This window comes from Camellia sinensis, chromosome 4, assembly GCF_055761805.1.
Source record: "Camellia sinensis isolate YWXY chromosome 4, ASM5576180v1, whole genome shotgun sequence".
Taxonomy (NCBI): domain Eukaryota; kingdom Viridiplantae; phylum Streptophyta; class Magnoliopsida; order Ericales; family Theaceae; genus Camellia; species Camellia sinensis.
The window spans coordinates 113,082,968-113,155,056 of record NC_138964.1 but is presented as its reverse complement, the minus strand read 5'-3'; the positions used below and the strand labels follow the sequence as shown (position 1 = coordinate 113,155,056).

Genomic DNA, 72,089 nt, shown 5'->3' with positions numbered 1-72,089 from the left:
AGATTTATTTTAAATGTGAATTTTATTATATAAAAATTAAATATAAACTATATATTTTGAGAAATTTGGTCAAAATTTTTTCATTGGATCCTTTTTTTATGAAAAGGACAACCTATAATTTTTTTGCTTCAAAAACCCCCTTATTTTGAGAGGGATACTTGATGAAGAACGTACAATATATATATATATATATATATATATATATATATATATATATATATATATATATATATATATATTTTTTTTTTATTATTTTTTTTTTAATTTTTTTTTTTTTTTTTTTTTGTGTGGATAAACTTGCCTTTCCATATATTCGTGAAAAATTTCAATGAAAATTGTTTGAGGAATGCATTACATACATAGACGCATCTATTTAGCTCGACTTTTTGTGGCCCTTTTCGGAAGACGAATAAGCCCTACAGTATCGAACTCTCGCAGTTCTGAATCTCATCTCACAAGTGCAATGTGAAATAGATAAACACCAAGAAGTCCAAATCCGACAAATCTTTTGAAAAATCGATTTTGAATCAAATTATCAAAAATGAACTGCTTTGCCAAATACAGAGTCACCATCTAAATATTTTTTGAGAAATTTAGAAAACCCATGACTCGTGCCAAAGGCCACGCGTCCATTATCACCAAGATTGTGTCAACTTGAGAACTTAGGTACGAGAGGGGAGAGTCATGAATTGCGCACCATCACTCACCCGATCAAAGATCGGCCTCTACTAATCATGATATAAAGCTTATTTACATTATATACTCTTGTTCTGATTTATTAGGCTAACTTAATTACTATGTGATGCGCACACAAGTATAGACTAATTTGTAAAAATTAGAATATTTGATCTCATGTTTGTTTTGAAAATTGTTTTGCGAATGTGCCACTTGAAAAAGTGGGCTCAAATGTACATTAATCAAACTATCCGAATTTAAGTAACTAGCCTTCATCCACAGGCATTCAAAAATTTATCAGTGATGCAATTAGCCTCATAGAAAGCATGCTAGACATGACAATAACCACACTCATACAATATCCTAAAGCAAGTAAAAGCTCACCTAGTACTTCAAGCCAAAAAGATGAAAGAGTTAGAAAAATGCATGATCCTAATCAATGCAATATGACTAATATAACACATGCGATATGCACTAATAGGCTCGGCTACTTAACTTAACATGTGAATCAATTTTGATAGCATGTGATCTAAGCACGTATTAAAAAAAAATGTTAAACTAACAATGCAAGTTAGAATGATGGACCGAGCCGCGATGCATGCAATACAAGTGGATGCGAACATGGAATATGCTAAATAAAACATGGTGTTCTAAACTAACCATCATAAGCAAGTAAATAAAAGGGAGAATGACGTGGGGTTGGAAGACATATACGTTATTACAATTGCTTGCCCTCGCACAGGAAGGTCTGAATGAACTAACTAGCTAAGCTAATTACTATGAATTAATTAACTATCACAGAGCGAATAAATTAACTATTCTAGCTAATTAAATATTACAACACAAAATAACTAGCAACTTCTAACTAATTAATTACAACACAAATTAACTAGTTAGTTAACTATTACAAGTCCATAAGCGAACGAGCCTCGATAAGTAAGTGAAATGCTTATACATGCACGGATTTTCACCCGAAAAGCCCACTGTTCTACTGTCAGAATGCTTCTGTTACACAGTAAAACATCTTTTCACCTCAGACACTGCTCTGTTCTGCTCCAGAAAGTCACTGCTCAATTTGACAAAAGTGGCCGGCAACCAAAATTGGTGGTCTGCCAGCCACAAATAGTAGCCTGCCATCCACAATTAGTGACCTACCGGCCACAAAAGTTTGGTTTCTCCTACTGTAACAGAAAGCATACAGAGCAAGAACAAGGTTTTCTCAAGGTTTGTTTGTACAACTTACCCCCTCCTTATCATCAAACAGCTCAAAGGAGTAGTAAGTTTGATTCACAAACCATCAATCGATGTAATTTCATTGCATAATGGTCTATGAACCAAAGTGTACAAGTTCAATAAATGCAACAAATAAAGACTCTCAAACCCCCTCCTTATCATGGATTAATCAAGGGAAGTGATTGGCAATGACTCTTGAACCACTTACATCACTAACAAGTATGAAACAATTCAAGACTCAAGGGTTCAATTACCGTCCGATTGAACCCTAACCAAGTTATTATGTTGCATTATTTTTAGTTCTCATTTTATTACTTCATTTTAATTACCAACCATTCCTTAGTAAACTAAGTCTAAAAGTGAGCTTTAAGTCCTCTAATGGAAAGAAGCATTAAATCAAGAGTTGTTTTGGGTATGAGTGAAGTGTCATGCCGTTGGTAATGAACCCCCAAAGGGATTAAACCATTAAAGACAAGATCTTAATCTCAAGCTTAAACAAGCAAGTAACTTGAAACAACTTTCAAAGCAAAACAAAAGCCAAGAAAGGAGAGAGGTTACAGAGGCGATTAGGGGTGAAAACAAGTATGGAAATCCATAAACAAATGCTATCAATTCAAATAGGTTGGTGGCTAAGGCCTAAACTACTAAGCCTATGAGGACAATTACACTACAACCATGCAATACAAGGCTCAAATGCAATGAACAACCAAAAATAATGCTAAATCAGTCCTAAAACATGTTGGAATTAAAACAAAAATAACTAGAACAATAAGCTAAAACATGGAGCTATGTAAGCTAGTAAACAAAACATAAGGAAGGGAGGCTACCCCCTCCATTTTTGGACTTCAAATCAACATTTTAGCCACTGGAAAAGCTTTGAAAACCAGTGTTTAAAAGCTCAAAAAAAGATAGTGCAAAGGTGGGAAACAAGGTGGAAAGAAAGGTGAACCACCGCTCCACCCTTTAAGGCCTTAAACCACAAGTTTCAGCCCAAAATTAGAGAGATTATACAGTCCAAAAACAGTAGAAAAACATTAGGAAAAATAGCAAACAATGCAAGGAAACAAGCCAAGCCTTATACCTCTTGAAGAGGAGAACACTTCTAAGTAACAATTCAACACATACACACCCTCAAGAGCTCAAAGTAGTCTCAAATGTACCTCAGCTCAATGACCACAAGATTTGGTTTAGAGTATATAGGCAAAGGCTCAAGAAATTTGCAAGAGAGAAAGAGAATTATAGAGAGAGAGAGAGAGAAAAAATATCTTGCTCAAAAATTTTTCAACCTTTAAAACAAAATGGGAGGTTCTCTATATATAGACAAACATCAAACTCCCTCAGAAATATCAATGCATACATGTGTAAACATATGCATGCATCTGTGACAACAGCTAGTACAGTTGGTAAAAATATCTGCCAAAACACACTTGTGGCTGGCAGGCCACTAATTCTGGTCAGTAGGCCACACAAGTGGCCGACAGCCAACAATGGTGGCTAGCAAGTCCCAAGGTTTTTCAATTTGAAGAATTATGATTGTGGCAAGAGGTGTATAGGCTTTGAAGGCTCAAAATTGTGGCACTCTGGTGAGGACTTCAAGCACTTGATAAGCATACACACATTCATCATTTGGTGTGCAAGTGGTGACATCCAAGTCGTAAGGGTGGTCAAAAATAGGGTGTCTACAATCTATACATGCACACATGTATATATCTGTTCCAATTATTTGCCATTGCTATGAGAAGGATCTGAAGCAAATTCAAACTCCAATCTTCTGTGTAATTAGGGCTTGAATTTCATAGTTCGTCATCTCTTACTTCAAGATCTTATCAAATTCTTCAAAATTTGTATTCAACAGGTTTATTGTATATATATACATTATATGTTTATGTATATCTATATATATATATATATAGATATTAGGATGAGGTTATGAGAATGAATTAGAAATGTCAGGAGGAGGAGGAGGAGTTGAATACAGTGATCACGTTTTACTGGTGCGATCGAATTCGTTAATTTTAGAGGGCAAAGTGAAGGAACCTGTAGAGCTTTATCCAGTTCATACTCTGTTTTTTGTTATTGATGCCCTATTCAAGAAGACAATAAAGTGTTACTCTAGTAATTAATAATATGTTAAATCTCCAATGGTTTGCCATTAGAGATGCTAAAGCTCTAATATAGTATGTGTGGGGCAAAAGTGGTTCTCCAATGGTTTGGCAGTTGCGATATCTGTCAACTCACCAAAATCAACTGTTTCCTTCCTCCCTCTCTTCCTCCCTTTCTCATCCTTCCCAGCAAAAATTTCCAAAAATATATATATATATATATATATTTTCCCTCATTCTGAAATTTAGCTTCAAAATTTATTTTTTAGTGAAAATTGTTTTTGTTTTGGAAATTTCAGAATGAGGGAAAATATATATATATATATATTTATTTATTTCAAAGAATATCAAGCAAATTTCAAGAATTTCAATCAAAATATCTCAATGCCAAGCACAATTAGTATATCCAAATTTGAAGCAATCTCAATATATGTATATATATGAAACAAATATATACTTAAAAATACATGGAATTTGAAGATGCTTCGGTTTTAACTTCTTCATCTTCGTGTTTGGATCTTCTTCATTAGGGCTTTGGCTTCATCTTCTTTAAATTTGTGTTTGGATCGTTTTGGTTAGGGTTTCGGGTTTTATTATTTTCGTTAGGGTTTGAATCGTTGGCAAAGAGGGTTACAATGAAAGGAGGGAGAGATTGAAGAGAGAGAAAGAAAAACAGAGAGACCGAAGATAAAAGAAATAGAGAGAGATCGAAGAAATTTGGAACAGAAAGTAGGAGAAGAGGGTTGGAACAAAGGGTTATAGAAGGAAATTTGAGGTTTGATAGGTGGCGGTGGTTCTGGTGGTGGTTGTCGTAATAGTTGTGGTAGTGGTGGTTCTAGAAACGGGGGAGATAAGAGCTTGGTAGTGATGAAGATGGTGTAAAGAGAGTGATGAAGATGGTGTGAGTGAAAGAGTGATGAAGATGGTGAGAGATATGAGAGAGAGTAATTAAGGGAGAATGGAGACGATGTGTGTGTGTGTATGTGAGAGAAAGAAAGAGAAAGAGAGAGAGAGAGAGAGAGAGAGAGAGAGAGAGAGAGATGAAAAAGGTTTGAAGGTTCTGGAATGGAGAGGTATGTTTGAATTATAGGTGGGTGAATAATGGGTGGTTGTTGGTAGATGGTTGTTGGTGAATGAATGTTGGGTGATTGTTAGTGAATAAATGATGGATGAATAATCGATGGTTGTTGGTGAGTAGTTGTTTGTGAGTGAATAGTAGGTGAATAATAGATGGTTGTTGGTAAGTAAAGAATGGTGGTTGAGATTGGTGTGTATTAAAGAATGGTAGATATGTGGATGGTGGATCAGAATTATAGGTACCTCTTCAGGACTAGTAGGTAGGTGGTTAGTAGGGCTGTGCAAAATACCGCACAATCTGCTAAAACTGCACCAATCCGCATCAATTCGCACCGCTCTAAACGCTAACTGCGGTTTAAACTTTAAAATTTATAATCCGCCAACCGAACCGCTCCGCTCCACTATAGTTAATACATATATATTTTTTAACCTCTAATGAAATATCAATGTAAAAATGAGTGTGAGAGAAATTTAAGGTATGAAATTTATTACAAATTAGCAGTTATATATATGAAACATATTATGTAAAATTACTTTGTGTTATATATCTAAAAAATATTATACAAATTAGTGTTATATATTATGCAAATATATGATAATTAGTTAGATATTCTTCAATCCGCCAATCTGCCAAAAACCGTCCAAACCGCAATTTGTCAATACGCCATTCAGCTTGTAATTTTACTTTCAAACTGCCCGAACCACACTGCGTACACCCTCTAGTGGTTGGTGATTTTTTATTTTTTTATTTTTAATGTAGTTAATATATATATATATATATATATTTTTTTTTTTTAAAATTTTGTAGTGGTATGTTTTTTGGTGGAGTGAATTATATTTAAAAAAAATTCAATTTTTTCAAATTTTTTTATTTTTTATATTTGTCTTGTTAGGTAGAATGTAAATGTTTAATTATTTTTTATTTTATTTTATATTTTTTAAGAAAAAGTTTGAAAAAGGTCATAAAAGACCCCCCCTAAAAAAAACAATAAAAAACCTATCGCCAAACAACACCTACAAACTTAGAGGGAAACTTGGTTGAGATTAGCCAAAATAGTATGTGACCATGTGTCAGGATCCTTTGGAGTAGAAACCCTACAGTGATCTAGTGTGGAAGATCCAACGGTTGACAATAAAACTCACCAAAACGACGTCGTTTTGGTGAGTAAGTTCAAAAAAAAAAAAAAAAAACAAAACAAAAAACAAAGAGAGAGACAAGAAGAGAGAGAAGAAGAAGATCCCCAAATTCTGCCATGGCTAGGTTTTCAAATTTTTGAGTTTTTCTTCCCTCACCCCTTCATCTTCCCTCTCTTCTTCTTCATTCTCTCTTCGGTGATCGTCACCTATGTTCTTCACTGGCGAGCACTTGATGAGTGGTCATATAAGGATTTGAGAAAAGTATTTTTTTTTTTTTTATAATTTTTGCACTTGATGATGATTCAAATCCTCTCCTTCTTCTTCTCTAAAAACTACAAAGCAATCCTACAAAGCAATTCTTCTTCTCTGGTTACACCTGTACGGGGAGCAAATATTCCACCAAGCCCGCACTCCTTTCTTCCAAGCTTCGTTTCTATCCGATCACCTACGTACACAAAGGCGGTGAGCTACCCAGCGTGTGTGGCCGAAAAACCCCTCCAACGGTCAAGTTAGAACACACACCAGGAGATAGATAGAGAGAAGGGAGAGTGTTGAGTGTTTAGCGTGTGTCTCACCCAATTGTCGTCTGCCAAGCATGGGGGGCGCAGACTTATATACCTTCTCCGCGCCAAATCCACTCCCATTCGTCTCTCGACACGTGGTGCTACTATCCCAATTGTCAGCACAAATCTTGCTGAACATCACCTAACCCGCCTGCCAGCCCACTTTACTGGGAGCTTGGCAGCCAGTCAACATTATCTCGGCTACCAACGGCCATTCCACACTTAAGCCCAAGTGCTCCATAACCGAACTACTCCAAGCCATGTTCAATATGGACCGTGCTCGGCTACATTCCAGTAGAGTCGAGCTCGGCTCAGCTCATGCTAGTTGGACGTCGGCACTCCCACGAAGCTAACTCTCGAACCGTGGAGCCCAGTAAGGCAGCGAACAATTCGGCTTAGCCCTCACTTGACCGGTCCTTGTGCCGTGAAGCACAGCCTTGTCAGTGCCTAGCCTTGATCAAGCAACACTCTCTAGACAGGCCCAAAACTTCCACGGCCCAATGTGTTCAGCCCAAATCTGTCCGGTACAACTCTATCCGGCCCAAATCTGTCCGGCCGTTACCACGGTCCAATTTTAGATCATAAATCTCCCTCTCAATTGCCCCTTAATTCCGTCCGCAAAAGCATGACTGGAATTACATATTCAGACCGGAATAACACTTTCTCGGTCCTCAGAATGCAAATCAGCGACCGGGCTAATTGACTCCTGTCTGTGAAATTTGTCCGGTTCAACTCCTCGGTTGACGTTATTTTCTTCAAAAGTTGCCCGGCTGTCTCCTCAACTCTTCAACCTGTCCCTTCAGTTCTGACATCATCATAAATGGGGACACGTAGAAAGCTTCCATTGGACCTCGAGCAGCCAACCCAGCCGTCTGCCAGAATTTGAATTCTTGGCGGTTTCTCCATCTATACATACAAGCCCCTTCTCCCTCATTTCGCTCCTACTGCCTCTCTGTAATCCGACGCTTCAGAGCTCAAGCATCTTCTTTCAAACCTCGTCTGCCATTCTTTGCGTTTGTGCTCGAAGAAGCAGGCCTTCCATTGGTAAGTCCTTCAACCCATGTCATTTTCATTTGATATTTCTTCCTCTCTGGTACCAAATCCGTAGGTTTTAGGGCTTTCCCCACCCACAACCTTCAATGCCCCTGGGATTCTTCGTTTTTCTTCAAACTATTCTTCATTTTTCCTGAAGAACACTAAGGATCTGGGGCTGATCGGGCTCCAGATCTTCATTTGATCCAAGAAATCAGTTTAACCGAGCAAATAAACTGTTTGCTATAATCTTAGCAAAAATCAGAATGGCCATAGGACTTGGCAGTCGATCGGGCTAACAACTGGTCTGCTTGGGCGATCGAGCTCCTGGTTAGACTTTACGACCGTGGTGGTTTGGCACAATCCATGACCAAGCTAAAGTCAAGCTCACTTTGCGCAACCGCGCTTCCTCTTATACTTGTCATCCTTTTTCCTGCAGAGTCCAAGGGGACCAAAGACCAATTCTGAGACTCATAAGGACCGAACTGCCACCCATTCCTAGTCTGTGCCAAACCACCTCGGCCGAGATAGATTAGTCGGCCACATGGGGAAATTTCGCTTCCTGGTGGATACTCCGGCTGCGCTAACAGCGTTCAGGGAGAAGTACGGCATCCCGGCCGACGTCCACCTTGAGCTCGAAGAAGAAGAGACCACGCCTTAGGGCAGATCAGAACAATGCCCCTTCACCGTGCTATCCATCATCGAAGGAGGCCTCTGTTTCCCACTCAATCCACTAATCACTGAATTTCTGCGCCGCACCGGGCTAGCACCCACTCAAGTGTCCACCAACACCTACCGGATAGTAAAAGGTGTGCACGAATTAAACAACCGGTTAGGCATAAACCTAGGTTTAGCTGAGATACTGCGTCAGTACACCCTGGGGCACACCGACGATGGCCTCGCCTACTACCTTAAGATTAGGCTGGGAAAAGAAAAAATTGTGACCGGCACACCAGACAAGGACTTGCATGATGACGATTTCTTCTGGGTGTCTGGCAATTATGAAATAGTCGAGGTACCAGGCTGGTTCATAAGCAAGAACTTTGGTTCCACATGTGAGCTGTTCAAACTTGCTCGGTTAGCTTACTTTCTTCATAGTTCTGTACTTAACCATTTTCCTTGTTTCTTTTGCAGCAATCCAGGCCTTACAAGCCAACTACCAATACCCCAACGAAGCAGCCATCAGGACCGCGCTTCGCTACCGCGATCGAGATTACAACGATTTGCTCGGTTACACTCCAACCTACAGATACTCTGCTCCTCGCCGGAGTAAAGTTACAGACTTTCTCCGTGCTCTATCACCTCCTTTGGATCCAACTTTGCTAGACGTTCCACTAATCCGGTTGACAGAAGAACAAGAGATGGCCAAACGAAGCCGAATCAAAAACCTGCTCACCGCAACATCTGCTAAGATACCGAGCGTCGTCACCCGCTCGCCAGCCTCCGGTCAGTCAAGCGGCGCCGTGGTCGCCCTAGCTTCTCCGGCTGCCAGGCAGTCAAGCCAAGCAACACGCCGGGCTGGAAAAAGAGCTCGCGTGGACCCGTCTGCTGAGTTGATTACCGAACTAACCACCGAGCAACCTACCGTCACAGCTGACCCAACACCAATCTGGCGTCCGCTGCTCAAGCACCGGGGTAAAGACATCCCGGCGACAGCTTCAATCAAGGGCGACAAAGAGCACCTGCTCGCCTACGATCTTTCCAAGGCCCTTCTCCTACCGAGCGATGTGGTCGGCAGCGACCACGTCCCTAACACCCGGTTGGTGAAGTCGTCTGTCAAGTCCATGGCCAGGGTAAGCTTCAATCTGCCTCTGAAATTTTCACAAGTGTTTGCACGGTTTCTTCTCTGATCAAGTTTCCTTTTTGCAGGCCATCCAAAAACAACACTTAGTCATGAAGCGCATCCACTGACTTCGGCAAAAGGCAGCTGACACTGCCAGCCAAGTCCAAAGCCTCCAAACCGAGCCTGGCCGAGCAAAGTCCTCGCTTGAAATCGTTAACACCGACAATAACTGGTTGCTCGGCCAACTCGACGAAGCCGAGAAAAAGAGGGACGAGCTCCAAGCCGAGTTGGACGTGCTCAAGAAGTCTGGGGAGAAGGACTGTGAAGACGCCAATAATGCCAGCTTCAAAGAGGCGGAAGACAACTATAAAAAACAAGTCTTCGCCACCCAGGACATACATTTCAAAGCTGGATGGAAGGCTGCCTGTCAACAGCTCGGTCAAGGGCCTGATACTGACATGTTTACCTCTCCACCAGCTGTCTTCCTACTGACCTACCTCATTCCATACGCCAATGACGTCTTCAGCGCGCTGTAGGTTGAGGCCGAGGAAGGACTCGCAGAAGCCGAGGCAGACGCTGAGGGAGATGACCAAATCGAGCAGGGACAGCCCGGCCAGACTGGAACCGGTGTCCAGGACGAGACGGCAACGGTCAACCTGGAAGCTAATGAGGAATTCCCTGACCTCTCCCCCTTGGCTTAGTTTTTTTCTTTTTTCTCTGTCTGCAAATGTAACCGGGCTAAGTTCCCCACCTTTTGTATTAACTTTTTATCAATGAAAAGCTTTAATTTCATCAAGTGTTTGCACAGTTTTCTCCAACTCTATCTTTAGCAAAACATCTCGGTTTGAACCACCTGGCCTGACCGAGATTCACATCACAGTATAAGTAGCAGAATTGAACTTCTTCAACCGGAATAACCATCTCGGTTAGATCAACAAAGTTGAACAAATCACCAACTCTCTCAACCGGAATAAACCATCTCGGTTGAGAATACCTAAGCTGAACAAAACATCAACTTCTTCAACCGGAATAACCATCTCGGTTGGAACAAAAAAGTTGAACAAATCACCAACTCTTTCAACCGGAGTGAACCATCTCAGTTGAGAATACCTATGTTGAATAAAACAACAACTTCTTCAACCGGAATAACCATCTCGGTTGGGAATCCTAAGTTGAGCAAGTTATCAACTCTTCCAACCGGAGTAAATCATCTCGGTTGGGAATCCAAAGTTAAACAAGTCATCAACTCTTCCAACCAGAGTAAATCATCTCAGTTGGGAATCCTAAGTTGAACAAGTCATCAACTCTTCCAACCGCTAGTAAATCATCTCGGTTGGGAATCCTAAGTTGAACAGGCCATCAACTCTTCCAGCCGGAGTAAATCATCTTGATTGGGAATCCTAAGTTGAACAAGTCGTCAACTCTTCCAGCCGGAGTGAATCATCTCGGTTGGGAAACTCAAAACAGAGCAATAATCAAAATGCCAAAGCAAAGAGGACACTTCTATATATTGACAAAAAGAATTACATTCTGAAGTGTAAGCCAAAAAATTCCTTTGCACAAAAAGAAAGCTAAAGCTAGAAATAATACAATTTGAGGTTGGCCGCATTCCATGGCCGAGGTATTTCTCTACCATCCAGATCCTCTAAGTGGTATGCCCCCTTGCCCGCCAAACCGGTTATCTTGTAGGGTCCTTCCCAATTTGCCCCTAGTTTGCCTTCACCTGGCACCAGGGTGTTGCCCATAACTTTCCTCAAAACCCAATCATCTACTTTGAACGATCTAGGGTGCACCGTCTTGTTGTATTTCCTTGAAAGTTCCTGTTGATAGGCCACCACGTGGATGAGAGCCTTTTTCCGTCGCTCCTCCGCTAGATCCAGTTCCAGGGCAATGGCTTCGGCGTTCAGCTCGGGCTCAAAACTTTCGTTTCTGAGTGTGGGCATGCCAACTTCCAAAGGTATGACCGCCTCCATGCCATAAGCCAAAGCGAATGGAGTTTCCCCGGTAGATCGCCGCGGAGTTGTTCGGTATGCCCAAAGGATGCTGGGGAGTTCCTCAGCCCACTTTTCCTTGGCTTTTTTCAGCCGTTTCTTCAACCCATCAAGTATGATTTTGTTCGACGCCTCGGCTTGGCCATTGGACTGTGGGTAAGCCGGAGTAGAGTTATAGAATTGGATCTTTAGATCTTCACAGAACCCCCAAAACAGGCGGCCGTCAAATTGAGTGCCGTTATCAGAGATTAGAATTTTGGGGACGCCAAATCGCGTGACCACATTCTGCCAGACAAACCGCTTCACGTCTTTCTCCTTGATTGTTGCCAAGGGCCCCGCTTCAACCCATTTGGTGAAGTAGTCCGTGGCCGCGATAAAGAACTTCCGGTTGCCTGGTGTGGTTAGTAGCAGCCCCACTATATCTAGCCCCTACATCGCGACGGGCCAAGGGCTGATGAGGGGAAGAAGTTTCCTGGCCGGCTGGTGTATCTGGTGAGCAAACTTCTGGCACTTTTCATACTTGCGAACATATTTCTGTGCATCAGCTTGCATGCACGGCCACCAGTAGCCTTGTGAAATAGCTCGGTAGGCCAAGGACCTGTCCCCTATGTGACTACCATAAATGCCTTCGTGAATTTCGTACAAGAAGGCCTCCACGTTACTCGGGTGTACGCACTTCAGATAAGGACCGGTGAAGGACTTTTTATACAGCGCTCCAGATGGAGAGAGCCAAAACCGCTCTGACTTCACCCGGACTTTGTGCGCTTCTTTCTTGTCGGCTGGCAGAGTCCGATCTCTGAGAAACAGGATTATAGGGTCCATCCAAGAAGGACCTAGCGCGGTGCAGAGTACATCCGTCTGCCCGGCTTCCTCTATGCTTGGCCATGAAAGGAATTCAATTAACAAGGGTTTGGAGATGTACAATCAACCATTGAAGCAAGGCCGGCCAGCTCATCAGCTCAGCTGTTTTCTTCTCGGCCAATCTGTTGAACTCTAATTGCCTGAAATTGCTTGATCTGTTTCCTGACCAGAGCTTGGTACTTTGCCATTCTGTCATCCTTTGCTTCATAAATCCCAGCGACTTGGTTAACCACAAGCTGGGAGTCACTGTACACCATTAGCTCGGAAGCCTTCATCTGAAGGGCACTCTTAAGTCCGGCCAAAAGTGCATCGTACTCAACCTCATTGTTGGATGCTGGGAAGCCAAGGGTGATAGAATGTTCAATAGTTAGGCCATCTGGCGAGATAAGAACGATACCTAGCCCGGCACCGTGACAGTTCGACGCTCCATCAACGAAAAGTTTCCACATCTCCCCCACAAAGAGCTTCCAACATTCTGAAGGGTCCTGAGAGTTTCGAAGGTCGATGAGATCACGGTTGTTCGGCTGTTCGGATGCACGTTCTGTGCCAACTGGTTCCACTTCAGCCCCCCTTGGTGATTCGGCACCGGACTTGGCAAGCTGATCTTCAATGCCCAAGTCCGTAGGCGAATCTCCAAGTTACAGTATTATGCCGGCCGCAGGCTCTGTGCTGAGTGCTTCCATTTCTTCCCCCCTTTGTGATGCGACACCGAACAGAGCAGGTTGGTCGGTGATACCCAATTTCGTCATCGCATCACCAGGCGGTGGATTTATACAAACTGTGGGTGTTCCGGAGGGGCGTGCAAACTCCGCATCGCCAACTCCAAGTTGTTGTGTCTCGGTTATGCTTGCGTTCACCTCATCATCTGCCGCGGCGATGTCGACCGGGCACACCGGATGAGTGCCAGGTAAGAATTCCGCAACGAAATCGGCCAAGGTCTAGGCCTTTATAGCAGTGCGCGGCTGAAACTTAACATCGAATTGCCCCAATTCGACCGCCCACTTGAGTGTTCGGCCAGAGAAGTCTGCCTGTTCAAACAAGGCCTTAAGGGGGAATTCGGTCAGAACGATAATGGTATAGGCATGAAAATAGTGCGCTAACTTCCTTGAAGCCATCATCGATGCTAACGCAAGCTTTTCCAACGGCAAGTACCTCGACTCTGCCGGTAGCAAGGTCTTACTGACATAGAAGATTGGGAGGTACTTAATTCCTTCAGCTCGGACAAGCACCGCACTGACTGCATGCTGTGAGACGGCAAGGTAAAGATAGAGTTCCTCGCCTAGCTTTGGTGTAACCAACAGTGGCGGAGAAGATAGATACTCCTTGAGCTCGGCCAAAGCCCGGTCACAATCTTCGTCCCAAGGGAACTTTGATTTCAATGCCTGAAAGAAAGGGCGGCAGCGATCTGATGACCGACTTATAAATCGATTAAGCGCGACGGCCATCCCGACCAGATGTTGCACGTCCTTAGTCGAGCTGGGCTGCTTCAAATCTTGCACGGCACTGATCTGAGTGGGGTCTGCTTCGATGCCTCGGTTCGTGACTAGGAATCCCAAAAATTTTCTGGATCCCACGCCAAAGGCACACTTAGACGCATTCAGGCGCAGCTTGTGTTTTTTGAGAATGGCGAACATTTCGGCCAAATCGGATAAGTGGTCCCCTGCATGCCGGGTTTTAACCACCATATCATCAATGTAGGCCTCCATTGTCCGCCCAAGCAAAGGAGCAAACATCTTGGTCACCATCCTCTGAAAAGTTGCCCTGGCGTTTTTCAAACCAAAAGGCATGACTCGGTAGCAAAAGAGTCCCCTTGGAGTCGTGAGGGAAGTAATCTCTCGGTCGGGCCCATGCATGGCAATCTGGTGGTAGCCGCAATAGGCATCCAAGAAGCTGAGCCGATTATGTCCAACCGTCAAGTCCACAAGCTGGTCAATACGGGGCAAAGGGAAGCTATCCTTCGGACAAGCTCGGTTGACTGCCTTGTAATCGATACAAACTCGCCACTTCTCATTCTTCTTGGGCACCACTACTGTGTTGGAAATCCACCGAGGGTAGTGCACTTCCTGAATTGTTTGTGCCTCGAGCAAGTTTTTCACTTCTTCTGCAACTACCTCGGCGTGGTGCTGCGCCGCTCTCCTTGTTCGCTGAATGACTGGCTTTGCTCTGGGGAAGACGTTGAGGTGATGGCAGATAAAACTTGGATCGAGGCTGGGCATATCGTAAGGCGACCATGCGAAGACTTCGATGTTGGTCATCAGAAACTCAACCATCTCGGTCTTTTCTTGGGCTGTGAGGTCAGAACCGAGCAGGAAGAACTTATCCGGCCTCTCCATATCAATTCGCACCTCCACCAATTCCTCAACAGCTTTGTCCTCTGCCTTGGTGCCGACATCGTCAAGAACTCCCCGGTCTTCCGGTCCTTCTATTATTTAAACGAAGCCTTTGGCTGCCCGACTCCCGTTCACTGCCACGAAGCATTGTTTGGACATGACTTGATCTCCCCAAATCTCCTCGATTGCCCCCATAGCCGAGGGGAATCTCATCACCTGATGGTAGGTCGACGCTACGGCTTGCATGGCGTGAAGCCATCCCCTTCCAAGGATTAGATTGTAAGTAGAGGAACTTGTAACACCCAGAACTCCACTTGCTTGACCACGGATCCTGCTTTGACCAGCAGGATAATCTTTTCCAAAGGCCACTCTGGTTGGGAGTTGAAACCAACTAGTGGCGAAGTTGCCGGAGCCAAGTCGGTCTCCCGAAGCTTGAGCTGCTTGAACGCGTCGTAATACATGATCTCGACCGAGCTTCCCTGATCGATCAAGATCCGTTTGACATCGAATTCCTTGTCGCAGAGTGTTACTACTAAGGCATCGTTGTGTGGCGTCTGAATACGCTCTAGATCCCTTGAGGTGAAACTAATCACATCTTTCTCCACGATCTTCCCCCTCTTGATGGCAGGCTGTACCGACAAAACCTCCCTCATATGTTCTGCCTTTTTTATCATACCACGGAGTTCGCAAACACGCTCCGGTTCCACGATGCCGTGGATGACATTAATAACTCCTTGTGGTGGCGCATCTCGGTCATCCTGCTCTCTGGGCTCAACCGGAGCCTGGTTCGCCCTTATGCCCCCATCAATGTAAAGGTCTAGGTGTCCGTCCGCGACTAGCTCTTCCAGCTGTTGCCTCAAAGCCAAACAATCCTCAGTCCGGTGGCCTCACTCCCGATGAAATGTGCAACGATACCGCGGATTGTAGCTCTTTTGCCCATCGCCCAACTTAGCAGGAAACCGGACATACTCCTCGTCTCGGATTTCACTAAGTATGTGATAGATTGAAATCTTGAAGACTGTGGTTATGCCAGTCCTTGCCTTCAACCTTCTATTTGCCTCCGCTACGTCATCTCGGGGGTAGTCATCCCGGTCATTCTGACGTCCTCTACCCCGGGTTTTGCGATTTGAGCCACGGTCCGATTCCTCTGTTTGGTCACTTGAGCGGCTGGACTCTTGCCCAATTGCGTGCACTTTGTCTGCTGTCTTCTTGTCTGTTACTACCGGAGTTGCCTTCACGGTAGATGCTGACGCATCATCCTCGACCCAGATGTGCTCATTGATACGCTGCATGAGCTGGCCCATGAATGTCGGTTGGTGCATGGTAAGCGAGTCCCGCAGTCTATGTCCGACCGGGAGACCACGCTTGTATTGAGTGATTGCAAGGTTGACCGGGCAATCCAAGATCTCGTTAAAGGTCTCCCAATATCTGGAGTTGTACGCCTTCAATGTGTCGCTCGGTTCCATCTTGACACTCAGTAGGTGATCAACTTCTTTAGGTGTTTTAGTGTTGGTTTTGAAGCGCGCCACAAAGGCTTCGGCCAACTGATGCCACCTCTCAATACTCCCCTCCGGCAGCCTTTCAAACCACTTCAAGCCCAGTTTGCCCAAACTTAACGGAAAGATGAGGCACATAAGAGCATCATTCCGCCTATGTCCGGCCATGACCTGTCAGAAATGACTTACATGCATGTAGGGATCGGTCTTCCCATCGTACAATGTGAACTTCGGCTGGTGGAAGCCTGACAGGAGAGGTGTTGTTTCTATTTCCAGGGAGAAAGGGGTGGCACTCAACCTTGCCAAATCTGAATCCACTAGGAGTGGCGCTGCTTGGCGGGGTGGAGGCATTCCGACCTCCTCGCTAGCCTGAATCCCGTAAGATAACCGTTGGAACGTCGGTATCCTCTGAGCTTGCCACCGGCAGGTCCGCTCCTCCAAGACTGCCCGCAAATCTTCTAATCGAGCGGAATAGGTGTACCTCGACGTCATCGCCGGACGTGAGGGCCGATAAGTGCTATCTTGCGCGCTGGACTTCTCTGCGCACACGTCAGAATCACCCACCTTGTAACTTCTGGTAATAGAGATGGATGGTGTGTGCCGTTGACTCTGACTACCTGAACGGCGGGATTGGGTGCGCTCACTGTGGTCTCCCACTCCAGCTACACCCTTCCCTTTGACATGCCGCTTCCGCTCCTCTATCTCCGCCGCCATTCGCCGGATGACGGCGTCCTGGTCCTTCAGCTTATTTTCCAGACGTCTGGCGTATGAGTCTCTCCTCCGCCAGTGACTGTCTGGACTTCGCGAACGACCACGACTTCTTCCGCGCTTATCCCGCGCGTCTTCCAACTGTCCTCCTGGGAATGTCTCCAAGTCCCCCATCGAAGTAATGGTAAGGTGTCCCTCTCTCCGTCTGCCTGACTCCGAAGTAACTCCGTCGATGACGGACAACAGAAATTCATCGTTGTTCGCCATGGACGGCGATCAGATGAGCGTGGAAGACAAGGTTTTATCTGCAAACTTTCCACAGACGGCGCCAATTGTACGGGGAGCAAATATTCCAGCAAGCCCGCACTCTTTTCTTCCAAGCTCCGTTTCTATCCGATCACCTGTGTACACAAAGGCGGTGAGCTACCCGGCGGTGTGTGGCCGGAAAACCCCTCCGACGGTCAAGTTAGAACACACACTAGGGGATAGATAGAGAGAAGGGAGAGTGTTGAGTGTTTAGCGTGTGTCTCACCCAATTTTCGTCTGCCATGCATGGGGGGCGCAGACTTACTTATATACCTTCTCCGCGCCAAATCTACTCCCATTCGTCTCTCGACACGTGGTGCTACTATCCCAATTGTCAGCACAAATCTTGCTGAACATCACCTAACCTGCCTGCCAGCCCACTTTACTGGGAGCTCGGCAGCCGGTCAACATTATCTCGGCTACCAACGGCCATTCCACACTTAAGCCCAAGTGCTCCATAACCGAGCTACTCCAGGCCATGTTCAATATGGACCGTGCTCGGCTACATTCCGACAGAGCCGAGCTCGGCTCAGCTCATGCTGGTTGGACGTCGGCACTCCCACGAAGCTAACTCTCGAACTGTGGAGCCCAGTGAGGCAGCGAACAACTCAGCTTAGCCCTCACTTGACCGGTCCTTGTGCCGTGAAGCACAACCTTGTCAGTGCCTAGCCTTGACCGAGCAACACTCTCTAGACAGGCCCAAAACTTCCACGGCCCAATGTGTTCAGCCCAAATCTGTCCGGCCCAAATCTGTCTGGCCGTGGAAAATCTCCCTCTCAATACCTACATTAAACCCACTTCTGTGATTTTAAATTTTTTTTTTTTGATAAAATCGTTTGTATATTTATTTGTTTTGATTTATAAATATAGAGAGAGAATTTTGTTTTGATTTGGGAATGATTCTCTGTGAGGACAAATAACAAACACCAAAGCTACAAAATCAAAACAATAAAGAACAAAAGACATAGACACGTAAGATTAATCTCAGATTTCCCAAGAAACAAACAAGCAGAGCCTGAACCTTAATTATATAGAGCAATGCCACAAAGATCATATAGATATTTATTTGACTCCATTACTTGCTTCTTAACAAGGAGACAGTATCATCAAGGGAAGGCATTGTCTTGAATATTTTGAAATTGTTTTTGGAATCTTCATCTTTATCTAAAAGGCTAAGTTTTGCTTCTTCCTCAGCAAAAACGCAGTCATCATCGTCTATAATCAACTCCGGAAGGAAAACTCTCATGTATATTGTAGCTATCACCCAGATGAGATATTGACAGTATTAGAGGCAAGAGTTGTAGCCAATATGAATCGGCGGTGTCCGGTGGCGGCGGGGCGGCGAAGAGGAGAGGGAAGATGAAGGGGTGAGGGAAGTAAAACTCAGAAATTTGAAAACCCAGCCATGGCAAAGTTTGTGATCCTCTTCTCTCTCTCTCTTTGTTTTTATTTTATTATTATTTTTTTGTTTTTTCAACTTACTCACCAAAACGACGTCGTTTTGCTGAGTTTTATTTTTAGCCATTGGATCTTTCACTTTAGGAGATCACTGTAGGGTTTCTACTCTAGAGGATTCTAATGCTGTGACCATTGGAGCAATATTGCTATAAATTATGCAGCAATTCATAGGAAGCCACCTCTAATGGTAAGTTTTAGTAGCTACTATCTTTCACAAATACCAAAACTGCCAAGTTAGTTTCAACCAACCGTTTCCTCCTTCCCTCCCTTTTTCATCATCCTTTCCAAACACAAAAGTAATTTTCACCCAAAAACCACAAAAAAATAAAATAAAAACAGATGCAGAATTTTTGAAAAAAAAAAACAAAAACAAAAACAAAATTGAACAATTTCAAGCAAGCAAGCGAAATTTCAAACATAAGCAATTTCAAGCATGCAAGCAAAATTGAACAATTTCAAATAGAAATAAGCTAGGAAAATTTCAATTTCAAGCAAAAAACATTTTAAAAAAATAGAAAATAAACACAAAGAAGTCAAAAAACAATACCTGACAAAAATGGTATTTTGTAGGGTTGATCTTCTTCGTGTTCTTCATTAGGGTTTCAATCACTAAAGACGAAGGGGTTTCTTCACTGAGGATGAAAGGGTTCAATCAGTTCATGATGATTGTGATGTAAATCCTTTGTGTTGTCCCTCTCTGTCAGTGATGATCGTTAGGGTTTCAAACGGAGGGGTTCGATCATTGGGGTTAGGGTTTCGAAGAGGACGAATGTGAGAAATAAGGGGTTGTGGTGGAGAAGAAGGTTGGAGATCAAACAAGGATTCGAAGGGTTTGAGGGTTAGAGATTAGAAGGTTTTGTTGCTGAAGGTTTGATGGTTGCTATGGTTGAGGGTGGTGGTTGTTGGGGAGAGATAAAGATGGGTGGGTGGGAGTGAGAGCAAGGAAGAAAGATGATGATGGGTGGGAGTGAGTGAGGGCGAGTGAGAGAGATGAAGATGGGGAGAGAGATAGAGATGGGTAGAGAGTGAGTGAGGAAAGTTACAATCAGTGAGAGTGAAAGAGAGAAAGAGAGAGAGAGAGACAGAGACAGAGATGGGTAGAGAGTGAGTGAGAAAAGTTACAATCGATAAGAGTGGGGGGAAGGGAGAGAGATGAAGATAGGTAGAGAGAGAGCAGAGTAGGGGTGGTAGTTCTAGAATCAACGAGAGACAAAGTAACAGAGAGATAAAAGAGACAGGGGGATAAGGATCAATCTATCCAACAGTGCTCTTTTGCCATTGGAAATACAAAATTTGAGCAACGGCTTTTTTTTTTTCCTCTAATTGAGAAATGTTTGAAACATTTGGTTTTCAACAGTCATAATTTAAACAGATAAAAAAAAGGTCATATTTTTACTCCCTATAAAACTAAACAACCAATCTCCATTTGAATTCACATTATCTTCAATCTACCAAAAAAAAAAAATTTGTATGTTTTTTCACACAATCAGTAGCGAAGATTCATCAAGAACAAAGAGAGGAAAATCATTCACCACTCAAGAAGATGTGGCAATTTGTAGAGTTTGGTGTCACATTACTAAAATTGTTGAGAATTTGCAATCTCATGCTCATTTTTTAGGAAGAATTCTTGAAAATTATTGCTTGTTGCAAAATGATCACTCAAGAACACAAGTGTCTATCTCATCTCGGTGGGGTGTAATCATGAAATGTTGCAACAAATTTCGTGGATGTTTGGCGCAAGTCAACAATCTACACCCAAGTGGAATGTCTCAAGTTGATATAGTAAGATTTCATCTTCATTTATTATGTTAGTTTTTTTATTTTTTATTTTGTCTCATATAAAAATTAATTAATTAATTAATTTAATATTTTATTGATGCAGATGCTTCAAGCAAAACTTTTATACCATCAAAATGAAAACAAACATTTTGCTTTTAAACATTGTTGGTCAATCTTGCAAAACAATATCAGGTGGCAAGATGTAACTCCTACGAACACAGTAAAGTCAAGGATACTTATATCATTTTTCCCTAATTCAGCCTTCGAATCCCCTATGAATAACTACATTTCTCTTGACAACGGCAATAGTCCAAGTGTTGGTAACAATCCAACTGTTAGTAATAATCCAATCGGTGAGGGTAGTGTCTCTACAAGGGGTAAAAGGCCTATGGGTAGGAAATCTGCAAAATAATTGCTTCGAAAAAGTGAAATTGTTCAAGTTGAAGTCCACAAATATAACAATTTGTTGGAAATATTTAACCAACACCTTATTGAGAAAGAAATGAAAAAAACTGGAAAAAAAAAGAAAAAAATGATTCAAGCATTGCGAGAGATGAAAGAATTGGAGATAAAAAATGAAGAACATCTGTAAGAGATGAGAGAACTTGAGATCAAAAAAGTAGACCGCTTAATAATGACTACAGACATTTCTCATTTGGACCCTCAGATGAAAGTGTATTACATAATGCGCAAAAATGAGATTTTCGCCAAGTCGTCCGCACATGCCAACAACCCAAATTACTATTTTCCCTCCTGGTGAATATTTAAGGAAGAATGTATTTTTTAATTTAGCAATGTCATTTATTTTTTAATGTAATTTTGAGTATTTTTAATGCAATTAATAATTATTTTTTTTCGTGAAAAATGGATTGTTGTCGGTGGATAGTTGGTGATTTTTTTTTTTTTTTTTGATGTAGTTAATATATATATATATATATATTAATGATATGTTTTTTGGTGGGGTGAATTATATTTAAATTTTTGTTGAAAATTTTTGAATTTTTGAATTTTTTTTTCATTTTTTTATATTTTTCTAGTTAGGTATAATGTAAATATATATATATATATATATATATATATATAATTACAACACGGTTGAAAAACTATCACAAAAGACAAAAAATAAACAGAAAAATAAAATCACTAAAAAACCTATATCCAAACAACACCAATAAACTTGGAAGGAAAATTGGTTGAGATTTGCCAAAATAACATGTAACCATTAGAGCACCATTGGTATAATTTGACAAAATAATACTATTCATTGCCAAATTATAGCAATTGTAATGCTATTTTAGCAAATTCCATTGGAGATACTCTAATTATAGCTATTATAGCAACGACAAAGCTATTATGACATTTACTATTGAAGATGCTTTTGCTGTAAAATAGAGTGACATGTTACTATCAAATAGAGTAACATGTTACTGTTTACATCAATTTTGACGATAAATTTTTTTATAAAGAATTTTATATTCAACATATAGTCAATATGGATTTTAATTGATAGATCTTGATGATAGAATTCTAAAAATACTAATTTTATTAAAAATTGACATCTAAATCAAAAGTCATATCATTTTCAAATTTAAAATATTAAATTAGTCACTAAGAATATTTTGGTAATAATGGTATTTGTTGGATTTTTAAGGAAAACATTTTGAGTTTGTCCTTCATGCATTAAAGTTTTATTATGTGGGATTTTGACCAAATTTTTCTATTTTTTAGGAATATTGTTTTTGAGTTTCTATCTTTTTTATTTTCTTAAACATGGTACCAAAGGCATTTGAACAATGAAGCATGCTTGGTCCACCAAAATAGAGGTAGTCCGACTCTACCCAAACAACATAGTCGGATGACCGACTTAATTCTTGTCATTTGCGATTGTCACCATTGTTAATTGTAACTGTCACTTCACCACTCCATGACAGCTATGAGTAACAGGGTAGATGGAGGGCAGAGGATCAAACCAGGTGGATGGCAGCCAGTTCTATATGGGAGAAGAAGACAAGACCAGCGATCTGGAGTCTAGAACGATAGAATAGGAGTCATTACAGTTTTTGTGGATAATCTCCCATGGTCTATGAATCCAAAAGGGCTGTTCCTCCTATTTTCAAAGTTTGGGGTAGTTAAAGATGTGTTCATCCCAAACAAAACCAGGAAGTCCACAAGATCAAGGTTTGGGTTTGTTAGATATGATTGTTCAGTGGCATCTGAAGTAGCTATTCGAAAAGCTAATGGCATATGGTGTGATGACAAGGAACTTCATGTTAAGAAAGCAGCCTTTGAGAAGGTAAGAAGTAGTACGGATATAGTGGGGGAGACAAAAAAGGTGGTTACTCATACAGTTAAGCCGAGTGGTTATAAGGGAAGAAATGAGGGCAAGGTAAATAAGAAGATGATGGGTCATCAATCATATGCAGAAGCCCTAGTTCAAGGAAACAAACAAGGGGATAAAGGTCATGTCATCTTGGGGGTGGAATCAGGTAATGGATGGCTATATAACAGTGTTATAGTCAAATTGAAAAGTTATTATGCTTTCTCTGACTTCCGTGATAGCGTCCTTCAAATTGGTTCCAAGGATGTGGTGGTCAGAAAAGGAGGGGAAAAGATGGCCGTTGTGTCGTTTTTGTCGGCGGAGGACATGAAGTCTCAGCTGGTCCTTTTGGAAGATTGCCTAAAAGAATGGTGTGCCTCAGTCACAGAGTGGAAGAGGGGGGCATATTTAGCTCCGGAAAGGGCTGTATGGCTATGTTGTTATGGGGTGCCCCTGCATTTATGGAGCAATGATACGTTCATGAAGATAGGCCGGTTATGGGAAGAAATAATCCGAATAGATGAGGATACATTAAATCAGGTGTCATTTAGCTTTGGGAGGATAAAAGTAGCAACAAGTGTAATGTCTTCCATCAACACAATAGTACATATCCAATGTAATGATATGATGTATCCAGTTAGAGTGTGCGAAGAGCATGTGATGGTAACTAAAGTAATGGGTGATCCATGTAAGGTGAAGTCATCTCAGCAGAGAAAAGATCTTTGCAGCGCAGTTGGGATGGTAAGCCATGTTGCTGGGAATGGAAAAAACTCGAACAAGGAGGATGCTGAAGTGGATGATTCAATACAAAATGAGCTGGATACTTACGCTGATATGGCAAGATCAAACAGGGATGAGATGGCAGTCAATGTACCTATGGTGGAGGAGCTGATTCCTAATGATTGCTCTACCTCGGTAGTGGAAGAGATGGTTGGCGATGATTCAGGAAGACGAGAGATTATCAAAACAGGCGTGGGAATAACTTCTGGAGTGTTGTTTACAGCTCAAGATCATAATGAAAGAAGTGGGAATGAGGAAAGCACTGGACTTGTTAATGGGTTTATGAAGAGCTTGAGTGGAAACGGACTGGATAAAGATGGAATAACACTAGAAGTTAATTTGGGTGAAGTCTAATATAGTGGGCTACCATATGGGCCAATTATCAATGGAAATAATTCAAGAGGAGTGGGCTTGGATCATATGAGGCTTCAGGTGCATGGGAATGGGTCAATACCATCACCTATGCATTGCACTATTGTTCAAAGAAACACAGGCACGAAAATGGGTGAGGTGAAGCAGAGAAAAAAGCTAGTGAGAATGAAGAGGACTTCAATTGCTAGCAGAAATTCGACAGAACTACAGAGGAAAGGTAGTGGAGGTAGACGGGAGCAGAGAGGCTGCGCATGGGGCGAAATTGGGGTTGTCAGCAAGATCGGTGCCACAAGGGTCAATAGCAAAATCAGGTTCAAATGGGAGCAGTACGAGGGTTGACAAGGTCCTACATGAAGAGGCCGAGGCAACAATTCGCATAGGCAAAGCTCTTGGCATTTGTTTCGAAGATAAGGAAGATGAGGTAATCATCAAATTAAAAGAGATGGAAGCCAAAGATAAAGAGAGGGCAGCACCTAGGGATACAGAAGCACAAAGCTGATGTGCTTCAATTTGGAGGTATAAGGTGTTAAGCTTTTATGTTAATGAAGTTATTATCATGGAGTGTAAGGGGTTTGGGCAAAGTCGAAAAGAGGAGGAAGGTCAGGAGCATTCTTAAAGACAGAAAAATTGAGTTTGCTTACTTCCAAGAGACTAAGCGGTCTGATATTTCATCCTTATTCGTACAATCATTATGGCCAGATGAAGAAAAGGAATATATGGTGGTTGATTCTGTAGGAAGGGTAGGGAGATTGTTGTGCATTTGGAAGTTATCTGTGTTCCAGCTTTCTCAGTGCTGTAGCACTAGGCACTTTATTATACTCTCTGGGACACTTTTGCCAAATTTCAAATGTGTACTGCTCAATATCCATGCACCAAATGAGGTAAATGAGAGGGGTAAATTTTGGAGTGTATTACATAGACTGTAATCAGCGTTTAGTGACCCTTGGTGCTTGGCTGGGGACTTTAATGAAATTAGGAATATTAGGGAAAGAAGGGGATGTTCCAGAAGAGACAAAGGGATGAAGGAGTTCAATCAATTCATTGAAAAGTTAGAGCTTATTGACTTACCTATAATGGGTAGGCAATTCACTTGGTGCAATGCTACTGAAGGGGAAAGATGGAGTAGGATTGATAGGATCTTGTTGTCAACTGGGTGGCTGGAAAGGGTTAATTTAAAACTATAGGGTCTGGAGAGAAGTGTGTCTGACCATTGCCCACTATTACTGTTAGAAGATGGGAGGGATTGGGGTCCAAGGCTGTTTCGTTTCTTAAATTCTTGGTTTCTCCATCCCAAATTTGGTAGTCTTGTGAAGAAATCCTGGGAGGAGTCTGCATTGTCTGGATGGGCAGGCTTTGTTATAATGCATAAACTAAAGATGCTTCGAGCAGATTTGAAGAAATGGAATAGAGAGGTTTTTGGGAATGTGACCTCGGCATTAAAGTTAGCAGAGGAGGAGCTTCATGCCATTGATTTAGTGGCTGAGTCGAGAAATCTTGAAGAGAATGAGGTTCAAAGAAGAAGAGAAGTCAGAAAAGAAGTATGGTCACTGGCTAAGCGAGAAGAATGGATGTAGAAACAGAAATCTAGACTGAAATGGAACCTTCAATGGGACAAAAACACAAGATTTTTTCATATTGTTGCCACCAGTAGACAGAATAAAAATTTGTTAAACTCAATTGAAGTAGATGGGGTGATGCATGAAGACCCATGTAGGATTAAATAGGAGGTGTTTAAACATTTCAAAAGGAGATTTTCAGAGGAGTGGACATCCAGGCCCAAGCTTAAAGGTCTCTTCAGAACCATTGGGCATGATGAAGTTTCGGATGGGTTAGTTGCACCATTCTCTGAGGAGGAAATATGGAGGGCTGTGAAGGAAAGTGATGGCAACAAGGCTCCAGGACCGGATGGGTTTAACATGGCCTGTTTTCAGAAGTGCTGGAAGGTGTTTAAAAAAGAAATCCTACAGTTCTTCAACGAATTCTATGATAATGGGCGTCTAGCCAAAGGTATTAATAGCTCTTTCACAACATTAATTCCTAAGAAAGATTGTCCGGAGGGTATTTCGAATTATAGGCCTATTAGCCTTGTTGGTTCCATTTATAAGATCCTTTCAAAGGTTCTAGCATCAAGGTTGAAAAAGGTGCTACCAAGGATAATTGGGGATTCCCAAACTGCATTCATTGGGAGACGAAACATTTTGGATGGGGTGTTAATATCTAATGAAATTGTGGATTGGTGGAAGAAGAAGAAGCAGAAAGGGATGATTTTGAAATTGGATTTTGAAAAAGCTTTCAACTCAGTAAATTGGGAGTGTTTGTTCGAAATGCTGTCCAGCTTTGGTTTTCAAAACAAGTGGACAAGGTAGATAAAGGAATGTTTGCAATCATCTAGAGTTTTAATCTTGGTGAATAGCTCACCTACGGCTGAATTCTGTCCAGAAAACGGACTCAGACAAGGGGATCCACTATCGCCGTTTCTCTTTATCATTGTGGCTGAAGGTCTTAATATGTTATTTCAAAGGGCAAAAGATTTGGGACTAATCAATGGAGTTGTTATAGGCACTAGGAGGATCAATGTAACCCACTTACAATTCGCGGATGATATTATTGTGTTTTACGAGGCTGAAGAGCAAGAAATTCTTAATGTTAAACGAATTTTGAGATGTTTCGAAGTGCTGTCTGGATTACGGATTAAGTTCCATAAAAGTAAGGTATATGGGGTGGGGGTACAAAATGAGGTGGTGGCTGATTTTGCTGAGAGACTGAACTGTCAAGGCCAAAGCTACCTTTCACATATCTTGGGTTTCCTCTTGGGGCTAGTCCAAAAATGAAGACTACATGGTTGCCAGTGATAAATAAATTCAAGTCTAGGTTAGCTTCTTGGAAGAGGAAGACACTCTTTTTTGGGGGTTGGTTACCTATGATCAAGTCAGTGTTAACTTCATTACCAGTGTACTACTTATCTTTTTTTAAAGTCCCTGTGGGTGTAGCTAAGTTGCTAGATAGAATCCAAGCCAGGTTCTTTTGGGGAGGCCTGGAAACAAAAAAGAAGCTTCATATGGTGCGTTGGGACGAGATCACTAAAAAGAAATGGTGTGGTGGTTTGGGTATTAGAAGGCTGAGAGATGTTAATGAGTGTCTCTTAGCAAAATGGTGGTGGGGATATGGTGGTGAGGATCAAGCATTGTGGAAAGATGTTGTGACTAGCAAGTACAGTAGCTTTGGTGGGAGATGGAGACCTTTTTTGGTGGATGACATTCAGTGTTCAAGAATATGGGGTGATATTCTTAGTTTAGAACACATCAGTCCTAATTTATTTAACTTCTTTATGGAGAATTCTGTCATCAAAGTTGCAAATAGGAGGCGAATTAGTTTTTGGGAGGATCATTGGGCATCTAATTGTAGTTTGAGGGTTGAGTTTCCCAGGTTTTTTGAGCTGTCAGATGACAAATAGGCTAATCTTAATTAGATGATTGACAGGAGAAAAAGTACAACTGGGTGGAGCTTTAGGTTCAGAAGAGGTCTGAGGGCTTGGGAGGAAGATGAGTTGGAAAGACTTAGAGCGTACTTGACTGCTCATGAGCCAATTTTAACAGATAATGTTGATTCCTTAGTTTGGAAAGCCTCGTCTTTAGGAATGTTCACTGTAAAATCAGTATATAGCAGGAATGATGCAGCTCAGGGGTCGGAGGATGTTAGGTGGATTTGGCTGAATTTATCTCCTCCAAAAGTGCAATTTTTCGGATGGCCTGTTTGGGAGGGTAGAATCAAGTCTAGAGCATTCCTTCAACGTATAGGGTGCCTCAGTCAGGATGTAACCATAGAGTGCGTGTTCTGTGGCTGTGCTGTTGAAACAGATTGTCATGTGTTGCTCCAGTGCATGTTTGCTTGGAAAATTTGGTCGAATATTCTGTCCTGGTGGGGTATGCAATGGGTGATTCCTGAGAATGCTAGAGGTGTGTTGGAGTGGTGGAGAGGGTTCAAATGGGGTAAACTTGAAACTAAAATTTGGAATGTAATTCCATTCACTGTGTTTTGGTCAATATGGACTCTAAGGAATGATTGTATTTTCAATGGCAAGCAACACTGTTAATGGATGTCTGTGAACTGATCAAAACTAGAATTGCCCTATGGATAAGATCTAATACAAGTCTGTCGCAGTACTCTGTTCATGATGTGGTTGAGAATTTGTCCCAGGTGCGTAGGTGTTTGGGGGGTAGGGGTGTGTAATCTTAGAATCTAATGCAAGTGCTCTGAGTGTATATTGATATGGCAGACAGTTGGTGTTTTAAGTAAACTTTTGGGGTAAAGTAGTAGAGGTGTTGAGCTGTGGAAGTCTTTTGTTCTGCTGCTGGTATTTCTGCATTTTATCTCTGCATAGATTGGATCTGATCTGCTGGTATTTCTGCTTTTGTTCTGTTGCTGGTATTTCTGTCTTGCTGCTAACTTTGGCATAGGCTTGGTGTTGTGGGGCTGCTGCTTTCTAATCAAATTCGAAATGCTTTGTAGTCTTGTTCTGTTTTGGTGAAGATGGACTACTGCTAAAAGATGAAATTCTCTGTGGTGATCTATGTTGCTATACAAGGACTGCTGTCTTTTGGGCTAAGTTGGTTGTTGAGGCTTGCATCTAAATGGAGTTCCTGCTGTTCTGAGGTCTGAGTAGCAGATACAACAGTTTTGGGTCAATTGAAGTAATGCTGCATTGGTAGGCTGGGGGAGGGGTGGAAAACAAGTGTTTTGGCATCTGGTATTTCAGGGGAATGATTGAATGCCTTGTTGATGCTTGTCTATTGCCTCATTGTGTTATTTTCAGTTTTGTTTGATGGTGGAGGATGGTCTTAGTAGGTGTTTTGGGTAGGGCTGGAAGGTATTCTGTTGCAGCATGATGTTGGTAGTTATGCTACTAAGGCTAGTAGTCTGCTGGTTCCAGTTGAGGGTGGGGGGTTATGTTAATTTGGTGCACTCTGATATCATTAGCTGCTGAAGAGCAGTATTTTGCTTGGGGTGTTAATTGCTGGTTGTTCATTGTTCATTGTTTTTTGTTTTGTTTTGTTTTGTTTTGTTTTTTTGTCTGCTGATTGGATCCTCACCAATCTTGGGTGTTGTGCTGGCATATGATTGTGCTACCTTCTCGGTGCCAACCTAATTGGAATTGTGAATTGTAGTTATGATACTTGTTGCACCTCCCTTCTTTATTGATGTAAGTTTTCGTTTGTATTTCTTCTTTTACCAATAAAATTTCTCTTTTGCCGATCAAAAAAAAAAAAATCATAACTGTCACTTTTGTCATTCAATTTGTCAATCGACATCCGAATGATCGACTAAATGGCTGTCTAGATAACCGACCAAACAATCGAAATATATAAATTCAAATAATTCAAATGAATCAAAATTTTAATATATGTCACATTATCGTTGAATAATTTAATATTAATCTTTAAAAGTTACATCATGTACTTGCAAAGGCGGCAATGCGTACATTAATTTACTTTTTAATATGCTTAAAGATGGTTGCTTCTTCGAACAATTAATTTGACTTTCAAAAGTCACATCAACTATTTGCAAAGCGTGCTATATATACATTATTTATTTATTATAATTTGCTTAAAGGCCTTTGAACAATTCAATTTGAACTTCACAGGTCACATCACCTATTTGCAAAATCGTTTCATCCACACAATTTTTTTGTCCGAATATACGTAATTCAAATTCTTACCCATAAAAGTTTTAATTATATATATTTAAACAATTTTTTTTTGGAAAATTTACCAATAAATCCCATTTCACAAACTATTAAATCAATTAGTACCAACTTTATTCTTTTGTTCGGATAAGTCCTATCAGTGAAAAAGTTTATTTCTTGTTGATCCTATTTTTCATATTTAGTGTAACTGATGTGATTTGATTACATTTGTTTTTACACCAATACCCTTTTCATGATTGTTTAACATTATTTCATTGATTAACATTATTTCATTATTACTGATTAACATTATTTCATTTCTCTTCTCCTCCTTCATGTTCTCTCTCCGCCGGCGATGCAATCTCCATTTTCAAACTCAGATTCCGACAGCCGAAACCCCAAAGAGTTCGCCGGAATCTGACATCAACGCCGGTGGCATCCATGTTTTCTGAAAACCCGATCGAGATCATCGGAGATCCAACAGATCTGAGATAGATGCAGCGCTGATCTGATATACACAGAGGCGCCGAAGAAGACGTCGGAGAAGACCCATCCGCCATTGCAAAAATGATCCTCACCCATCCGCCATGTTGATGATGTCTACCACTGATGTTGATGATGGATCGGTGTGGATCTGCGCTGATGTTGACGATGTTGAGCATAGCGTTGATATCGCTGATGTTGATGATGGAACCAATGTTGATGATGTTGATCATGGCCCTGATGTTGATGAAGATCCGGAAGAAGACTATCTTCCTCCTCCTCCTCAGGCGCTGGACCGGTGGGGTAGAAGGGGAGGATGTTGTTAGCCACCCAGGTCACGGCGTATGCCCCTCGTAATGTATGTGTGTATCTCTGTGTATGTGTGTGTGTGTATCTGTGTGTGTATCTGTGTGTGTGTGTGTGTATGTATCTGTGTGTGTATCTCTGTGTGTGTGTGTGTATCTGTGTGTGTGTATCTGTGTGTGTGTATCTGTGTGTGTGTGTGTGTGTGTGTATGTATCTGTGTGTGTATCTCTGTGTGTGTGTGTGTGTGTGTATCTGTGTGTGTGTGTATGTATCTGTGTGTGTATCTTTGTGTGTGTGTGGGTGTATCTGTGTGTGTACCTGTGTGTGTGTATATGTGAGCAACGGTTAGATGAGGGTAGTTACGTCCCTCACAATTAAATGGGACTAAACGGTTTACTAGAATAAAAATGGGACTAATTGGTTCATAAGTTTACATTTTGGGATTTATTGGTAAATCTCCCTATTTTTTTTATGTAAATGAATAATTAATCTTTGTCAAATACACTATGACATGCGCATAGGATATACAAATTTAATGTTTAGGATTTGTGATTTCTCCAAAAAAAATAAAAAATAAAAAATTGTTTATGATTTAGAATTTAGAAGGATGAGAACTACATGCAAATGAAAGAAGAAAAAAAAATTCATCAACACGTGAGAGTATAAGTGTGTTTGTAGTGAGATCCAAATGAAAGACTACAAAGGTGCAAGTGTTCCTTCCACCATTTCATGTGTTGGTAATTTATTTCCTTTCCTCTAACCTGCATGTAAATCCCCTTTTAATATATCAAAAAATAAAAATAAATAAATAACCTATCATCTAATCTTTTGAGACTTTGTAATGATAAGAATATGATGACTTGGTTAGGCAATATCATAAATAAACTATTTATTAATTTATTAATTTATTTAAATCATATTATTTTTTAACTTTCTATACATTTTTACGTAATAAATAAAAATATCAATTTATAAATCACACTCAATACAATCCTACGAACTTTAACAAAAATACGAGAAAACGTCATATTTTAAGCGATTGCAAAACTGACTTTGAGTATAGCCACGGCCGAAGCCATCTCTTAGGCCCATCACTTTTTGACTTAGACTTCGTTTGGGAAGTTATGGTTTGGGCTTTTTTAGTTATTTTAGTCACAAAAAATAAAATAGGCTATTTTAGCCATAACAAACAAAACATCACATCCAACCCATAATCATTACATTCTTCTCTCACAAAAAAAAACTCAAAAAAGTCAAAAAGTCCTTCCCAAACCAAGCTTTTAAGCCCAGACTAAAATAGACAAAAAAGTCAAAAAGCCAACCCACTTCCCAAACGGAGGCTTAAAATAAGGTCTTTAATCCAATAATTATTATAATATATATATATATATATATATATGTATTATCAAATACTAAAAGTTGGATATTAGATCATATCATTTTGCTGACCTGGTGAAATTAACCAATAATATTGAAAAATTAGAATAGTGGGATTCCATATCATTTAAGATAGACACAAAATGAAATTTAACATGTTTAAGTAATTGGTCAATTTTCTACCTCATAAATCTTTCAATCTGGCTAAAATCTCTCCCGAAGTCATGGTCTGGAGTCTTTTTCTTGCTACAGTTATGAAATGAGATCCTAGAAAAACTTACTTCCAGTCTTGAAAAATTATAGCCCCATCATCTTGTAATTATTACTTTAATATATTCAAACGAACCGAGCTCAACAATAAAAAAAAAAAAAAAAGAATAGATAACAAACACAACACAAAGATTTTTTCACAATTAGAATCGACCAACATATGATTAAAAAATCACGAGCCCTCAGCCACAATAATAATACACTATAAAAAAGAATAGTACAAGAGAATAGTACAAGAGATTTCTTACACCAATCAATCCAAGCACAGGTACTTGCTCAAGACCTACAAGTAACTGACCTCTATCCTTCAATCCGTGGATATCCGCCTTCACTAGAAAGATGTCAAATTCACGACACACTCACTCCTCAAGAACACTCATGAACTATTTTGTAATTTGGTTTAGACTAGACGATTTTCTTGAAAGAACGAATGAGAATGAATCATAGAGCAAACATGAGAGAAATATACAATGTAACCTCTCTCTCTCTCTCAAAAGGCATAGTCAAAATACAAACCCAAAAGATTACAATACATAACTGAACAGGTCTGCTATTTATAGACAAGTGACCATCGCGAGCGCGAGACTCCTTCGCAGGTTGCAGAGCAAAACTTCTGGGAGCTGATTTCTTCGCAGCCTAGTCGCGGGTGCAATTTAGGAGGTCACGGGCTCTAGAAGTTCTAGTCACTAGAACCCCTTCGCTGCTTACAGTGAAAAGTACTGGGAGCATGTTTTCATCGTAGCCTGGTCGCAGCCGCCATGGTGCTTCCTTGCGGGCACGAGGGTGTTTGTTGTGGGCGCGATGGTAGAGACAGTCAACCTACTATTTTAGACTTTCTGTAGCCTTTCTTTCACGTGCTGAGGCATGACTATTGTACACCTTTTGACAGGCATTTCACTCAGTCAATCAGACAACTAGCCATCATTTTTCCCATGCTTGCCATGCAAATCAATCCTACACTTTTGAGAAAACCAAGAAGGATATAATCACAAGAAAACATGAAGCAATAAAATGTTTTGTCAACGGAGGAATTTGTCAAACACAAATTTATAGGATAAAAAATCCTAACAACTCTTATCTTATGATCTTTCAATCCATATAAGACTATAATAAAATACAACCACCATTGAAGAAGCAACATATTTAATTGGTGAACCAAAGAACACTGTTAAGACTATCTCCAGCGCTATATTTTTTTTCATTAAATTTGAGAAAAAATTTCATTTAATAGCAAGTGCTCTAATGGAGGATTTTGAGCTTTTATCAAAATACCGGTTGATCGGCGGACGATCAGGCGAATGTTCAACCGGTTAACTGGCTAGTGTATTTTTTTTTACAAATTTTTTTCCTAGAGGTGCTCATCTAGGACGACATCCATGGGGACATCCGGTAGCAAAAATTTAACGGCTATGAACAGTGATTTGATGAAAGCTCCAAGCATTCTCAATTTGGTGAAAGATTTTTGATATCCTCAATTTGATATTAATCTGATGAAATCATTAGAGTAGGAAAAATGTTATTATTTTCATCAAATTTAAATGTAATGAAATAATTGATAAACCATTGGAGATGGTCTAACAAGGTTTCTCTCAATATGTATCAATTTAATCCTTGTCTTTCATACTTTTCCACATTTCATATCGTGGGTCTCATCTCAGGTTCATAACAATAATTTAAATTGTTTATCTTGTAAATCAAGTAGTGAAAATGATTTGTGCAAAAAAATTAGTTTAGTTGGATATCATTAAATACATGAACAAATTACATTTTATTTTTAAAATAAATAACAATTATGAGTTTAAACTTAAATTGTTTATTTAATAAAATAAAATGTGATTTTTTTATGTAATCACCGATATTTGATAAAACTAATTTTTTGTACAGACAATTTTCAGTATGAGATTTATGAGATAAATAGTTCAGATCAACATCATTGGGGGAAAGTATTAGGCCCAAAAAATAAAATATAAAAAAATATATAGGATAATAGTTGTGATAACCCTGTTTTGTGCTAAGTTAATTAATCATGATTATGTTGTGATTATGTGATTAATTTGAATTTGAGTGTTAATTGCATGATTATATGTTTTTGGCCTTATATCTGTTCACCCTAGGAAGATCTGTTCAACTTACTGTTGTAAACTGAAAATTGAAGGCCTTATCGGCCACAGAAATCGAAATTGACTATGCCATTGTGGTTAGCGTAGTTTTTAGAACTTACGGTGAAATTTAATTGAAAATTTATGCGGAAAAAAATAATTAGATTAAATTGATTAAATTAAATACAATTGATTAACTCTAAACAAATATGATTAGTCAAACTAATCACCACTATATATATATAGTGCAAGTGCCTAGGCTCATAATTTTGTGCTCTTAACCTTGCAAAATCTGAGAAAGACCTATATAGAGAGAGAAAGTGTGATTTTAAGGGAGAAGAGGCTCAAATTTGAGGACTTGAGCTCAAAGCTTGGGGAATTGAAGAACTAGGTTTAAGAACTAACTAGATTTGGAAGAGTTAAAGACTCTAGGTGAGTAATTGAACTCAAATTTATGAGTTTAAGTTCATAATTATGTCAATTCAAGAAGTATATGTTGATAAATATGAGAATTGAGCTAAATGTGTTGAATTTAAGATCAACTTGGGCATGCATGCAAGAATTTATTGTGATTTCTAATGTTTGAGCAGAAATAATAAAGATCATGTTGAATTGAGAGTTGTTTGTCACATGCATGCATGAATTGTCATGTTTTGAAGCTCAATTTTAAGTCTCAAAGCTTGTATATGCAAGATATGAAACATGGATTTTACATACATGGTTTCAACTTCGTATTTTGAGTTTGAATTTGGGACAATGGTTCATGCTTTTGAGTAATTAATTTCAAATTGAAGGAGTTTTCGTGTTATACAATGTTTTACCATGTCTTTGGCATCAATTTGCAAGCTTTGAACCTTTGGAATCAAGTTTTGAACTTCAAATAGAGTTCTGGAAAAACCCAGAATTTGACTTGTCCACTTGAACGGGGAAAGCGTCACTCGAGCGTAAAAATCAAGCTTCCAGAAGTTTTGCAAAAATTGTTGTAGTGATCCCAGTTTTGACCCTTCTGTTGCGGTATTCCGGGCTCGGGTTGGTATTGTTTTGAATGGTGTTACGTATCTTAGTTTCCCTTGTATTCCCTTTATTTTTTATTATCGGGTTATAGTGGTGTGTTTGAAACAGATAATGTCTTCAAACCTTTAGATTCAAATCCAACATGAATTGTTCATTGCAGAGTTGTATCAGAAGTTAATTCTTTTATATTTTGCCACTTTACTGAGTATGTCGGGGGTCGAGCTGCCTGGTCAGCTTACGGGGGTTTGGCGGGTCCGAGGGCAACGCCCTGGCGAGGTCGAGGGGCAGTGCCCCTTAAGCAAAAATGCAAAATGCATTTGAAGTTACTTGAGCCGCACATGCGGAAAACAAGGGAGGGCTTGTTTGGCTACTACAATAAATGCAGGTGTGGGAGTGCGAGTGTGGGAGAAGCGCCGCACGTGCGGTGGTAGATGAGTTTGAAATTTTAGTCTTTTCTTCTCTTTAGGTTGAGTGTATCTCACTCTTGTTAGGTCTCTCTCTCTCTCAAAAACCCTTTCCCCTCCCTTCTCTCTACATTTCTCTACGCCAAATTGGATCAAAACCTTGGTTTCTCAAGATCTATTAGAGTTTTGCCATAGTTTCTTCATCAAAGTTGGTGAACTTCTCGAGGGTTTCATTGTGTGCGGTGAAGATCGAGTTTCGACACCTTTGATTTTGGGGATTTCATCACATTTCTTTTTCAAAACTTGAGGTAGGGATTTTCTTAGAGTTAATATATATTTTTGCAAAATCTAGATAATTTTCGAAATCATCCTTCGATAGCTTTGAAAATTGATTGTTGATTCAATAAGTTGAGCAATTTTGAAAGTGAATTTATGTCTTGTTCTTTTAAAATGATCTTATGGGTTTTGATCTTCGTTGATTGAAGAAAAGATGATTTTGAAAAGTTTTCTTTCAAAAGACTTAAGTTGTACAGTTTTGGTGAGAAAACCTAGACACTAGGGATTTTTAAAAGAGATTGAAAATCCATGAATGATATTGTTATATTTATTTTGTGTGTCAAAATAAATTGATGTTTGGAAAATTTCTTATTTATATTTATATAAATGATGAATTTTCTAGAATATGAGAATTGTTGTTCATTTTAAAAATTATTGTTCAAAACATTGAAATAGTCGTGAAATGACTAATTGTTGATGATACTTGAGATAAGGGAATTGTGTTATTCCTTAGATGATGAATTGGAATAAAAATATTTATATTCATCTTGTAAAATTGGTATATGAACTCATTTGATTACATTAAACTTTGAAAGTTGATTTGAAAACTTGCATTGAGAAAAGAATGTTGAGAAACAAGTTTTTATGTAATGGTTTTGGGATAAATACGGTGGTAAGTCTTGAAAGGTGGTGTAGATGATAGGTGTCGAGCCTTCCAGCTAATACTGGTAAAAATGACAGATTACAGGTGTCAAGCCTTCCAGTTAATACTGGTAAAAATGACAAATTAATAGTACTTGTATAGTCTACTTGCAGACACCAGCCTATGGATTATCAGAGTCGTATTTACCACCCTTGAAATAAATTGTTAAGTTTTGAACAATTGAAATTGCATGACATCATTGAGCATGATGGTTTTCAAAAGATGAAAATGTGATTTACTTTAAAAAAAGAAGCATAGCATGACATGTGCATTTCATCTCTCGAGACTTGTATAAAATGTATATACTTTGTTAAGGATTTCCTACGGGGCTTTATGCTCACCCTACAGAATTTTGTGCCGGAAAAGATGTTGTGATTTCGCCTAACTAAAGGGGAGGAAATATGTGTTGAGAGTACAAGGCTCTCATTTTGCTGTAACTCTGTTTGTAAGCCAAGGGCTGTATTTGTGTGGGTTTGAATAACCATTTCGTGTAACCAGGCCTAAGCCTTGAAAACTTGTAAACCCTTTGAGGTATCTATTTGTTTCTTTATTTGGTTCTAGATTAAACGTATAATTGCATTGAGGAACTAGTTATATCATGTAATGCAAGTGTGGAGAATTATTTCTGTTTTCCTTTAAGGAGCCATGATGGTTGTGTTATCATTTGGGCATAGGAAATTGGGACGTTATAACTTTGTATCAAAGCTACTGGATTTGAATACTTGGAGCTCGTGGGAAGTGGTTGTTTAACCACAATGGGTTCATTTAGCATGCTTAGGAAGTGTGATGCGTTTTGTAACTATGTGATAACATGCTTATGTGACTAAATAGGTATGGGATTGGTCTTTTGAGATGTTGTTTGCACTTGTTAAATTCCTTGAGGTCTCATTAGAAGGGTACTTAATCAATACTCGTTATACTAAGAATTCTTGATTTTTCGTGGAACGAATTTCATCGTAAAAGAATAGTCCGTATGTGTTTACATGACTAAGTGCTTATGTGGAGTGAAATTGAATTGTGTATATGGTAGAGAAATATATGAAATTGTTGTAGTCGAACGTGTGAGTCAAGTTACGAGCACGTATGAGTTAATGTGCTAAATTATTTCTCTTGTGTCCTTTATTAGGATGTCAGGAAGGGGTCAAGTCTATGGTGGTAAAGGCGGGAGGCGTAGTAGGGCTCACTGAGGTTTGCATGAGGTACCGGTCCATAGGGTTCCGGTGTAAGAAAAAGGTTTCAGCCAAGCTAATATGGCGGAGCAAACCGGCCAAGCTAATGCGGCCGAGCAAGTGGGACAAGCGGGTCAAACCGCAATGGGGGCCCTAGCCCGAGAAATGGCGAGGGCTTTGAGGGAGTCTATGAACTTGTTGAGGCTGGAGAATGAAGCTCAAGAGAACACCACAGAGTCAAGGGCGAGTTTTCTCACTAGAGAGTTTTTACAGGCCAAACCAGATGAATTCCATGGTGGCCCCAAGCCTAAGAAAGTGGATGAATGGCTCGAGCAAATAGTGAAAACGTTTGAAATGCTTCACATTGATGAAAGTGAGTTGAGAGTAACTCTAGCGAGTTACTACCTTAAAGGAGATGCGGGTCAATGGTGGAAGTATGCCAAGAGTAGGGTGGAGCTATCATGGGAAGTCTTTGTGGTTGCTTTCCAAGATAAGTACATACCTCCCACTGCTAGGGAAAGATTGAGGAAAGAGTTTACAGACCTTAAACAACTCGACATGCCCGTGGCTGAGTTTGAGGCAGTCTTCTCTAGTTTGTCCAGATTTGCACCGGAGTTGGTGGCAACGGAAGAGCGTCGTTGCATACAATTTGAAAAGAAGTTGAAAACTAAGATCTTTTTCAAGCTTGTCGGGAATATGATTCGGGAATATGAACGTCTTGTAGAGACGGCAGCACATGTAGAGATTTCTATACAAGCCGATGGGGAGAGGCATCGGGGTTCGAGGCCTAGGGGCCAGGAATCTCAATAAGACTATAGGCAGAACAAGAAGAGCAGGAATGCCTATCCATCCTAGTCCCAACCACAACAGTCTAGATCCACTTTTCCTTTGCCTAGTGCGGGTCCGAGAAAAAATGCATCAAGTAGCTTCTCTTGTTTCAAGTGTGGCGAACCAAGCCACAAAGCCCATTTGTGCCCACAGAAGGGTGGAGGACAGTTGATGTTACCACCACCTAACCAATCTCAAAGTCAGCCTCAATCTTAGAATAGAGGCCAAGGGTTTAATTGTTATCAGTGTGGTCAGCCGGGGCATATGAAGAGAACTTGCCCACAGTTGGGAGGCGCATCTGGCACATCAGGGTCGAAGCAGACTCAGAGCCACCAGCAGGCTCATTCAGCTCAAGCTTCATGAGCAAATCAAGGAGCTGCTTCGACTCAGTCAGTGCAACAAGCCTATGCTCCAAGAAACGAGCAAGTTAACCAGGGGTGCGTGTATGTTGTTGCCATGCCAGAACAGTCACCGAGATCCTTAGTTGTGAGAGGTATTTTGTTGTGTGCAATACTTTGGCTAATGTGTTGATAGACACGAGTGCATCTCATTCATTTATGTCTATGCATTTGTTTCTACATTGGGGTTAGAGGTGGCATGGTTAACGTCTCCGCTCAGAGTAGAGTCACCTGTTAGGGGTACAGTTGAGTTAGACCAGGGTTGTCGTGGTGGTGAAATAGAGGTTATCAGACGTCGACTCCCGTTTGCTTTTATATTGCTAGACATATCGAGTTTTGATATCATTTTAGGCATGGACTAGCTATTTTCGTACCGAGCGGTGATTGATTGTTACCATTAAGCAATAGTTTGGGATGATCTAAATAAATGCACTTGTTTTACTTTTTATGAAATATGGGTTAGGTTTGAAGTGATGTGTTAGAGAGGTGATATGACTTAAATAAGATGATGTGACTTAAATATGATAGTGACTTTTTGGCTTTTTTAGATCATGCCAAACAAGGCCTTACTATATGTACCTCGGGTGGTGATTGTTTCTATTTTCTGGGGAGTCGAGTTGATAGGACCTTGTCGCCAGTTTTTGACCCTCGTAGTAGGAGCAAGCTTAGTGGCCTTCTTGCAACACTCTTGGATAGTGAGAGTGACGGGGCCCCTGTTGAGTTACCAAGGGTAGTTTGTGAATACTCGAATATTTTTCCTGAGGATCTTACTAGTTTGCCACCCCATCGGGAGATCGAGTTCTCCATTGAATTAGTGCCTAGCACGACACCGATTTCCATGTCACCGTATAGATTTGCACCCGCCGAATTGCATGAGTTGAAGATTCAACTCTAAGAGCTTTTAGATAAGGGTTTCATTCGCCCTAGTACATCACCTTAGGGAGCACCAGCTCTCTTTACGAAGAAGAAGGATGGATCGTTGTGATTGTGTATTGATTACTGCAAGTTGAATCGAGTTACCATTAAGAACAAGTATCGTCTACCTAGAATAAATGATTTGTTTGACCAACTTAGAGGGTCTCGTTGCTTCTCAAAGATAGATTTGAGGTCGGGGTATCATCAGTTGAGAGTTCGGGAGGAGGACATCCAGAAACGGCCTTTCGTACGTATTATGGCCACTATGAATTCCTTGTAATGCTTTTTGGGTTGACTAATGCACCGACTTCCTTTATGGATTTGATGAACCAAATTTTCAGAGAATACTTGGACCTTTTTGTGGTCGCCTTTGGGGATGACATCTTAATTTATTCAACCTCTGAGGAGCAACATGAGGCTCACTTATGGATAGTGCTTGAATTGCTTAAGGAGCACCGTTTGTATGCCAAATTTGATAAGTGCGAGTTTTGGCTCACCGAGGTGAAATTTTTAGGGCACGTAGTGTTGAGTGAAGGAGTGACTGTAGACTCCTCAAAGATAGATGCGGTAAAGGATTGGGAACAGCCCAAGAATGTTTTTGAGATCCGAAGTTTCTTGGGGTTAGCAAGGTACTATCGACGTTTTGTAAGGGACTTCTCTAAACTAGTTGCACCTTTGACTAAGTTGACTAAGAAGGGTGTCAAGTTTGTATGGAATGAGGCTTGTGAAAAGTATTTCCAAGAACTTAAGACTAGATTGACTACAGCACCGGTCTTGATAATTCTGGAAAGGGGTTTGGATTACACCGTCTATTGTGATGCGTCCGGGGATGGACTTGGTTGTGTCTTGATGCAAGAGGGAAAAGTTGTGGCCTACAAATCACGACAATTGAAAACTCATGAGAAGAATTACCCCACCCGTGATTTAGAATTAGCGGCGGTAATTTTTGCCTTGAAAATTTGGAGGCATTACTTGTATGGTGAGAAGTTTGAAGTCTTCTCTGATCATAAGAGTCTAAAATATTTGTTTTCTCAAAAAGACTTGAATTTACGCCTACGAAGGTGGATGGAATTTATGAAGGATTATGACTTTGAATTACACTATCATCCGAGGAAGGCCAATGTGGTGGCTGATGCTTTGAGTCAGAAATCTGTGAGTAGTTTGGCAAGTGTGGTCATTCGGGAATGGGTTATGCTAGGTGAAATTGGCAAGTTTGATTTGCACTTGGGCGAGTCCAGCGAAAGTGCTACCTTGTTTACTTTGACTGCTCAACCTACCTTGATTAGTAAGGTCATAGAGGCACAACAAGGGGACCGTGAAGTAGAGTTTATCCGGGTTAAAATTTTTAACGGAAAGGAAGAGAAAGGTTTGAACGTTCACTCGGATCTGAGTGTACGTTATCTAGACCGTTTGTTTGTACCAGAATCTTGTAGAGAGGAAGTACTCCGAGAATTTCATCACTTACGTCTTGCGGTATATCTGGGAGGCACCAAAATGTACCATGATCTTAGTCGTCAGTTTTGGTGGAGGGGTATGAAGCGAGATGCCGCTTTATTTGTATCGAAGTGCCTTACTTGTCAACAAGTGAAGGCCGAACATCAAAAATCAGCGAGTTTGTTACAACCTTTACCGATAGCCGAATGGAAATAGGAGCGTGTTACCATAGATTTTATAGTTAGGCTTCCTAGAACACAACTAGGCAATGACACCGTTTGGGTGATTGTTGATAGGTTGACTAAGTCTACCCATTTCATTCCGATATGCACTAGCGTCTCAGTTAAAAGCTTGGCAGAGTTGTACATTAGAGAGATAGTTCGACTTCATGGAGTCCCTGTGACTATTGTGTCGGATAGGGATCCTTGTTTTACTGCCTGGTTATGGCAAAGCCTTCAAGAGGCATTGGGAACTAAGTTGACTCTTAGCACTGCTTATCATTATCAAACCGATGGACAATCGGAACGTACCATTCAGATTTTGGAGGACATGCTCAAAGCTTGTGTCCTTGATTTTAAGGGGCCTTGGGAAAGACACTTACCATTGATTGAGTTTGCTTACAACAATAGTTACCAAGCTAGTATTGAGATGGCACCATTTGAGGCCTTGTATGGCCGACCTTATAGATCACCGGTTCGTTGGGCCGAAGTGGGTGATGCACCGTTACTGGGCCTGGAAATTGTTAAACAAACAAATGAGAAAGTTATTCTCATTCAAAAAAGGTTAGCTACAGCCCAAAGCCGACAAAAGAGTTATGCTGATAAGAGGAGACGACATTTATCTTTTGAAGTTGGTGACCATGTATTTCTAAAAATCTCACCAAGATGGGGTTTGATGAGATTTGGTAAGAGTGGTAAATTATCTCCAAGGTTCATTGGGCCTTTTGAGATCCTAGAGCGAATTGGGGAAATGACAAACTGGTTAGCTTTACCATCACAACTTTCGGGAGTTCACAATGTATTTCATGTATCTATGCTTAAGAAGTATGAACCCTACCCTTCTCATATGCTTGATTGGGTTGACTTGGAGGTAGATGAGGATGGCTCTTACAAAGAACGACCGGTTCAAATATTAGATACCCGGGAGAAAGTGCTACGTGGAAAAACTATACTGTTGGTAAAGGTGTTGTGGAGACACCATGGGGTTAAAGAAGCGATGTAGGAATGGGAGGCGGAAGTCCGCCCTAAGTATCCGGATTTGTTTGAAAATGCTTTAGTTGTTTTTCCTTGTAATATTCCCTAGTGTTTGAGGGAAATGTGTTAAAATTGTTGACCACATGTTGTTATGTATGTTGTTGTGTTAAGCATGAAGTAGTTATGGATTGTCATTTCTTTGCGTCATGTTTAGGTTAATGTTGATGGTTGTTGTTGATGAGATAACCATGGTGAAAGGCAAAAATTGGTTGAGAGTTAATATTGTGATTTAAAAATGAAATAGCATGGTTTTGATCACTAGAAACCCCTTTATTTGGGTAGTTTGATTTGAAATTTCGGGGACGAAATTCTTTAAGGAAGCGAGGCTGTAGCGATCCCGGTTTTGGCCCGTCTGTTGTGGTGTTCCAGCTCGGCTTGGTATGGTTTTGAACGGTGTTACGTACCTTAGTTTTCCTTGTATTCCCCTTATTTTTGGTTATCGGGTCATAGTGATGTGTTTGGAACAGGTAATGTCTCCAAACCTTTAGATGCGAATCCAACTCGAATTGTGCCTTACAGAGTTGTATTGGAAGTTAATTCTTTCATGTTTTACCACTTCGCTAAGTATGTTGGGGGTCGAGCTGCCCGGTCAGCTCACGAGGTTCTAGGGGGCAACGCTTCTTGGCGGGTCTGAAGGCAGCGCCCTGGCGAGGTCGAGGGGCAGCGCCCCTGAAGCAAAAATGAAAAATGCATTCGAAGTTGCTTGAGCCGCACATGCGGAAAACAAGGAAGGGCTTGTTTGGCTACTGCAAAAAATGTAGGTGTGGGGGTGCAAGTGCGGGAGAAGCGCCGCACGTGCGGTGGTAGGTGACTCCGAAATTTTAGTCTTTTCTTCTCTTTAGGTTAAGTGTATCTCACTCTTGTTAGGTCTCTCTCTCTCTCTAAAAAAACCCTTTCCTCTCCCTTCTCTCTACATTTTTCTACGCCAAATTGGATCAAAACCTTGATTTCTCAAGATCCATTAAAGTTCTGCCATAGTTTTTTCATCAAAGTTGGTTAACTTCTCGAGGGTTTCGTTGTGTGCGGTGAAGATCGAGTTTCGACACCTTTGATTTTGGGGGTTTCATCTCATTTCTTCTTCAAAACTTGAGGTCGGGATTTTCTTAGAGTTATATATATATATATATATTTGTAAGATCTAGATGATTTTCGAAATCATCCTTCGATTTGATTCAATAAGTTGATCGATTTTGAAAGTGGATTTGTCTCTTGTTCTTTTAAAATGATTTTATGGGTTTTGATCTTCGTTGATTGAAGAAAATATGATTTTGGAAGGTTTTCTTTCAAAAGACTTGAGTTGTACAGTTTGGTGAGAAATCCTAGAAATTGGGGATTCTTAAAAGAGGTTGAAAATCCATGAATGATATTGTTATATTCATTTTGTGTGTCAAAATAAATTGATGTTTGGAAAATTTCTTATTTATGTTTATATAAATGATGAATTCTTGGAATATGAGAATTATTGTTCATTTTAAAAATTATTGTTCAAAACATTAAAATAGCTTTGAAATGACTAATTGTTGAGGATTCTTGAGATAAGGGAATTGTGTTATTCCTTGGATGATGAATTAGAATAAAAGTATGTATATTCATCTTGTGAAATTGGCATATGAACTCATTTGATTACATTAAATTTTGAAAGTTGATTTGAAAACTTGCATTGAGAAAATAATGTTGAGAAACAAGTTTTTATGGAATGGTTTTGGAGTAAATACAGTGGTAAGTCTTGAAAGGTGATGTAAATGATAGGTGTCGTGCCTTCCAGCTAATACTAGTAAAAATGATAGATTACAGGTGTCAAGCCTTCCAATTAATACTGGTAAAAATGACAAATTGGTAGTACTTGTATAGTCTACTTGCAGACACCAGTCTAGGGATTATCAGAGTCGTATTTACCACCCTTGAAATAAATTGTTAAGTTTTGAACAATTGAAATTGCATGACATCATTGAGCATGATGGTTTTCAAAAGATGAAAATGTGATTTACTTTAAAAAAAAGAAGCATAGCATGACATGTGCATTTCATCTCTTGAGATTTGTATAAAATTATAAACTTTGTTAAGGATTTCCTACTGGGCTTTGTGCTCATCCTACGGAATTTTTGTGCAAGAAAAGATGTGGTGATTCTGCCTAACTAAAGGTGAGGAAATATGTATTGAGAGTACAAGGCTCTAATTTTGCTGTAACTCTGTTTGTAAGCCAAAGGCTGTATTTGTGTGGGTTTGAATAACCATTTTGTGTAACCAGGCCTACGCCTTGGAAACTTATAAACCCTTGAGGGTATCTATTTGTTTATTTATTTGGTTTTGGATTAAACGTATAATCACATTGAGAAACTAATTGTATCATGTAATGCAAGTGTGAAGAATTATTTCTGTTTTCCTTTAAATAGCCATGATGGTTGTGTTATCATTTGGGCATAGAAAATTGGGGCGTTACAATTGTTTTGTTGCTCGAGCGACAAAGTGTACGCTTGAGCGAACCCTGTTGTGCAAGACTTCTCGCTCGAGCGTCAAAAGTATCGCTTGAGCACAAAATACGTGCAACCAGTACTTTTGGAGACCAAAGCGGTCCGCTCTAGCGAAGAGCCCTGTTTCAAAAATTTTGAAAAGACACTTTATGTTTCGTTTTCCGTTCTCTTTCATTTCTGAGCACTCTTAGGCACGCGAACATGAAAGAAGCCTAAGAGCATTAAGCAAATTAAAGAACAGATTGAATTGTATTATGACCCAATGTGTTATGAATTATGTAGGGTTAAGTGCAAGGACGAATCAAGCACTGGAAAACAATGAGCAATGTCTTAGTAAAGATATTTTTGTGTTTGCATTATTTTCTAAATGTTACCTATGTGGCAAATTCTGAACTTATGATTTGTGCTATGAATGAGTATTTTATTTGTTCGATTCGTAATAGAATCTGTAAAGTGATTGATGTGAAAATGAAAAGTGCACTTAAGGCCATTAGGTATATTTGACAAGGACACAGATTGGGCCTGAGGCCATTTGGAATGTTTAATAAGATAGATTGAAAGTTATCTTAGATATGAATTGGACCGAAGGTCATTCTGTATGAATGTTACATGGACCAAAGGACATTTTGAATAAGGAATTGATTGGACCAAAGGTCATTTGGAATGTGATTACGGATGTGATCACGATTATATGCGCATAATTATGAATATCAGAATGTTGGACCAAAGGTCGTTTGGTATCATGATATGATGGGCCGGTGGTCAATGGCACATGGATCCATTAGACTTGAGGTCGGTCTATGAATGAGTATTTGACCCGAGGTCATTTGGTATAGATGGACCTAAGGTTATTTTGTATACCATGGACCTGAGGTCGTTTTGTATATGGATATGATGTATTGGACCTGAGGTCGTTTTGCTTTGTTATGATCTATAAATCTGATATGAATGGGAACAGTAGTTCAAATGTTTAAATTATAAGTATGACTCATTTATGGATGAGTCTCATTCATTAACCTCTTTACTCTGATATTATTCACCGGGCATTAGCTCACTCTATATTTATATATATGTAGGTGAGCAACGGGATGTCTAGCCCCAACCCCAGTGAGCGTTGAGAAACCAAGTTTTGTGAGATCAACCAAGGTCACCTCATGCAGAGGCCTTACTTTTGTTTTACCTTTCTTTTGTCCTTTGCGATCATGTGTAACTGAACTTGTATAACCTTGGTTTTGATATTTCTTTTGTTGAATATTGACTACTGAATGAATCCTGGACGTATATTATACTTACACAATATGAATGTTGCATGGTGTGAGTTATTATATGAACATGAGAATGTTTTGGTTGAACCATATATGCACAACTCATTGGACAATTGTAAATTTTTCTTTCGTAATTTAGCCCCCTATTATTAAATATGACTCTATTTCTGACTGAGGCCGCAGGTAATCTCGTGATTACTGACCGGTTATGACTCTAATCCATAGGGGCGGGTTCGAGTCATGACAGAATGGTATCAAAGCACAAGTAATAACTCACACACTTACCCAAATGAGCAATAGAGTGTCTAAAAGAGATCTAAGTTGCATTCATGTGATAAATGTATGCTTGAATACAATGAGGAATTGCTAAGTGCTTTGAAGTATGCAACTACATGATATATATAATTGTTGTCTAATTGCATGAATGTGCTCTTTTGTATATGAATATTGTGCCACCATCAATTGTGTGACAAAACGGGTTGTGTTTAAACCGCTAGGGCATGTTGAATTTGAATTTGTGGGTAATGGGGTAGTGCCTCCACTTTATTTGATATCTGCAAGGAAAGCATGTAAATTGATCAGGAAAGGGTGTTAGGCTTACTTGTGTAGTGTGTTGTCTAAACAATCCATGAATGCTGAATTGAATAATATTTCTGTTGTCCGAGAATTTCCGGATGTATTTCCTGATGAATTGCCAGGGGGATTGGCGGACAGAAAAATAGAGTTTACCATTGATGTTGTCCCAGGCACTCAACCTATCTCAAAAACTCCTTATAGAATGTCCACTATTGAAATGAAAGAACAGTTGCAGAACTTATTAGACAAAGGATTTATTTGACCAAGCACTTCGCTGTGAGGCGCTCCCGTGTTGTTTGTAAAGAAGAAAGACGGAACCTTACGTTTGTGCATTGGCTATCGAGAACTCAACAAGATAACAGTCAAAAATAACTATCCATTATCCCGAATTGATGATTTATTTGATTAGTTACAAGGCTCACAAGTGTTTTCAAAAATTGATTTGAGATCCGGCTACCACTAGTTGAAAACGAAGGCAAAAGATGTTGAGAAAACTGCATTTAGAATGAGGTATGGTCACTACGAATTTATGGATCTTATGAATTGAACTTTTAAACCCTACCTTTATGAATTTTTTATGGTTTTTATTGATGATATCATAATATATTCAAAGGGTAGACTTGAACATGAAAAACATTTGAGAACTGTCTTGCAAACACTTAGAGAAAAGAACTTATTTGCTAAACTTGCGAAGTGTAAATTTTGGTTGGATGAAATTGTTTTCTTAGGACATGTCATCAACAGAGATGGAATTTCAGTAGACCCACAGAAAATCGAGATAATTGTAAATTGGCCTACACCAACAAATGTGATGGAAGTCTGTAGTTTCATGGGCTTAGCCGGGTACTACACGAGGTTTGTTAAGAATTTTTCAAAAATAGCTGTGCCTCTTACCCAACTTATACGCAAAGGACAACCGTTTGAATGGAACGACGAAATAGAATCTGCTTTTCATGAATTAAAGATGAGATTAACCATTGCACCAGTGTTGACATTGGCCACAGGTATGAAAAACTTTGTGATTTTCAGTGATGCGTCTTATAAGGGTCTGGGTTGTGTATTAATGCAGGATGGCCGGGTAATTGCTTATGCCTCCCAGCAACTGAGACCACATAAGAAGAACTACCTAACACATGACCTAGAATTGGTCGCAGCTGTGTTTGCTCTAAAAATTTGGCAGCATTACTTATATGGGGCAAAATGCGAAGTCTACATAGATCACAAAAGTTTGAAATATTTCTTTACTCAGAAAGAGTTGAATATACGGCAGAGAAGATGGCTTGAACTAATAAAAGATTATGATCTTCAGATACAGTATCACCCCAGGAAAGCCAATACGGTTGTCGATGCCTTGAGCAGAAAGTCGATGGGAAGTTTGGCTTACCTACTTATTGAATAGAAAGAAATATTGTAAGACTTTGAGAAATCTGGGATTGAAGTAGCATTGCACGAACAAAGCGGATTGATGGCCACCATTTCAGCTGAACAGGCAATCATCGATGAGATCAAACAGAAACAAAAGGAGGATGAATTCCTCAAAAAGATAATTGATGAATTTGAAGCAAATCCGAAACCGAGATATAATGTTGTGAATGAAGTGCTAAAATTCCAAGACAGATTGTGTGTTCCGAATATCCCTGAGTGAAAGAGGAGAATTCTCAATGAAGCCCATAAATCGATGTTTGTTATGCATTCGGGTAACAACAAGATGTATCAGGATCTAAAACAGAGTTATTGGTGGCCAAATATGAAAGGTGAGATTGCAAAATATGTGTCTAAATGTTTTCAGTGTCAGCAAGTTAAGGCTGAACACTAGAAACCAGCAGGACTACTTCAACCTCTCTCTATTCCGAAATGGAAGTGGGAGCAACCATGGATTTTATTGTTGGCCTACCTCGAACTCCTCGAGGTATAGATTTTGTTTGGGTTGTAGTTGATAGATTGACTAAATCTGCACATTTTCTGCTTGTTAGAACTACATTTGATGCTTATAGACTGGCTACTATATATGTTGATGAAATTGTTTGTCTACATGGGGTTCCGGTGTCCATTGTCTCGGATAGAGATCCAAAAGTTATATCTAGATTGTGGAAAAGTTTGCAAAGAGTTATGGGAACAAAGTTGAGATTCAGTACTGCATTCCATCCACAAATAGACGGACAATTGAATGGACCATACAGACTTTGAAGGACATGCTCAGAATGTGTACTTTAGATTTTCAAGGGAGTTGGGAGGATTATTTGTCACTAACAGAGTTTGCATACAATAACAGCTTCCACTCCAGCATCGGTATGGCACCATACGAAGCTTTGTACGGTAGAAAGTGCAGATCACCAATTTGATGGACAGAAGTCGGGGATAGGGCTTTACTTGGGCCCGAAATTGTGCAAGATACTTCTGAGAAAATCAAAATTATTCAACAAAAGCTCAAGACAGCACAGAGTCGACAAAAGAACTATGCAGATGTTCAAAGAAGACCTCTTGAGTACGAGATTGGTGATCATGTATGTGGTTCTGATGAAAGGCCATATGAGATTCAGTAAGAAGGGTACATTGTTACCCCGTTACATTGGGCCATTTCAAATTCTAGAAAGACTTGATTGCTTATAGGATTGCTTTACCGCTGGGATTCGAAGAAATGCATAATGTGTTTCATGTATCGATGTTGAGGGGTTATCTTCGAGATTCGTTTCATGAGATTGATTACCATCGGATAGCTCTCAATGAAAATATGGAATGCGAAGAATGACTAGAACGAATCATTGACCGACAAGTGAAACAGTTGAGAAATAAGTCCATCCCAATGGTCAAGGTAGAGTGGAAAGAACACAATGGGAGGGACGCTACATGGGAAAAAGAGGATGTGATGCGACTATGCTACCCATATCTATTTCCGGACGAAGGTGAAATAAGTTTGGAGGACCAAACTTCCTAAAAGAGGAAAGATTGTGATAACCCTGTCTTGTGTTAAGTTAATTAATCACAATTATGTTGTGATTATGTGATTAATTTCAATTTGAGTGTTAACTGCATGATTATATGTGATTTTGGCCTTATATTTGTTCACCGTAGGATGATAGGTTTAACCAATTTTCAAAATCTTTGTCGAGCAAAGTAGGTTGACAAGTTTGACCAACTTGAAAAATTTTTGTCGAGTGAGTTTTGCTTGGCAAAGTACGTTGGCAGGTTTGACTAACTTTGAAAATCTTTATCGAGCGGATTTTGTTCAGCATAGTAAGTTGGAAGGTTTGACCAACTTAAAAAATCTTTGTCGAGCGTGTTTTGTTTGATGAAGTAGATTGGCAGGTTTGACCAATTTTGAAAATATTTGTCGAGCAAAGTAGGTTGGTAGGTTTGACCAACTTGAAAAATCATTGTCGAGCGAATTTTGCTTGGCGAAGTAGGTTGGCAGGTTTGATCAACTTTAAAAATCTTTGTCGAGCGAGTTTTGCTCAGCAAAGTAGGTTTACCAGGTTTAACCAACTTGAAAAATCTTTGTTGAGTGGGTTTTGCTCGGCAAAGTGGGTTGGCAGGTTTGACCAACTCTGAAAATTTTTGCAGAGTATGTTGGTAATTTGTCCAACAGTGGGATTTCTTGCTGAGCGGATTTTGCTTGCCAATAAACATGTTGGTGTTTTGGTAGTTCTTAATGAGATTAGGCATTCTTGAAAAAAATCTTAACGAGGTTAGGTATTTTCAGAATAAGTCCTAACGAGGTTAAGCATTCTTGGAATACATCCTAGCAAGGCCAGGCATTTTCAGAATAGTCCTAACAAGGTTAGGCATTTTGGAATAAGCCCTAGCACCCATGTTTGGTTCTAGTTAGGCAATATTACACGGCTATTTTTATTAGAAAAACTGAAAGCTTCCACTCTTTCACTGGGTTAAAAGAGAATGAAAGCTTGGAGGCAATTGAGAGGGAATAAAAATAACCACAAAAATTATGTGGGTCTAAGCATTGCCACGTGGCAAGGTTATGGATTATCACATGACAGTTGTCAAATTCTTATCAAACACTGCATTAGTGTTTAATGTTATGCAAAACTCATCAAGATATGAAATCTTATCGATATAGAAATCCTAAACAACCGAAAATTGTTTGGGATAGGACTTCTGGAACATCCAAACTACTTGATAAGTAAATCACTAGATATTATAAATAGGCAAGACGCTCATGGGTTGAGATACTCAATTTCTCTATATGAATTTCTCCATTAAATATTTTGATAATATTGGAGGATTGACTTGGGCATCGGAGGGCCCTCGGCTACGGCTGGAGGTGTTTTGTCTTGCAGATAGTGATCGCAAGGTGGTGCTGATCATCTTCTTCATTGGATTTCTTTATCATCAAATATGATTTTTTTTTTTTTTTAATGCCCGCACAAGTCACTAATTTATAACCTTCAGCGATAGTTTGAAAAAAATTTCACAAAAAAAATCACTAATTGTAAATTTTAACGATAATTTATAAAAATCATAACAAAAAAAAGTCATTAATTATCAATTTTTAGAGACATGTAAAAGTTGTCACAAAAAATTTATTTTTAGTGACGGTTTTAGTATAACTTATTTTTAATAGAACTTGATAAAAATTAAATTTAACTATTAAGATTTATTAGTGGTTTATCCTTTTCCTTCTTCTTCTTCTTCTTCTTCTTCTTCTTCTTCTTCTTCTTTTTTCTATTTTTTTTTTTTTAAACACAGAACAAAAGTAGTCAAGTAACAACTAGCACAATATAAATGGCCTGTAGCATTGCTACAAAGACGACCAAATAACCACCCATATTCATAAATTATTTTTGCCTGCCTACTCTGGATAGGACAAAAATACTATAAATCTAAAAAATTTTCTCCAAATTTTATGAAACAATATTAATAATTTATTTACTACTATATGGTTAAAGAATTTCTCAAGAATATGAGAAATTAAAAAATCAAACTTAGGATTAGTTTGGAATTTTTATGAAATATCCAAAAAAAAAAAATTTGAATTTAGTTTTTGTATTAATATTGTAACTTTTTAAACCAAATGCTAAATATGACCTTACTAGTCTAAAACAGAAAAACTAAATTACTTCTTGTTTTTCAAATTAAAATTATAAAATCAACAAGAATAACAACTTACAAGTTTCAAACTAGGCATGTCTTTCGTTCAAAAACAAACTAGGCATGTCTTCGATGTGAATTTTATTTTAATTTTTTATACTAGGAGATCAACTTCGAGAATTTAGCCTACTACTTCGTGAATTTTGTTTCATTTTTCTGGTTATAAATAAATAAATAAAAAAATTACTTGGATATATAAATACTAAAATTGTTAGATTTTTACCTGTGCTATGATATGCACGGAAATCACTTAAAATATTAGCTGATACATGATAAATCTAATCTGAAAATATTGTATTAGTGAGTAAATTATTCAGAATAATTATTGTTGTATTTCTTAAGCAATTGATTTTTATAGTTGACATAAGTCATAGTTATTGATTTATTAAAAAAAAAAAGAAGAAAAAAGATTAACATAATTGATTGAAAGTAAAATTCGCTCAACTTCAACATAAAGTTTTTTTTTTATTTTTTATTTTTTAGAGACTATTGTAACTAGTATAGTCAATAATATTCGATAAACGATTCACATATTTAGCAAATAATCATCCATTATTTTAAATAATTCACTACTTCAATTGTTTAAAAAAAAAGAATTTTGATAAACTTTATTTTTAAACTAGTAATATTACAATGGGTTTGGTTTTTCTCAAGTTGACTGTCTTAATTTGAGAGAACGTTTGGGATTGGTAGGTCTATTTTAGGAACGATTTCGGTGATCCGAACCGTTCACATTTTAAGATTCGTTGAGAAGAATATTCATGCAAAAAATCAAGATGATCGGATATCGATAGTTATATGTTTTCATAAAATTCGTATTACAGAATGGTTTCTTAAAATTATATTTGTCTTACATTTTTTTAAAACAAATATGATTCAAACATATAATTACCGGTATCCGATCATGTTAATTTTTTGCATGAATATTCTAGTCAACGAGTCCTATAAAGTGCACGATTCGGATTACCGAAATCGGTCACAAAATGAGTCTACTAAACCCAAACGCTTTCAACTTGAAAGAAGCCGAATCCTATTATAATAAGTTGATTCTATTTGCACCAAAAAAATCTTTCAATACGCCCAATTTCTCAGTTTTCTCTATTAAATTATCTAGGGATATAATTTACCCTCAATACACTCAAATTTTTTCACAAATTACCCTTCAAGATAAATCACAATTTATGGTACACCCAATGTTTGGTTTTTCATATTTTTTCAAGGAATTTTTAAAATTAAAATATTTTAAATAAATTTTTTACTTTTTAGATACACTTAACTTAGATGGACCTAAAACGTAACATATTTGCAAAAAATTAGTCAAGTATACTAAATTTTCATTTTTTTAAAAAATATTTCTGGTATTTAGTGATTTTTTTAATATTTATATCACTACAAAAATTTCGATTTTTTGCGACGCCGTCTCAAAAAAGTTTTAGCGACGGCAAATGACTTTTAGCGACAACAAATAAGGGGGTCACAACAGAGGGTATTGCAAAAACCTTTGTCGTCGCCTTTTTTTAGCGACGGCAATTGTTACCTTCTGTGACGGCAATTTACTGTTGCATATATTATTTCCTTTTGTGACAGCACCATTTTACTGTCGCTAAAAGTTTTATTTGAGACGACATAAAATGCTGTCATGAATGGTTTTGTTTTTTTGCAACAGCATGCTCACTGTTGCTAATGTTTCTAATATTTTTTGTGACGGTATGGTGCCGTGCCAAAAAAAAAAACTGCAATATAATTATTAAAAATATTAAAATTATCTATTTTTTGCGATAGCGTGGTGCCGTCACAAAAAATAAATAAATAAATAAATTGCAATATAATTATTAAAAAATATTAAAATTACCTTTTTTTCACGACGGTGTGGTGCCATCGCAAAATAAATAAATAAATAAATAAATAAACTGCTATATAATTATTAAAATTATTAAAATTACCTATATTAAATGAAAAACAATTGAAAAAGAAACTAATAATTACATAATAATATAAAAATTCCTATATAGACAAAACAATTTCTCCATAATAAAAATATTCTTGCATTCATAACTACACATCAACAAAATTACCCCATTACATAATGTTCTATAATACATATATAATGTTTAAATACATAATGTTGTTCATAATTCAAAATAACATAAACCAAAATTACAAGTTTTCCTCATCATTCTTCGTGGATAAAAAAAACAAAAATTAGTCGCATTCTTCACAGACATGCATTCCACAAGAAGCAAATTCCTACTCGAGAAATATCTGAAAACAAAAAATAAATATAATCAATGACAATATAATTGTGTTAATATGTTAATTACAAAAAAACATAAAAATTTAACTATTATACAATTACAAAGATAGTTAAGTAAATAATTTTGCCTAAACCGAAATTCGGCTCTAACTCCTAAATTGGGAACCCGATTCGAGTCTTGTATTTTCCCACAAGTCTCTCGTGCCTAGGCGGTCGTGTGTGCCAAGTTTTGTGCTACTTCGACGCCGTTTGGTGATTTTGGGGCGTTAACACTTCAAATTTTAAGTTTCTTAAGAAACTAATTTGTTTCTTAAGAGCAAAATCTGGCTCTAAACCGGGAACCTGATTTTAGTCCCGTCTTCTCCCCCAACTCTCTTGTGCCTAGGCAGTTGTGTGTGCCAAGTTTCGTGCTATTCCAATGTCGTTTGGTGATTTTGGGACATTAACACCTCAAATTCTAAGTTTCTTAAGAAATTAGAAACTAATTTGTTTCTTAAGAATGAAATCCGACTCTAACTCTCAAACCGGGAACCCGATTTTAGTCCCGTCTTCTTCCATAAGTCTCTCGTGCCAAGGCGGTTGTGTATGCCAAGTTTCGGGCTACTCTGACGTCATTTGGTGATTTTGGGGCGTTAACACCTCAAATTCTAAGTTTCTTAATAAACTAGTTGGCCTAGAGTGAAATCCGGCCCTAACACCCAAACCGAGAACCTGATTCAAGTCTCGTCTTCTCCCATGAGTCTCTCGTTCCTAGGCGGTCGTGTGTGCTAAGTTTCGTGCTACTCCGATGCCGTTTGATGATTTTGAGGCATTAACACCTCAAATTCTAAGTTTCTTAAGAAACTAGTTTGTTTCTAAAGAGTGAAATTCAGCTCTAACTCCCAAACCAAGAATCTCATTCGAGTCCCGTCTTCTCCCACAAGTTTCTCATGCCTAGGCAGTCGTATGTGCCAAGTTTCGTTCTACTCCGATGCCGTTTGGTGATTTCGGGGAACACCTCAAATTCTAAGTTTCCTAAGAAACTGGTTTGTTTTTCTTAAGAGTGAAATCCAACTCTAACTCTTAAACCGGAAATCCGATTCAAATCCCGTCTTCTCCTACAAGCCTCTCGTGCCTAAGCGGTCATGTGAGCCAAGTTTCATGCTACTCTGACGCCGTTTGGTAATTTTGGGGCATTAACACCTCAAATTCTTAGTTTCTTAAGAAACTAATAGTTTGTTTCTCAAGAGTGAAATCCGGCTCTAACTCCCAAATCGGGAATCCGATTCGAGTCCCGTCTTCTCCCACAAGTCTCTCGTGCCTAGGCGGTCATGTGTGTCACGTTTCATGCTACTACGTTAGAACATATGAAACGTGAAAACTATTTTCTTGATTATAATGTACGTGAAGTATAGCAACATTAGTAACAGAGAGCAAAGGTAAACTGTATTTTGCACACAAACCATTTATTTAGCAACAGAATTATGAAACAAATACAAAATTTAAAGATCTAATAAAACAAGCAAAAGCATATGTCACATACCTATATTGCCAGTTTCAAACACAATAACCAATTTTGTTTAAAATGAAAAATCGATGATTCAATATAAAAACCCTCAAAAAAAAAAAAAAAAAGGACAGAGATTCAACTAGAAATGCCCTAATCAATTATTCATTTAATTAGAAAGGTCGTGTGACATACCGCTCCCTCCTCTCCCGCAGGCTCTTCATCTGCTCCTTGTAATGGTTCTCTATATATTGTTTTGTGGTTGAATCCTTTTTACTATTGGAAGGCTGAAACTTTTGTAACCAACTCCCAACTGAATCCATTACTCAAAACCCACCTCAACAACTATCAATCATTTGCTCAAGTATTATGCTCTCTATACAATTTCCAAACCAACATATATATATATATATATATATATCAACAACCTATATAGTTAAAAAAAAACTACTAATTAAAATCCATGTTCACCATAAATAAAGCCAAAATTAAGATCTTTCTCACACATTAAAAATGAAAACAACTTAATTTAAAGAAAATTATGTGGATAAAACTTGAGTCAACGGATCAAACACCAAAACGCGTAAAAACTTCAATCAACTCAATAAGGTATACACATAAATACATGGACAATTCAGAGAAATCAAAAGAAGAATATATATATATATATAATTGAGACCGAAAGCCTAGAAACAAAGGATCACAAATCGAGAGGCAAACAATTAGTTGAATAATAATAAGGATTGAATGTATTATTAATAAGCAAGGGAAATTTCAAAGTAACAAAAGCATAAGTCAACAAAAGCAAAATTAAAAATACTTATGTGCTCCACAGATTGGATCTGGCTATGGCCTACACCATCTCTCTATCCAAATCATCACCAATAACTTAAAGAAAGCCTGAGTGAGGTCAAAGAAAAAGATGAGTCATAACAACAAAATGAAACCATAACGAATATTAGCTGCAAAACAAGCTGCGAAATACTCATGTGAAAAGATGCCGATAATAGAGAAAAAGAAGAAGAAGAAGAAAAAAAATAGCAGCAAAACAAAGAAACATAGAACCATTCCTGTTCTCCATCATTACTTCTTTATTAGATATCCATTATAATAAAAGGAGTGATTATGGATTTAATTAACAATATTCAGAGTTACAAAAATTGGGGCGTTACAGTGGGTATCAATCTACACACTTTGATAATTTGAAATTTTCAGAACACATAAAAATTGCACTAGTAAAGCTAAGTAAGTACCAAAATTTGTGCATAAATAGAATCCTATCAAGATTATATAATGTGAAGAAGCTCATCTCAGACTTCAAATTTCAAATTCAAGTAATTTTCAAATCATCAAACTCGTAGATAGTAATTCCTAGCTCCAAACTCTCCGATTGAAGTTCAAACCTCATAACTAAAGAAATATTTTAATGTCGTGATTGCCCATTTTCGATTATGCAGAAGTCAAAACCAAAATAACAGAATCGAACAAGCATGCATAGACTCAAAAAAAGGTCAAAATCGAGGGTAACAGAAATCAATACGCACCTTCGGCATTACCAGAGACATGTAGTAACCGAGAAATCAATAGAAAAAGGCAAAGAAGAGTCGAGGCCGAGATCGCAGAGACAGCTCGATCCATGAGAAGAAGCTAAAAACCTAGATTCCTCATCAACTCTCACGTTGTCAATGCATTCGCTCGATGCCGTCATCTGCCGCTGCTCGCCATCGCTCGACGCCACCATCTGCACTGCTCATAGTAAAGAGAGAGAGAGAGAGAGAGAGAGAGAGATGGGGATTTTTGGTTCAAAAGATTAGGGATTTGAGATTTGGGGATTTTTGGTTGATGAGGGAAAAACGAGAGGGAATCAAATTTTGTTTTGTTTTATTTTATTTTATTTTATTATTTTTTTTTTTGCATGTCAAGTGCAACCGTTACAGATGAAAATTTAAGGTAGCGTTTGGTAACGTTTACGTTTTTAGTTTATGTTTACAAAAAATTTATAAATTGATTTTTGTTTATTTTTAGAAAAACATAAACTACAAATGCATTTAGTTTGAACAAAATGTTTAAAAACATAAATTAAAAAATATATTTGTCCCGACTTAAAATATTTATATTTATTTTTTTATTATTTATGACCATGGGATCATACACATTATAATTGGAAAAAAAAATTAATTGAAAAAAAAAATTGATTAGAAAAAAATTAATCGAATAAAAAATTGATTGGAAAAAAATTTAATTGAAAAAAAATTATTTGAAAAAAAAATTAATTAAAAAAAATTTGTTAGTCAAATTTTTAAATTTCTATTTAAAAACCAATGTAAACTCATTTTTTGAGTTTATAATTTTTCCTCAAATTTATAAACTGAGACAATCATTTATAAACCAAAAAAATTATCAAATGAGTTTTTATGATAGTTTTGTAAATTTTTGTAAATCTAAACTGAAAACGAAATGGTTACCAAATGAATCCATGGCCGTTACCGTTAACCTATATTTGCAACGGGGGAAGGTTGTCGTCACCAACAAAAAAAAAACTCATTTTTTTGCTAAAAACCTTCGTGTCCAGTTTGTTGCGCAATGAAAAACAAGAGATGATCAAAGAAAGAAAAGAGACGAACGACAGAGATATAGAGAGAGAGACATAAAAAAAGAGAGAAGAGGGATAAGCAAGAGAGACAGAGAGAGGAGAGAGGAGAGAGGTGAGAGAGATAGAGAAGAGAGATGAGTATGAGAGAGATAGAGAAGAGAGATGAGTATGAGAGAGAGAGAGAAGAGAGATGAGCGAGAGACACAGAGAGAGACCTATTTTATTTTTTGACTTTTTCCTCTTTCAACAACAATGGGCTTAGAGAAAGAGATGAGTGTGATTGAGAGAAATGAACGATTGAGAGACAAGAGATATGAGAGAGAGAGAGACACATTGAGAGAAAAAAAAAATAGAGAGAGACATGAGCGAGAGATAGATAGAGAGAGAGAGCAGAAAGATGAGCAAGAGAGCGAAGAGAAATGAGAAAGCCAGAGAGAAGAGTGATGAGTGAGAGAAAGAGAGAGAGAGAGAGAGAGAGAGAGAAACAAGATGAGCGAGAGATAGAGAGAGAGAGAAGAAAGATGAGCAAGAGAGATAGAGAGCGGAGAGAGATGAGAGAGCTAATGAGAAGAGTGACGAGTGAGAGAGAGAGAGAGAGAGAAGAGAGATAAGTGTGTGTGTGTGTGAGAGAAAGAGAGAGAGGCAGGCCCATTTAATTTTTTGACTTTTTTCTCTTTCGACAAGTGATTAAGAGAAATGAGAGATGAGTGATTGAAAGAAGAGAGAAGGAGACAAAAAAAAAAGAAATTGATAAATCGAGAGAGAGATCGGTAAATCGGGAAGAGAGGAGGGAGAAAGTGAGAGAGTGAGCAACGCAAGGACAGTATAGGGGAGAGAGAGAGAGGGGGGAGAGGGAGAGGGAGAGAGAGAGAGAGAGAGAGAGAGAGACAAAGACACAGACATACAGACAAAGAGTGATAAGTGAGAGAGAGAGAGAGAGAAAGAGAGAGAGAGAGAGAGAGAGAGAGAGAGAAGAGAGATGAGTGAGATAGAGAGACAAGAAGATGAAAAAAATGGGTGAAACACTACAGGCCTGTTTGGTAACCATTTCGTTTTTAATTTTCAGTTTATATTTACAAAAATTAAAAAAACTATCATAAATATTTGTTTGATAAATTTTTTGGTTTATAAATGGTTGTCTCAGTTTATAAATTTAAGGAAAAAACGTAAACTCAAAAAATGAGTTTACGTTGGTTTTTAAACAGAAATTTAAAATTTTGACTAACAAATTTTTTTTAATTAATTTTTTTTCAAATAATTTTTTTTTTCAATTACTTTTTTTCTTCGAATAATTTTTTTCAATTACTTTTTTTTTCAAATAATTTTTTTTCAATTACTTTTTTTCCAGTTATTTTTTTTTTAAGTAATTTTTTTTCCAATTAATTTTTTTAATTAATTTTTTCTTCCATTTATAATGTGTACGATCCCATTGTCATAAATAATAAAAAATAAATATAAATATTTTAGGCCTGAACAAACATATTTGTTAGTTTATGCTTTTAAAATTTTTCAAACATTTTGTTCAAATCAAATGCGTTTGTAGTTTATATTTTTCTAAAAATAAACAAAAACTAATTTATAAAATTTTTGTAAATATAAACGAAAAACGTAAAAGTTATCAAATGCTACTTGTAAAAATTTCAGTTTTTTGTGACGGCAAATTGCCGTTGCTAATACTTTTAATGCCGTCTCATCAAAATAGTCTTGTTTTTTCGCTTTTTTTTTTTTTGAGACGGCACCTATTATCGTCGCAAAAAATAGCTTAATTTTTGACAGCATAGGTTGTCGTCACAAAAAATGCGCATTGTTTGTGACGACAATTGTTACGGTCACAAAAAGTTGCTTTTTTGTAACAAGAAGGGGTGCCGTCGCTAAAAACCCATTTATTGGAGACGGCAAGTGGTGTCGTCGCAAAAAATCACTTTTTGCGACGGTAAATGATACTGTCGCAAATGCTTCTGTTTATAAAGCCCCTTTTCTTGTAGTGTATTAAGTGTATTTAAAAAGTAAAAAAACTTTTAAAAAAAAGGGCGTTCGAGCCAAAAGTTTAATTTTTTTTTTCTTTCACAAATTGAGGTGCTAATTTTCTTTGCTCATAAGGACAAGTTCCTATGAAATGATTAAACTACCCATGTATATATGGGCTATACGGTGGAAAAACCTCATGTTTACACTCTCAAATCCAAACCTCTATTTATTCTCTCTCTTATCTCATCTTATTTTGATTTGTTGCCGATCTGAACAAATCGTGAGAGAAATGATCGTGAGGGAGACGATGCCTGAGATGATTCAGCAACGCTAACTCCATGTCTGTCAGATCCACCACCATCCATCATTGCTAGAAAACCAAATATATTTGGAAGTCTACTTCTTTTTAATTACTATATGATCAATTTATTATCTAATCAATTTAGGAAGTCTATGTTATTTTATTTTTCTTATATAAGGATGCTAATTGTAATGGTTTTGGGAGGAAATTTAATAATATTAAGAGTTTAGGTAGCTAATCCCCAATTCAAAGGATTGTTGGTGGTTAATTCCCAATCAAAGGATCAATTCAGGGTCTAGGGCCCTATCATCTGGTATCAAAGCATTCAATCTTTGAACTTCCATCTTTTCCTACTCTACCATTCATCATCATCGACATGACAGTTAAGGAACTCGAAGAACAAGTTGCTACTCTTACTATTAGGATGGACATGATGTCTACTAATATGTAAGAGTTGATACATGATAGACAAACCAATAATACCATTTTTCAAAATATCGAAGCGTTGTTGCAGGAAAGGCAAGAACTATCTCGCCTCCAATGTGAAGCTCGCCTTTCCCAACCTGGCATCAATTTTAATCCACCTACACAACGCAACGACGACGATCGACGTGCTGGTCGAAATTTTCAGGGTCAAGCTCTCCGAATTGATTCTCCAAAATTTAACGGTATTGATCCTGAAGGGTGGTTATTTTAGGCTAAATAATATCAATAATGTAATGGTGTTTTAGATGCACAGATGGTTCCTTTGGCTGCAATGAATCTTCAATGAGATGCTATTTCTTGGTATCACTGGATTAAACAGTCCCTTGGGGTTTTGACTTGGCAGCAGTTTTCTCGAGCCATTTGCATCGGTTTTGAATCTCGACAACACATTGATCCTTGTAGTTCATTAGCCAAATTGTCTCAGATTGGCACTGTTCGTGAATTTATTATGGAGTTTGAGCGACTTGATAATATGGTTCCAGGTTTGCTTGAGTGGCATCAAATTAGTATTTTTCTATCTGGACTTCGAACCGACATAAGGGCTGGTGTTCATTTGCTTCGTCCAATGAGTTAGATCGAGACCTTTGAATTAGCACTTGGCCAAGAAGATGCAATTATAGTAACCATTGTACATAATATGACCAAGACTATTTCTCATCTATCTTCTTCATGGCCCTCTAACATATCTTATGTACCTAAGCCTGTTAACCAATTTCCATCCTTACCTACTGGTGTTAAACGCTTGTCATGGGTTGAACAGAAGAAACACTGTGAGAAGGGTCTTTGTTTTAATTGCGATGAGATTTATAAGTTTGGTCATCGATGCCAAAAGCCACAATTATCTCTCTTGGAGGGTGAACCGGAGGTCGAAGTTGAGGACTTTGAATCTAAAACCATAGTTGGTGGTGTCAGAGAACCCCTAACTTCTGAAATTTCGTTACATGCTCTTATGAGGTCAACTCGACCTGAAACTATGCACACCAGCAACACTCTAAAATATCAACCTATTATAGTCCTCATCGACTCTTGTTCCACACATAATTTTATTCATCCTTCTATTGCTAAACAGTGTGGTTATTCTATTTAAAGGGACAAAGCTGATGGTGGATTTTTAAATAGCTTGGGTAAGTGTTCTGATGTTTAACTTAATTTACAAGACTATATAGTTTCCACCAAATTTCATATTTTGGCTATTAGTGGTTGTGAGGTGGTTTTGGGAGCACAATGGTTACGATCACCAGGTTTAATTGCTTGGGATTTCATAATTTAATCATGAAATTTCAAGTCATTGATCAAGAGTTCACTTTGGTTGGTGATGGTTCTCCTGCCGTAATGCTTATGGATAGTGGCTTGGTACATCGTCTTTTACAATGTGAGTGACATAGGGTCTTTTTACAATTAAATTCTAACTCTCTACTACCTCCAACTGTGCCTTCTAAAGTGCTTGTTAACGTTGCCGCTATTCTTTCTCAATTTTCAAATATTTTTGGTACACCCACAATTCTTCCACCTGTTAGGTCTCATGATCATCATATTCTCTTTGTGCCTAGGTCTTCACCGGTGAATGTGTGTCCTTACCAATATCCTCACTTCTAAAAAGATGAAATCGACAAAGTTGTTAAGGAGTTACGAGAGGCTGGCCTTATTTGTCATAGCTTAAGTCCATATTCATCTCCAGTTTTGTTAGTTCGCAAAAAAGATGGTTCTTGGCGTATATGTGTCGATTATCATGCACTTAATAAAATTACAATCAAAGATTGTATCCCTATTCCCGTAGTAGAAGAGCAACTTGATGAGTTACATGGTGCGATTATGTTTTCTAAGTTAGATCTTCGTTCTGGATATCATCAAATTTAGGTGCAAGAACCAGATATTCCCAAGACAGCGTTTCACACACATAATGGCCACTATGAATTTTTGGTCATGCCATTCGGCCTTTCTAATGCTCCTGTTACGTTCCAAAGTTTAATAAACGATCTTTTTCATTCTTACTTACATAAGTTTGTGCTTGTTTTCTTCGATGATAGTTTGGTGTACAGTACTTCCCGCTCAGATCATATTCGTCATTTATCTATCGCTTTTAGTATTTTGAGTGCTAATCACCTATTTGTGAAAGAATCAAAATGCTCTTTTGCTTAAAGCTCAATCAGGTATCTTGGCCATATTATTTTAGCTAAGGGTGTGTCAATTGGCAGTGACAAAATTGCTAGTGTTTCCATGTGGCCTATTCCCTCCTCCATTAAGGGTCTTCATGGGTTTCTTGGCTACCGCAAATTTGTTAAAAACTATGGCAAAATTAGTGCACCTTTGACCCAACTGCTAAAGACAGATTCTTTTATTTGGAATGATGCCGTTACTGCTACTTTTTCTAATTTGAAGTTGGCCTTAACAACAACTCCAGTGTTAGCATTGCCTGATTTCTCTAAAGAATTTTCAAGTGGGTGTGATGCTTTAGGCAATGGTTTAGGAGCTGTTCTCATGCAAGGAGGTCATCCTATTGCATATTTTAGCATGGCTCTTTCTAGTAAAAATTTGAATCTGTCAATTTATGATAAAGAGATGTTTGCTATTGTTTTTGCAGTCCAAAAATGGCGTCCTTATTTATTAGGCTGTCACTTAAAATTTATATGGATCATTGGAGTCTAAAATACTTTTTGGAACAACGAATTTCTTCCCTTGAACAACAAAAGTGGCTGTCTAAATTATTGGGCTATAATTATGTGATTATCTATAGGCCCGAACTTGATAACAAGGCTGCCGATGCCTTATCTCATGTCCATGAGCCATCAAGTCTTCTTGCCTTATTTTTCTCTATTTTTTTTTAGTATTGATGATATTATTTCTGAGTGCCACTTTGATGATTCAATGCATGCTATTAGTAATGGTCTTCAATACTCTTCTTTGCCTACGAAGCACTATTCTTATGTTGATGGCATTCTTCACTATAAAGGTCGCATTGTGGTTGTTCTGTATTCTCCTTGGTGTTCTAAGTTATTGCATGAATTTCATGCAACCCCAACAGGAGGTCATTCTGGGTTCATACGCACATACAAACGTCTACATCATAATTTTTATTGGCCTGGTATGAAAGGAGCAACAAAAACTTTCATTGCTCAATGTGATGTATGTCAACGCAACAAGATAGAAGCTATTTTGCCCCCTGGACTTCTTAGCCCCTTGCCAATCCCTGATGATGTGTGGCTTGATTTATTAATGGACTTTATTGAGGCATTGCCATCTTCACATCAGAAAACTACAATTTTAGTGGTTGTGGATCACCTCTCCAAATATGCTCACTTTAGTGGTTTTTCTCATCCTTATTCCGCCAATACTGTTGCTAATGTTTTTGTAAGAGATATTGTTCGCTTGCATGGCATGCCTCATACAATTGTCAATGATAAAGACCCTATTTTTCTTTGTAATTTTTAGGAAACCTTCTTCACTATGCAAGGTACGCAATATGTCAAAGTTTCACTTATCACCCCCAATCGAATGGTCAGATCGAGGTTACTAACCGCACTTTAGAGTGTTATCTTCAATGTTTTGCAGATTAGAAACTTTACGATTGGTCTCGCTAGTTGCCATGGGTTGAATGGTGGTACAATACCACGTATCAATCTGCTATTCAAATGACTCCGTTTGAGGCTGTCTACAGTCGCCCTCCACATTAAGTTTGGGCTATCTTCCTGGTACGACTATTGTTCGTACAGTTGACATTGCTTTACGAGATCGTGATTGGACTTTACAACTTTTAAAGGATCATCTACAATCTGCTCAAGCTCGTATGAAATTCTATGCTAATGCCAATCGAACAGAACGCAGTTTTGCTATGAATGATTGGTTTTTTTTTTTTTTTTGCGGCTGCAACCTTATCACCAGTCTACAGCTACCTCGCAGCATTATTCCAAGCTTTCTCCCTATTTTTATGGACCTTTTCGCATTATTGCGCAAGTTGGTTCTGTTGCGTATAAGTTGGACCTTCCTAAAGCGTGTCGCATACATCCTATTTTCATGTCTTTGCCTTGAAATTAAAGTTAGGAGCAAATGTTACTTCAAACCTCTACCTACCTTCTTTGGCTGATGTTTCTGAATGGGTGCCTGAGAAAATTTTAGATTGCAGCATCTTCAAGTAGAACAATCAAGTTGTCATACGTTGGCTCATTCAGTGAAAGGGTCATTCTATTAATGAAGCTACTTGGGAAGACCATGCTGATTTTTGTGCTCGTTATCCAGGTTATCCAACTTGAGGACAAGCTGTGATTCTAGGGCAATCTAATGTTAGAAAACCAAATATATTAGGAAGTTTACTTCTTTTAATTACTATATGATCAATTTACTATCTAATCAATTTAAGAAGTCTAATCAATTTAGAAGTCTATGTTATTTTATTTTTCTTATATAAGGATGCTTATTGTAATGGTTTTGGAATGAGATTTAATAATATTAATAGTTTCGGTGGCTAATCCCCAATTCAAAGGATTGTTGGTAGCTGATCTACAATCAAAGGATCAATTCAGTGTTTAGGGCCCTATCAGTCATTGGAGGCGAAGAGGATCTACACAGATCGACTCCGCTGATCCAACTTAGATTCTCCTTCCAAAATGCTACCACTTAGGCCAGTGCGCCGACGCCATGGTGGTTCTCCTCTAGTACCAGTACTACGCTGCTTTTCATCGACTTGGTTATCATTCTCTTTCAATATTCGCTACCGCTACTGAAACCCTAGCTCTAACGGAGTCACAGTAGATTTGAAATCTAAGCAATCGAGTTCTCCTTCTCTAACTTCAGATCTAAGTAGATCTGACCACCATTGCCGCCTCTGGCGCTCACACACACACACACACATACACACACACACACACACACACACACTCTCTCTCTCTCTCTCTCTCTCTCTCTCTCTCTCTCTCTCTTATTTTACAGATCTGAACATTGGTGAGGTGTTTGTATTTTTTCAGTGTTATTGAAACTTCAAACCTTGATTTCGTTGCGGCAGTCAACGGTGGAGATCTGAACCCACTCCTGCCACTGAACTTGCTCTTTTGCTTTACTCTTCATCCATCATCAACGCCGACAAATTTTGCAACTATAAGTTATAACCATGGTAGATCATAGTTCTTAGCCTAATATCATAGCAAATCTAAGCCTCAATCATATTTTTTATACCAACATTCATCATGCATAGATACTCAAAGAGTATACTCAAAATTGCTTCGCATTTGTCGATTTTTTTTTGTAATCTTCATTTTTTGATAGTTAAAATTTTTTTTTCCCATTTTAGATCCACTTTTTGTTTTTGTTTTTTGTTTTGGTAGATATGTAGTTCTAATTTTTTTTAGTTGTTGTTGATAATGATTGTTGTTGTTGTTGTTGTTATTGTTGATGAACAAATAAAAAAACATATAAGATCTGTGTGAATTTGAACAAATCTGTGTTGAACAAATTAAAAAAATCAACAGATTATGCCTTCAACAGATAGAAAAATGGTTTTAATATGTAGGAATTTTGAACAGTTTTTTGAGCATATAATTTTCATAGATAGAAATTTTGAACATATAGAGTTTTATTGAAGATTGTTTGTTAGAAAAATCAGCATATAGATTTAAACAGATGAGGGAAAAAATTGAATAGATAGTAATTTTTGTATAGATATTTGAACAGATAAGGGAACAAAACTGAACAGACAAATATAATTTAGGAAAAAAATGAACAGATAGATATAATTTAGAGGGAAAAATTGAATAGGTAGGCAAAAAAATTGAACAAATAGAAAATAAATTTAAACAGATAGATATAAATTTGAATAGATAGTTAATGAAAAGTCAAACAGATAAAAAAAAATGTCAAGGGGTAAAATTGGAAACAAAATGTTTTTCAGGACTTCTCACCAAACTATTTCACAAAGTGTGGATCTCTCATCAACAAAAGAACCTGCCTTATATCCTTCTTAGATTGAATTTATCACCAATTAACCCTTTAAAAAATTCACCAAAAAAATAAAAATAAAAAATAATATGAAAAATAAAAAAACAATAATTTTCAAAAAATTAGAACCCAATCGGTAGCCCAGATTTGAAAAATCCTATTATTTGGAATGATCTAAATAGGTATATTTTTTAACTTTTTACAAAAAGATGTGCAGAAAATTAAAAAAATGATATGATTCAAATAAATGCACTTATCTAAATACTTCATCCATCCCAGAATATTAGTCCCTTATTCTATTTTTCATTGTCTCAAAATATTAGTCACTTTTAAAAAATCAAGAACTAAAATAATAAGAATTTCTTATTTTGCCCTTATTTTAAATTCATTAACAACACAAAAATTACAATTATGACAATTGATATTATTTTTAAAATGTACCATCAAAGGGTAATTTTGAAAAATTAATATTTTTAAAGTGCAATAATTATACTATCAAAAAAATTAAATTTAAAAGAACTATTACTTTAGGACGGAGAATGCATTTATATAGGGCATGCCAAATAGCCCCTTAGGTACTGATTTACTCAATTTCTCCATGATTGATTTGAAAAATCCTCTAATCAATTCAAAGTCAATCAATTCAATTATATGAATGTACAATGAATGATATTTTCATGGAAATTACATGTCAAGGAAAGTTTGAAGCCAAGAATCGAAACTCTGATTACAGATTTGTTCCCAAAACTCTCTCAACTGCGCTTTATTTATCGAATCAGTCATTATATTCTACTGCCGTGAAAGCGTATCAAAAAGTCTTCGGTGAACTCTTTCGATTCCTTATTCATCCTTTTCATTACAAATCAAACACTCCATTGAAACAATTTATCCAACAAGTGATATTCATCATGAATCCAAACTCCTCAATTAATTAATTACCAATGCATTCACAAAACAGTGAGCAATGAAGCAAGCCAATCGTGATGGGCAATTTGGCGCCGTCTGTGGAAAAGAAAAGAGAATAGATGGCGAGTGACGGACAGAGGGAGAAGGTTGGGGACGAAACCCCTGCTGGGAATGGAAAACGCGTTGACCTAAACGGGGAGGAAGACAGTTGCAATGAGGAGACTCAGAACCAGAATCACAGCAAGAAAAACGTCGGCCAGGACGGTGGCGTACCAAAGAAACCAGAACAAAGCAGGTATTACAATGAGGACGACCTCCAAGTGTGGAAGGATAGATGCCTTTGAAGGGACGAAGAAGTAAAAGAGATGGCAAACAAATTGGCAGACCAGCAATCGGTCTTCAATTTTATGATGCAAAACAATGTCTTGCAGCCACCGTTCTCGCTGCAGGGCAAACCGATTCTAGCGGCCAATGCACAGAAGGGAGGGCAGAAACCAATCCCAGAAATCTCCCAGCACACCAGGAGCGAAAAACACTCTCACCGGCCTTCAAGGGAGGTCAGACGAGGAGAGTCGAGGATAGAAGAGTCGCGTAGAACGCATCGCGCCAATGAGGCAGACCCCAAAGAACATCGGCATGTTCAGGGGCAGGCGCTCTGCTTCAACACAACTCACGGAGAAAGATCGAAAAGGACCCACTATGAAGCTGAGAGTAGTATGCCAAAAAGACTGAAGTCAGGAGATAATCGAGCTCCTGGGCGGAGCAAAGAAGACTTGAGAGATTACCTCAAGAGGAAGCAACAGAATGCCGACGCCGAGGTAACTTCCCCTGGTAAGCCGAGAACACCATTCTCAGTGGAGTTAGACAAATTTGAGGATCCGAAGAGATTCAGTATGCCAAGGTTCTAAATATACGATGGTAAGTCAGACCCCAACTTGCATGTTGGATTATACCTGAACTCAATGGCGTTGTATAATGCGAATAAGCCGTTGCTCTGCAAAGTGTTCCCCTCATCTTTTGGGGAGATCGCATCAGATTGGTTCTACAAACTGCCAAAGGGAAGTGTGAAGACCTGGGAAGGCCTGGTCGAGATGTTTGTGGCCAGGTTCGTGACGAACAAGCTGTAGCCATTAAGGGTAAATGCATTGATGGCCCTGAAGATCAGTAAGAATGAAGGCCTTAGGGCCTATGCAAAGAGGTACTATGAGGTGTTCAACCGAATACCCGAGTGTAATCAAGAGGTAGCGGTCGTATCTTTCGAGAACGGCCTAAAAGACAACTGTCCACTACGAAAATCTTTGGCAAAGACATTGCCAAAAAGTATGGAAGAACTCATGGCGGGAATCGAGAAGTATGCCAGAGCCGAGGAAGATACATCGGGGACTAAGGAGGCAAAGCAAGAAAAAGGAAACGGCTCGCCGAACCGAGGCCGAGGTAACAATGGATCTAGCAAGCAAGAGATAGGACTGAGGGCTACACAGGCAATTACGACTGTGTTCCGAATCTCAATTCACAAAGTCCTGGATAGAGTTCAGAACCAACCCTATTTCAGAGCACTAGCGAGGGCACCAGGAGAGTTTATGGAAAGAAACCTGGGCAGACATTGTGCTTACCACAATGAAGATGGACATATGACCCAGGGTTGTAGGGCCCTAAAAACACACTTAGAAGATTTGGTGAGGCAAGGTCATCTGAGAGACCTTGTCGACGAAGCCAAAACAAGAGAAGAACAGGCAAGACTGACTCAGGCACCAGCAGCTTCGCCTCCCCCATCACAGCAACCTCAGGCAGGAGGACCTCGGGTAATTAATGTAATTCACTCGAAGGTCAACGAAAACGAAATGCGGGGAGAGACCTAGAAGGTAAAACACCTGCAGCATGTCTACCAAGTCAGGGAGAAGAGACATCAGGCAGCGGAATGCCAAGGACCAGCAGTGTCTTTTACCGAAGCCGACCTTGAGATGGTGCAACATCCACATAACGACGCCTTGGTAGTATCCCTCCAGGTTGGGAAATGCGAAGTAAAGCGCATCTTAATTGACCAAGGCAGCTCTTGTGACATCATGTACGTCAGATGTTACAAGGAGCTTGGCCTTCACCCAGATGATATGGAGCAATCCAATAGCCCAATGGTGGGTTCAATGGAACGCCGACATGGCCACTAGGAACAACCAGCTTGGAGGTGCAGGCAGGCACCAGGAAGATAACAACAAAGTTCACCGTAATCGACACACCCTCCTCTTACAACATCATCTTGGGAGGCCATGGTTGCATGCAATGGGAGCTATTCCCTCAATATTGCATCAACTATTGCGGTTCCCAATAGAGCATGGGATTGAAGAGATCAGAGGAGATCAGCTACAGGCAAAGAATTGCTCCATGGCAACAATGAAATCCACCTGCAACATTCGAGAACTAGAGAAGGCAGAGATCGAAGACGAGGACGTGGAGGTCCTAGAGGATGTCGACAAAGAGTCAACCGCGAAGAGTGAAGAAGCACTGAAGAAAATCCTAGTCCAGGAAAGAGATGAAGAACGTTTCTTTCTTCTCGGCTCGGGCTTAGTCGAAGAAGAGGAAAAAGAGCTGGAAGCTTTCCTAAGAGCAAATATTGAGGTGTTCGCTTGGACGCGTTACGAGATGTCTGGCATTGACCCCGAGGTCACTTACCATAGACTAAACGTTGACAGGTCGGCAAAACCTGTAATCCAACGAGCCATAAGACCGACGTTAATGCACGTCGAAGCAGTGAAGGAAGAAGTAGGCAGACTTCTGGAGGCCAGGGCCATCCGAGAAGTAAACTACCAGACATGGCTATCAAACACAGTAGTGGTGAAGAAGAAGAAGAATGGTAAATGGAGAGTCTGCGTGGACTTTACCAGCTTAAACAAAGCCTGTCTCAAAGACAGCTTCCCTCCACCTAAGATTGACTAGCTGAAAGATTCCACTTCAAGGCATGGAAGGATGAGCTACCTGGATGCCTATAGGGGGTATCACCAGGTAGCCATGTATCCCCCATGCGAAGAGAAGACTGTGTTTATCATCCCAAAATGGCTGTATTGCTACAAGGTGATGCCTTTTGGGTTGAAAAATACAGGAGCAACTTACCAAAGATTGGTAACCAAGATGTTCAGACACCTGATTGGCCGAACAGTGGAAGTTTACATCGACGACATGGTCGTGAAGACCAAGGAACCTGAAGGTCATCTGGTCGATCTCAAAGCAATATTTGAAATCCTTAAAACACATCGGCTCCGATTCAATGCATCGAAGTGTGCATTTGGAGTTGGATCTGGTAAGTTCTTGGGGTACCTGGTGACTAGAAGGGGCATTGAGGCCAGCCCAGATCAGATTAAGGCCATCCTGGAGTTGAAGAGCCCAACGTCAGCAAAACAGGTGCAAATGCTAACTGGTAGGGCTGCAACCCTGAATAGGTTCATCAGTAAAAGCTCAGACAAGTGCAGATCTTTCTTTAATTTAGTGAAGAAAGCCACAAATTTTTATGGACAGAGAAGTGCGAAGAGGCATTGGCCGACCTGAAGAAGTATTTAACCACGGCTCCAGTTCTTTCGAATCCTGAGCCTAGAGAGGATCTGTACCTGTACTTGGCTGTTTCAGAACATGCGGTAAGTGCAGTAGTAATCCGAGAAGAAAAAGGGGAACAAAGGGCTGTTTACTATGTAAGCAAAACCTTGGCTGATGCAGAAACAAGGATTCTACCCTTAGAGAAATTGGCACTGGATTTAGTAATGGCTTCAAAGAAACTGAACCATTACTTCCAGGCCCATAAATTTGTGGTGCTAACTGAACACCCCTTGAAGTCCTTGCTGCAACAAGGAGACCTGACAAGAAGAATAGCCAAATGGGCAGTGGCCTTGGGACAGTATGACTTGGAGTACAAACCCAGAACAACAATCAAAGGCCAAGTTTTGGCCGACTTCATGGCTGAGTTCACACCAGAATTCATCGTACATTGGGCTCCGTTGAGCCGAGGTGAACGATGTCCAAGCAAACAAGGAGAAGCCTAGCCGAATGCAACAGAACAAAGGAAGAAGGAAAAACTCAGACCCTGTAGCATTACATCGGCAACTCCTTTCGACTGTTTGTCGATGAGAGCTCAAATCGATAAGGAGTGGGGGCAAG

At 38.9% G+C, this 72,089-nt stretch overlaps 1 protein-coding gene and 1 long non-coding RNA gene across 4 annotated transcripts; one reads left to right on the top strand and one right to left on the bottom strand.

Annotated features, from left to right (window-relative positions):
- The first annotated feature begins 27,469 nt into the window (after nucleotides 1–27,469).
- Nucleotides 27,470–28,093, top strand: LOC145823981 (uncharacterized). Its single transcript, XM_082923560.1, has one exon. It carries the CDS (start codon nucleotides 27,470–27,472, stop codon nucleotides 28,091–28,093), a length of 624 nt encoding a protein of 207 aa, XP_082779686.1.
- A 4,439-nt stretch (nucleotides 28,094–32,532) lies between these two features.
- On the bottom strand, nucleotides 32,533–57,675 carry LOC114315062 (uncharacterized). 3 transcript variants are annotated; one of them, XR_003647650.2, is made up of 3 exons: nucleotides 57,315–57,675; nucleotides 55,966–56,670; nucleotides 32,533–33,078 (listed from the first exon to the last, which is right to left on the bottom strand). It is a non-coding gene; the product is annotated as an uncharacterized LOC114315062 (long non-coding RNA). The 3 variants fall into 3 exon arrangements; XR_014327368.1 differs by lacking the exon at nucleotides 32,533–33,078 and adding an exon at nucleotides 54,052–54,292; XR_014327369.1 differs by lacking the exons at nucleotides 32,533–33,078; nucleotides 55,966–56,670 and adding an exon at nucleotides 54,052–54,292 and having other exon boundaries at nucleotides 57,315–57,667.
- Nucleotides 57,676–72,089: the final 14,414 nt, after the last annotated feature.

What these genes read in the sequence shown, in the direction of transcription:
- LOC145823981 (XM_082923560.1), top strand. Translation starts at nt 27,470, where the DNA reads ATGATTGACAGGAGAAAAAGTACAACTGGGTGGAGCTTTAGGTTCAGA.